Here is a 68887-nt window from a genome sequence, read left to right as displayed (position 1 = left end):
GAAAAGTAGGAGGTTCGAGCCTACCCGGTGGTTGTGTGGCGCTTTTTTTTCTGTGGGCTGATAGCTTTGAAGATATCTTCTGATGGTGGTGAGAGTGGAGCAGGACTGTCTCCGTGGCGCAATTGGCTAGCGTGATCGGCTGTTAACCGAAAAGTTGGAGGTTCGAGCCCACCTGGTGGTATTGCGGTGCTTTTTTTTCTTTGGGCTGATAGCTTTGAAGATATGTTCTGATGGTGGTGAGAGTGGAGCAGGACTGTCTCCATGGCGCAATTGGCTAGCGCGATCGGCTGTTAACCAAAAGGTCGGAGGTTCGAGCTCACCCTGTGGTGGTATGGCGCTTTTTTTTCTTTGGGCTGATAGCTTTGAAGATATGTTCTGATGGTGGTGAGAGTGGAGCAGGACTGTCTCCATGGCAAAATTGGCTTGCGCGATCGGCTGTTAACCGAAAGGTTGGAGGTTCGAGCCCACCCAGTGGTAGTGCGGCGCTTTTTTTTTCTTTGCGCTGATAGCTTTGAAGATATGTTCTGATGGTGGTGAGAGTGGAGCACGATTTTCTCCGTGGCGCAATTGGCTAGCGCGATCTGCTGTTAACCGAAAGGTTGGAGGTTCCAGCCCACCCGGTGGTGGTGCGGCGCTTTTTTTTTCTTTGGGCTGATAGCTTTGAAGATATGTTCTAATTGTGGTGAGAGTGGAGCAGGACTGTCTCCGTGGCGCAATTGGCCAGCGCGATCGCCTGTTAACCGAAAAGTTGGAGGTTCGAGCCCACCCGGTGGTGGTGCGGTGCTTTTTTTTCTTTGGGCTGATAGCTTTGATGATATGATCTGATGGTGGTGAGAGATGAGCAAGACTGTCTCCGTGGCGCAATGGGCTAGCGCGATCAGCTGTTGACCGACAGGTTGGAGTTTCGAGCCCTCCCGGGAGTGGTGTGTTGCTTTTTTCTTCGGGCTGATAGCTTTGAAGATATGTTCTTATGGTGGTGAGAGTGGAGCAGGACTGTCTCCGTGGCGCAATTGGCTAGCGTGATCGGCTGTTAACCGGAAAGTTGGAGGTTCGAGCCCACCCGGTGGTGGTGCGTCGCTTTTTTTTCTTTGGGCTGATAGCTTTGAAGATATGTTCTGATGGTGGTGAGAGTGGAGCAGGATTGTCTCCGTGGCGCAATGGCTAGCGCGATCGGCTGTTAACCAAAAGGTCGGAGATTCGAGCCCACCCAGTGGTGGTGCGGCGCTTTTTTTTCTTTGGGCTGATAGCTTTGAAGATATGTTCTTATGGTGGTGAGAGTGGAGCAGGACTGTCTCCGTGGCGCAATTGGCTAGCGCGATCGGCTGTTAACCGAACATTCGAAGGTTGGAGCCTACCCGGTGGTTGTGCGGCGCTTTTTTTTCTGTGGGTTGATAGCTTTGAAGATATGTTCTGATGGTGGTGAGAGTGGAGCAGGACTGTCTCCGTGGCGCAATTGGCTAGCGTGATCGGCTGTTAACCGAAAAGTTGGAGGTTCGAGCCCACCCGGTGGTGGTGCGGTGCTTTTTTTCTTTGGGCTGATAGCTTTGAAGATATCTTATGATGGTGGTGAGAGTTGAGCAGGACTGTCTCCATGGCGCAATTGGCGAGCGCGATCGGTGTTAACCAAAAGGTAGGAGGTTCGAGCCCACCCGGTGGTGGTATGGCGCTTTTTTTTCTTTGGGCTGATAGCTTTGAAGATATGTTCTGATGGTGGTGAGAGTGAAGCAGGACTGTCTCCGTGGCGCAATTGGCTAGCGCGATCGGCTGTTAACCGAAAGGTAGGAGTTTCGAGCCCACCCGGCGGTGGTGCGGCGCTTTTTTTTCTTTGGGCTGATAGCTTTGAAGATATGTTCTGATGGTGGTGAGAGTACGGCAGGACTGTCTCCGTGGCGCAATTGGCTAGCGCGATCGGCTGTTAACCGGAAAGTCTGAGGTTCGAGCCCACCCGGTGGTGGTGCGGCGCTTTTTTTTCTTTGGGCTGATAGCTTTGAAAATATGTTCTGATGGTGGTGAGAGTGGAGCAGGACTGTCTCCGTGGCGCAATTGGCTAGCGCGATCGGCTGTTATCCAAAAGGTCGGAGGTTCGAGCCTACCCGGTGGTTGGGTGGCGCTTTCTTTTCTGTGGGCTGATAGCTTTGAAGATATGTTCTGATGGTGGTGAGAGTGGAGCACGACTGTCACCGTGGGGCAATTGGCTAGCACGATCGGCTGTTAACCAAAAGGTTGGAGGTTCGAGCCCACCCGGTGGTGGTGCGGCGCTTTTTTTTGGGGTGATAGCTCTGAAGAAATGGTCTGACGGTGGTGAGAATGGAGCAAGACTGTCTCCGTGGCGCAATGGGCTAGCGCGATCGGCTGTTGACCGAAAGGTTGGAGTTTCGAGCCCTCCCGGGAGTGGTGTGTTGCTTTTTTCTTTGCCCTGATAGCTTTGAAGATATGTTCTGATGGTGGTGAGAGTGGAGCAAGACTGTCTCCGTGGCGGATTGGGCTAGCGCGATCGGCTGTTAACCGTAAGGTTGGAGGTTCGACCCCACCCGGTGGTGGTGCGGCGCTTTTTTTTTCTTTGGGGTGATAGCTCTGAAGAAATGGTCTGACGGTGGTGAGAGTGGAGCAGGACGGCCACCGTGGCGCAATTGACTAGCGCAATCGGCTGTTAACTGAAAAGTGGGAGGTTCGACCCCACAAGGTGGTGGTGCGGCGCTTTTTTTTCTATGGGCTGATAGCTTTGAAGATATGTTCTGATGGTGGTGAGAGTGGAGCACGACTGTCACCGTGGGGCAATTGGCTAGCACGATCGGCTGTAAACCAAAAAGTTGGAGGCTCGAGCCCACCGGGTGGTGGTGCGGCGCTTTTTTTTGGGGTGATAGCTCTGAAGAAATGGTCTGACGGTGGTGAGATTGGAGCAAGACTGTCTCCGTGGCGCAATGGGCTAGCGCGATCGGCTGTTGACCGAAAGGTTGGAGTTTCGAGCCCTCCCGGGAGTGGTGTGTTGCTTTTTCTTTGCGCTGATAGCTTTGAAGATATGTTCTGATGGTGGTGAGAGTGGAGCAAGACTGTCTCCGTGGCGGAATGGGCTAGCGCGATCGGCTGTTAACCGTAAGGTTGGAGGTTCGAGCCCACCCGGTGGTGGAGCAGCGCTTTTTTTTTCTTTGGGCTGATAGCTCTGAAGAAATGTTCTGACGGTGGTGAGAGTGGAGGAGGACTGTCTCCGTGGCGCAATTGGCTAGCGCGATCGGCTGTTAACCAAAAGGTCGGAGGTTCGAGCCCACGCAGTGGTGGTGTGGCGCTTTTTTTTCCTCGGGCTGATAGCTTTGATGATATGTTCTTATGGTGGTGAGAGTGGAGCAGGTCTGTCGCCGTGGCGCAATTGACTAGCGCGATCAGCTGTTAACCGAAAAGTTGGAGGTTCGAGCCTACCCGGTGGTTGTGTGGCGCTTTTTTTTCTGTGGGCTGATAGCTTTGAAGATATGTTCTGATGGTGGTGAGAGTGGAGCAGGACTGTCTGCGTGGCGCAATTGGCTAGCGCGATCGGCTGTTAACCAAAAGGTCGGAGGTTCGAGCTCACCCTGTGGTGGTATGGCGCTTTTTTTTCTTTGGGCTGATAGCTTTGAAGATATGTTCTGATGGTGGTGAGAGTGGAGCAGGACTGTCTCGATGGCAAAATTGGCTTGCGCGATCGGCTGTTAACCGAAAGGTTGGAGGTTCGAGCCCACCCAGTGGTAGTGCGGCGCTTTTTTTTCCTTGCGGTGATAGCTTTGAAGATATGTTCTGATGGTGGTGAGACTGGAGCACGATTTTCTCCGTGGCGCAATTGGCTAGCGCGATCTGCTGTTAACCGAAACGTTGGAGGTTCCAGCCCACCCGGTGGTGGTGCGGCGCTTTTTTTTTCTTTGGGCTGATAGCTTTGAAGATATGTTCTAATTGTGGTGAGAGTGGAGCAGGACTGTCGCCGTGGCGCAATTGGCCAGCGCGATCGGCTGTTAACCGAAACGTTGGAGGTTCGAGCCCACCCGGTGGTGGTGCGGTGCTTTTTTTTCTTCGGGCTGATAGCTTTGATGATATGATCTGATGGTGGTGAGAGATGAGCAAGACTGTCTCCGTGGCGCAATGGGCTAGCGCGATCAGCTGTTGACCGAAAGGTTGGAGTTTCGAGCCCTCCCGGGAGTAGTGTGTTGCTTTTTTCTTCGGGCTGATAGCTTTGAAGATATGTTCTGATGGTGGTGAGAGTGGAGCAGGATTGTCTCCGTGGCGCAATGGCTAGCGCGATCGGCTGTTAACCAAAAGGTCGGAGGTTCGAGCCCACCCAGTGGTGGTGCAGCGCTTTTTTTCTTTGGGCTGATAGCTTTGAAGATATGTTCTTATGGTGGTGAGAGTGGAGCAGGACTGTCTCCGTGGCGCAATTGGCTAGCGTGATCGGCTGTTAACCGAACATTCGAAGGTTGGAGCCTACCCGGTGGTTGTGCGGCGCTTTTTTTTCTGTGGGTTGATAGCTTTGAAGATATGTTCTGATGGTGGTGAGAGTGGAGCAGGACTGTCTCCGTGGCGCAATTGGCTAGCGTGATCGGCTGTTAACCGAAAAGTTAGAGGTTCGAGCCCACCCGGTGGTGGTGCGGTGCTTTTTTTCTTTGGGCTGATAGCTTTGAAGATATCTTATGATGGTAGTGAGAGTTGAGCAGGACTGTCTCCATGGCTCAATTGGCGAGCGCGATCGGTGTTAACCAAAAGGTAGGAGGTTCGAGCCCACCCGGTGGTGGTGCAGCGCTTTTTTTTTCTTTGGGCTGATAGCTCTGAAGAAATGTTCTGACGATGGTGAGAGTGGAGCAGGACTGTCTCCGTGGCGCAATTGGCTAGCGCGATCTTCTGTTAACCAAAAGGTCGGAGGTTCGAGCCCATCCAGTGGTGGTGCGGCGCTTTTTTTTCTTTGGGCTGATAGCTTTGAAGATATGTTCTTATGGTGGTGAGAGTGGAGCAGGACTGTCTCCGTGGCGCAATTGGCTAGCGCGATCGGCTGTTAACCGAACATTCGGAGGTTGGAGCCTACCCGGTGGTTGTGCGGCGCTTTTTTTTCTGTGGGTTGATAGCTTTGAAGATATGTTCTGATGGTGGTGAGAGTGGAGCAGGACTGTCTCCGTGGCACAATTGGCTAGCGTGATCGGCTGTTAACCGAAAAGTTGGAGGTTCGAGCCCACCCGGTGGTGGTGCGGTGCTTTTTTTCTTTGGGCTGATAGCTTTGAAGATATCTTCTGATGGTGGTGAGAGTTGAGCAGGACTGTCTCCATGGCGCAATTGGCGAGCGCGATCGGTGTTAACCAAAAGGTCGGAGGTTCGAGCTCACCCGGTGGTGGTATGGCGCTTTTTTTTCTTTGGGCTGATAGCTTTGCAGATATGTTCTGATGGTTGAGAGAGTGAAGCAGGACTGTCTCCGTGGCGCAATTGGCTAGCGCGATCGGCTGTTAACCTAAAGGTAGGAGTTTCGAGCCCACCCGGCGGTGGTGCGGCGCTTTTTTTTCTTTGGGCTGATAGCTTTGAAGATATGTTCTGATGGTGGTGAGAGTAGAGCAGGACTGTCTCCGTGGCGCAATTGGCTAGCGCGATCGGCTGTTAAATGAAAGGTTGGAGTTTCGATCCCTCCCGGGAGTGGTGTGTTGCTTTTTTCTTTGCGCTGATAGCTTTGAAGATATGTCCTGATGGTGGTGAGAGTGGAGCACGACTGTCTCCGTGGCGCAGTTGGCTAGCGCGATCGTCTGTTAGCCGAAAGGTTGGAGGTTCGAGCCCACCCGGGGGTGGTGCGGCGCTTTTTTTCTTTGTGCTGATAGCTTTGAAGATATGTTCTGATGGTGGTGAGAGTGGAGCAGGACTGTCTCCGTGGCGCAATTGGCTAGCGCGATTGGCTGTTAACCGAAAAGTTGGAGGTTCGAGCCCACCCGGTGGTGGTGCGGCGGTATTTTTTTCTTTGGGCTGATAGCTTTGAAGATATGTTCTGATGGTGGTGAGAGTGGAGCAGGACTGTCTCCGTGGCGCAATTGGCTAGCGCGATCGGCTGTTAACCGAAAAGTCGGAGGTTCGAGCCCACCCAGTGGTGGTGCGGCGCTTTTTTTGGGCTGATACCTTTGAAGATATGTTCTGATGGTGGTGAGAGTGGAGCAGGACTGTCTCCATGGCAAAATTGGCTTGCGCGATCGGCTGTTAACCGAAAGGTTGGAGGTTCGAGCCCACCCAGTGGTGGTGCGGCGCTTTTTTTTTCTTTGCGCTGATAGCTTTGAAGATATGTTCTGATGGTGGTGAGAGTGGAGCACGATTGTCTCCGTGGCGCAATAGGCTAGCGCGATCTGCTGTTAACCGAAAGGTTGGAGGTTCCAGCCCACTCGCTGGTGGTGCGGCGCTTTTTTTTCTTTGGGCGGATAGCTTTGCAGATATGTTCTAATTGTGGTGAGAGTGGAGCAGGACTGTCTCCGTGGCGCAATTGGCCAGCGCGATCGGCTGTTAACCGAAAAGTTGGAGGTTCGATCCCACCCGGTGGTGGTGCGGTGCTTTTGTTTCTTTGGGCTGATAGCTTTGATGATATGATCTGATGGTGGTGAGAGATGAGCAAGACTGTCTCCGTGGCGCAATGGGCTAGCGCGATCGGCTGTTGACCGAAAGGTTGGAGTTTCGAGCCCTCCCGGGAGTGGTGTTTTGCTTTTTTCTTTGCGATGATAGCTTTGAAGATATGTTCTGATGGTGGTTAGAGTAGAGCAAGACTGTCTCCGTGGCGCAAATGGCTAGCGCGATCGGCTGTTAACCGAAAGGTTGGAGTTTTGAGCCCTCCCGGGAGTGGTGTGTTGCTTTTTTCTTTGCGGTAATAGCTTTGAAGATATGTTGTGTCGGTTGTGAGAGTGGAGCAGGACTGTCTTCGTGGCGCAATTGGCTAGCGCGATCGGCTGTTAACCGAAGGGTTGGAGGTTCTAGCCCAACCGGTGGTGGTGCGGCGCTTTTTTTTCTTTGGGGTGATAGCTCTGAAGAAATGTTGTGACGGTGGTGAGAAAGGAGCACGACTGTCCTTGTGGGGCAATTGGCTAGCGCGATCGGCTGTTACCCGAAAGGTTGGAGGTTCGAGCCCACCCGGTGGTGGTGCGGCGCTTTTTTTTCTTTGGGGTGATAGCTCTGAAGAAATGGTCTGACGGTGGTGAGAGTGGAGCAGGACGGTCCCCGTGGCGCAATTGGCTAGCGCAATCGGCTGTTAACCGAAAAGTTGGAGGTTCGAGCCCACCCGGTGGTGGCGCGGCGCTTTTTTTTTCTATGGGCTGATAGCTTTGAAGATATGTTCTGATGGTGGTGAGAGTGGAGCACGACTGTCACCGTGGGGCAATTGGCTAGCACGATCGGCTGTTAACCGAAAGGTTGGAGGTTCGATCCCACCCGGTGGTGGATCGGTGCTTTTTTTTCTTTGGGCTGATAGCTTTGATGATATGATCTGATGGTGGTGAGAGATGAGCAAGACTGTCTCCGTGGCGCAATGGGCTAGCGTGATCGGCTGTTGACCGAAAGGTTGGAGTTTCGAGCCCTCCCGGGAGTGGTGTGTTGCTTTTTTCTTTGCGATGATAGCTTTGAAGATATGTTCTGATGGTGGTAAGAGTGGAGCAAGACTGTCTCCGTGGCGCAATGGGCTAGCGCGATCGGCTGTTAACCGAAAGGTTGGAGTTTTGAGCCCTCCCAGGAGTGGTGTGTTGCTTTTTTCTTTGCGGTAATAGCTTTGAAGATATGTTGTGACGGTGGTGAGAGTGGAGCACGACTGTCTCCGTGGGGCAATTGGCTAGCGCGATCGGCTGTTAACCGGAAAGTCTGAGGTTCGAGCCCACCCGGTGGTGGTGCGGCGCTTTTTTTTCTTTGGGCTGATAGCTTTGAAAATATGTTCTGATGGTGGTGTGAGTGGAGCAGGACTGTCTCCGTGGCGCAATTGGCTAGCGCGATCGGCTGTTAACCAAAAGGTCGGAGGTTCGAGCCCACCCAGTGGTAGTGCGGCGCTATTTTTTCTTTGGGCTGATAGCTTTGAAGATATGTTCTTATGGTGGTGAGAGTGGAGCAGGACTGTCTCCGTGGCGCAATTGGCTAGCGCGATCGGCTGTTAACCGAAAAGTCGGAGGTTCGAGCCTACCCGGTGGTTGTGTGGCGCTTTTTTTCTGTGGGCTGATAGCTTTGAAGATATGTTCTGATGGTGGTGAGAGTGGAGCAGGACTGTCTCCGTGGCGCAATTGGCTAGCATGATCGGCTGTTAACCGAAAAGTTGGAGGTTCGGGCCCACCCGGTGGTGGTGCGGTGCTTTTTTTTCTTTGGGCTGATAGCTTTGAAGATATGTTCTGATGGTGGTGAGAGTGGAGCAGGACTGTCTCCATGGCGCAATTGGCTAGCGCGATCGGCTGTTAACCAAAAGGTCGGAGGTTCGAGCCCACCCTGTGGTGGTATGGCGCTTTTTTTTCTTTGGGCTGATAGCTTTGAAGATATGTTCTGATGGTGGTGAGAGTGGAGCAGGACTGTCTCCATGGCGCAATTGGCTAGCGCGATCGGCTGTTAACCAAAAGGTCGGAGGTTCGAGCCCACCCTGTGGTGGTATGGCGCTTTTTTTCTTTGGGCTGATAGCTTTGAAGATATGTTCTGATGGTGGTGAGAGTGGAGCAGGACTGTCTCCGTGGCGCAATTGGCTAGCGCGATCGGCTGTTAACCGAACATTCGGAGGTTGGAGCCTACCCGGTGGTTGTGCGGCGCTTTTTTTTTGTGGGTTGATAGCTTTGAAGATATGTTCTGATGGTGGTGAGAGTGGAGCAGGACTGTCTCCATGGCGCAATTGGCTAGCGCGATCGGCTGTTAACCAAAAGGTCGGAGGTTCGAGCCCACCCTGTGGTGGTGCGGTGCTTTTTTTTCTTTGGGCTGATAGCTTTGAAGTTATGTTCTGATGGTGGTGAGAAGGGAGCAAGAGTGTCTCCGTGGCGCAGTGGGCTAGCGCGATCGGCTGTTGACCGAAAGGTTGGAGTTTCGAGCCCTCCCGGGAGTGGTGTGTTGCTTTTTTCTTTGCGCTGATAGCTTTGAAGATATGTTCTGATGGTGGTGAGAGTGGAGCAAGACTGTCTCCGTGGCGCAATGGGCTAGCGCGATCGGCTGTTAACCGTAAGGTTGGAGGTTCGAGCCCACCCGGTGGTGGTGCAGCGCTTTTTTTTCTTTGGGCTGATAGCTCTGAAGAAATGTTCTGACGATGGTGAGAGTGGAGCAGGACTGTCTCCGTGGCGCAATTGGCTAGCGCGATCGGCTGTTAACCAAAAGGTCAGAGGTTCGAGCCCATCCAGTGGTGGTGCGGCGCTTTTTTTTCTTTGGGCTGATAGCTTTGAAGATATGTTCTTATGGTGGTGAGAGTGGAGCAGGACTGTCTCCGTGGCGCAATTGGCTAGCGCGATCGGCTGTTAACCGAACATTCGGAGGTTGGAGCCTACCCGGTGGTTGTGCGGCGCTTTTTTTTCTGTGGGTTGATAGCTTTGAAGATATGTTCTGATGGTGGTGAGAGTGGAGCAGGACTGTCTCCGTGGCGCAATTGGCTAGCGTGATCGGCTGTTAACCGAAAAGTTGGAGGTTCGAGCCCACCCGGTGGTGGTGCGGTGCTTTTTTTCTTTGGGCTGATAGCTTTGAAGATATCTTCTGATGGTGGTGAGAGTTGAGCAGGACTGTCTCCATGGCGCAATTGGCGAGCGCGATCGGTGTTAACCAAAAGGTCGGAGGTTCGAGCTCACCCGGTGGTGGTATGGCGCTTTTTTTTCTTTGGGCTGATAGCTTTGAAGATATGTTCTGATGGTGGTGAGAGTGAAGCAGGACTGTCTCCGTGGCGCAATTGGCTAGCGCGATCGGCTGTTAACCTAAAGGTAGGAGTTTCGAGCCCACCCGGCGGTGGTGCGGCGCTTTTTTTTCTTTGGGCTGATAGCTTTGAAGATATGTTCTGATGGTGGTGAGAGTAGAGCAGGACTGTCTCCGTGGCGCAATTGGCTAGCGCGATCGGCTGTTAACCGAAAGGTTGGAGTTTCGATCCCTCCCGGGAGTGGTGTGTTGCTTTTTTCTTTGTGCTGATAGCTTTGAAGATATGTCCTGATGGTGGTGAGAGTGGAGCACGACTGTCTCCGTGGCGCAGTTGGCTAGCGCGATCGGCTGTTAGCCGAAAGGTTGGAGGTTCGAGCCCACCCGGGGGTGGTGCGGCGCTTTTTTTCTTTGTGCTGATAGCTTTGAAGATATGTTCTGATGGTGGTGAGAGTGGAGCAGGACTGTCTCCGTGGCGCAATTGGCTAGCGCGATTGGCTGTTAACCGAAAAGTTGGAGGTTCGAGCCCACCCGGTGGTGGTGCGGCGGTATTTTTTTCTTTGGGCTGATAGCTTTGAAGATATGTTCTGATGGTGGTGAGAGCGGAGCAGGACTGTCTTCGTGGCGCAATTGGCTAGCGCGATCGGCTGTTAACCGAAAAGTCGGAGGTTCGAGCCCACCCAGTGGTGGTGCGGCGCTTTTTTTGGGCTGATACCTTTGAAGATATGTTCTGATGGTGGTGAGAGTGGAGCAGGACTGTCTCCATGGCAAAATTGGCTTGCGCGATCGGCTGTTAACCGAAAGGTTGGAGGTTCGAGCCCACCCAGTGGTGGTGCGGCGCTTTTTTTTTCTTTGCGCTGATAGCTTTGAAGATATGTTCTGATGGTGGTGAGAGTGGAGCACGATTGTCTCCGTGGCGCAATAGGCTAGCGCGATCTGCTGTTAACCGAAAGGTTGGAGGTTCCAGCCCACTCGGTGGTGGTGCGGCGCTTTTTTTTTCTTTGGGCGGATAGCTTTGAAGATATGTTCTAATTGTGGTGAGAGTGGAGCAGGACTGTCTCCGTGGCGCAATTGGCCAGCGCGATCGGCTGTTAACCGAAAAGTTGGAGGTTCGATCCCACCCGGTGGTGGTGCGGTGCTTTTTTTTCTTTGGGCTGATAGCTTTGATGATATGATCTGATGGTGGTGAGAGATGAGCAAGACTGTCTCCGTGGCGCAATGGGCTAGCGCGATCGGCTGTTGACCGAAAGGTTGGAGGTTCGATCCCACCCGGTGGTGGTGCGGTGCTTTTTTTCTTTGGGCTGATAGCTTTGAAGATATCTTCTGATGGTGGTGAGAGTTGAGCAGGACTGTCTCCATGGCGCAATTGGCGAGCGCGATCGGTGTTAACCAAAAGGTCGGAGGTTCGAGCTCACCCGGTGGTGGTATGGCGCTTTTTTTTCTTTGGGCTGATAGCTTTGAAGATATGTTCTGATGGTGGTGAGAGTGAAGCAGGACTGTCTCCGTGGCGCAATTGGCTAGCGCGATCGGCTGTTAACCTAAAGGTAGGAGTTTCGAGCCCACCCGGCGGTGGTGCGGCGCTTTTTTTTCTTTGGGCTGATAGCTTTGAAGATATGTTCTGATGGTGGTGAGAGTAGAGCAGGACTGTCTCCGTGGCGCAATTGGCTAGCGCGATCGGCTGTTAACCGAAAGGTTGGAGTTTCGATCCCTCCCGGGAGTGGTGTGTTGCTTTTTTCTTTGTGCTGATAGCTTTGAAGATATGTCCTGATGGTGGTGAGAGTGGAGCACGACTGTCTCCGTGGCGCAGTTGGCTAGCGCGATCGGCTGTTAGCCGAAAGGTTGGAGGTTCGAGCCCACCCGGGGGTGGTGCGGCGCTTTTTTTCTTTGTGCTGATAGCTTTGAAGATATGTTCTGATGGTGGTGAGAGTGGAGCAGGACTGTCTCCGTGGCGCAATTGGCTAGCGCGATTGGCTGTTAACCGAAAAGTTGGAGGTTCGAGCCCATTGCTGTTAACGAAAAGTTGGAGTTCGAGCCCACCCGGTGGTGGTGCGGCGGTATTTTTTCTTTGGGCTGATAGCTTTGAAGATATGTTCTGATGGTGGTGAGAGCGAGCAGGACTGTCTTCGTGGCGCAATTGGCTAGCGCGATCGGCTGTTAACCGAAAGTCGGAGGTTCGAGCCCACCCAGTGGTGGTGCGGCGCTTTTTTGGGCTGATACCTTTGAAGATTGTTCTGATGGTGGTGAGAGTGGAGCAGGACTGTCTCCATGGCAAAATTGGCTTGCGCGATCGGCTGTTAACCGAAAGGTTGGAGGTTCGAGCCCACCCAGTGGTGGTGCGGCGCTTTTTTTTTCTTTGCGCTGATAGCTTTGAAGATATGTTCTGATGGTGGTGAGAGTGGAGCACGATTGTCTCCGTGGCGCAATAGGCTAGCGCGATCTGCTGTTAACCGAAAGGTTTGAGGTTCCAGCCCACTCGGTGGTGGTGCGGCGCTTTTTTTTTCTTTGGGCGGATAGCTTTGAAGATATGTTCTAATTGTGGTGAGAGTGGAGCAGGACTGTCTCCGTGGCGCAATTGGCCAGCGCGATCGGCTGTTACCGAAAGTTGGAGGTTCGATCCCACCCGGTGGTGGTGCGGTGCTTTTTTTTCTTTGGGCTGATAGCTTTGATGATATGATCTGATGGTGGTGAGAGATGAGCAAGACTGTCTCCCGTGGCGCAATGGGCTAGCGCGATCGGCTGTTGACCGAAAGGTTGGAGTTTCGAGCCCTCCCGGGAGTGGTGTTTTGCTTTTTTCTTTTGCGATGATAGCTTTGAAGATATGTTCTGATGGTGGTTAGAGTGGAGCAAGACTGTCTCCGTGGCGCAATGGCTAGCGCGATCGGCTGTTACCGAAAGGTTGGAGTTTTGAGCCCTCCCGGGAGTGGTGTGTTGCTTTTTTCTTTGCGGTAATAGCTTTGAAGATATGTTCTGATGGTTGTGAGAGTGGAGCAGGACTGTCTTCGTGGCGCAATTGGCTAGCGCGATCGGCTGTTAACCGAAAGGTTGGAGGTTCTAGCCCAACCGGTGGTGGTGCGGCGCTTTTTTTTCTTTGGGGTGATAGCTCTGAAGAAATGTTGTGACGGTGGTGAGAAAGGAGCACGACTGTCCTTGTGGGGCAATTGGCTAGCGCGATCGGCTGTTACCGAAAGGTTGGAGGTTCGAGCCCACCCGGTGGTGGTGCGGCGCTTTTTTTTCTTTGGGGTGATAGCTCTGAAGAAATGGTCTGACGGTGGTGAGAGTGGAGCAGGACGGTCCCCGTGGCGCAATTGGCTAGCGCAATCGGCTGTTAACCGAAAAGTTGGAGGTTCGAGCCCACCCGGTGGTGGCGCGGCGCTTTTTTTTCTATGGGCTGATAGCTTTGAAGATATGTTCTGATGGTGGTGAGAGTGGAGCACGACTGTCACCGTGGGGCAATTGGCTAGCACGATCGGCTGTTTAACGAAGGTTGGAGGTCGAGCCCACCCGGTGGTGGTGCGGCGCTTTTTTTTTTCTTTGGGGTGATAGCTCTGAAGAAATGGTCTGACGGTGGTGAGAGGGGAGCAGGACTTTCTCCGTGGCGCAATGGCCAGCGCGATCGGCTGTTAACCGAAAAAGTTGGAGGTTCGAGCCCTCCCGGGAGTGGTGTTTTGCTTTTTTCTTTGCGCTGATAGCTTTGAAGATATGTTCTGATGGTGGTGAGAGTGAAGCACGACTGTCTCCGTGGCGCAATGGGCTAGCGCGATCGGCTGTTAACCAAAAGGTTGGAGGTTCGAGCCCACACGGTGGATGGTGCGGTGCTTTTTTTTCTGTTGGGCTGATAGCTTTGAAGTTATGTTCTGATGGTGGTGAGAAGGGAGAAGAGTGTCTCAGTGGCGCAATGGGATAGAGCGATCGGCTGTTGACGAAAGGTTGGAGTTTCGAGCCCTCCCGGGAGTGGTGTGTTGATTTTTTCTTTGCGTGATAGTTGAAGATTGTTCTGATGGTGGTGAGAGTGGAGCAAGACTGTCTCCGTGGCGCAATGGGCTAGCGCGATCGGGCTGTTAACCGTAAGGTGGAGGTTCGAAGCCCACCCGGTGGTGGTGCAGCGCTTTTTTTTTTCTTTGGGCTGATAGCTCTGAAGAAATGTTCAGACGATGGTGAGAGTGGAGCAGGACTGTCTCCGTGGCGCAATTGGCTAGCGCGATCGGCTGTTAACCAAAAGGTCGGAGGTTCGAGCCCACCCAGTGGTGGTGCGGCGCTTTTTTTTTCTTTGGCTGATAGCTTTGAAGATATGTTCTTATGGTGGTGAGAGTGGAGCAGGACTGTCTCGTGGCGCAATTGGGCTAGCGCGATCGGCTGTTAACCGAACATTCGGAGGTTGGAGCCTACCCGGTGGTTGTGCGGCGCTTTTTTTTCTGTGGGTTGGTAGCTTTGAAGATATGTTCTGATGGTGGTGAGAGGCGGAGCAGGACTGTCTCCGTGGCGCAATTGGCTAGCGTGATCGGCTGTTAACCGAAAAGTTGGAGTTCGAGCCCACCCGGTGGTGGTGCGGTGCTTTTTTTCTTTGGGCTGATAGCTTTGAAGATATCTACTGATGGTGGTGAGAGTTGAGCAGGACTGTCTCCATGGCGCAATTGGCGAGCGCGATCAGTGTTAACCAAAAGGTCGGAGGTCGAGCCCACCCGGTGGTGGTATGGCGCTTTTTTTTCTTTGGGCTGATAGCTTGAGATATGTTCTGTGATGGTGGTGAGAGTGAAGCAGGACTGTCTCCGTGGCGCAATTGGCTAGCGCGATCGGCTGTTAACCGAAAGGTAGGAGTTTCGACGCCCAGCCGGCGGTGGTGCGGCGCTTTTTTTCTTTGGGCTGATAGCTTTGAAGAGTTGTTCGTGCTGGTGGTGAGAGTAGAGCAGGACTGTCTCCGTGGCGCAATTGGCTAGCGCGATCGGCTGTTAACCGAAGAGAGTTTGAGTATTCGATCCCTCCGGGAGTTGTGTGTTCCTTTTTTCTTTGCGTGATAGCTTTGAGATATGTTCTGATGGTGGTGAGAGTGAGAGCACGATTGCTCTCCGTGGGCATAGGCTAGGCGATCTGCTCGGTTAACCGAAGGTTGGAGGTTGCAGCACGGTGGTGGTGCGGGGTTTGTTTTATTGGGCTGATAGTTTGAAGATATGTTCTAATTGTGGTGAGAGTGGAGCAGGGACTGTCGCCTGGCGCAATTGGCCAGCGCGATCGGCTGTTGTAACGAAAGTCGGAGGTTCGAGCCTACCCGGGGTTGTGCGGCGCTTTTTATGTTCTGTGGGAGATAGCTTTGAAGATATGTTCTGATGGTGGTGAAGGTTTGGAGAGGACTGTATCGTGGCGCAATGGCTAGCGTGATCGGCTGTTAACCGAAAAGTTGGAGGTTCGAGCCCACCCGGTGGTGGTGCGGTTGCTTTTTTTTCTTTGAGGCTGATAGCTTTGATGATATGTTCTGAGGTGGTGAGGATGAGAAGACTGTCTCGTGGCGCAATGGGCTAGCGCGATGGGATGTTGACGAAAGGTTGGAGTTTCGAGCCCTCGGGAGTGGTGTTGTTGTTTTTGTTTGGGATGATAGCTTTGAAGATAAGTTAGATGGTGGTGAGAGAGGAGCATGACTGATACGTGAGAATGGGGCTAGCGCGATCGGCTGTTAACCGAAATGTTGGAGGTTCTAGCCCAACCGGTGGTGGTGCGGCGCTTTTTTTTCTTTGGGGTGATAGCTCTGAAGAAATATTCTGACGGTGGTGAGAGTGGAGCACAACTGTCTCCGTGGGGCAATTGGCTAGCGCGATCGGCTGTTACCCGAAAGGTTGGAGGTTCGAGCCCACCCGGTGGTGGTGCGGCGCTTTTTTTTCTTTGGGGTGAAAGCTCCGAATAAATGGTCTGACGGTGGTGAGAGTGGAGCAGGACGGTCCCCGTGGCGCAATTGGCTAGCGCAATCGGCTGTTAACTGAAAAGTTGGAGGTTCGAGCCCACCCGGTGGTGGTGCGGCGCTTTTTTTTCTATGGGCTGATAGCTTTGAATATATGTTCTGATGGTGGTGAGAGTGGAGCACGACTGTCCCGTGGGGCAATTGGCTAGCACGATCGGCTGTTAACCGAAAGGTTGGAGGTTCGAGCCCACCCGGTGGTGGTGCGGCGCTTTTTTTTTTTGGGGTGATAGCTCCAAAGAAATGGTCTGACGGTGGTGAGAGTTGAGCAGGACTTTCTCCGTGGCGCAATTGGCCAGCGCAATCAGCTGTTAACTGAAAAGTTGGAGGTTCGAGCCCTCCCGGGAGTGGTGTTTTGCTTTTTTCTTTGCGCTGATAGCTTTGAAGATATTTTCTGATGATGGTGAGAGTGAAGCACGACTGTCTCCGTGGCGCAATTGGCTAGCGCGATCGGCTGTAAACCAAAAGGTTGTAGGTTCGAGCCCACACGATGGTGGTGCGGTGCTTTTTTTCTTTGGGCTGGTAGCTTTGAAGTTATGTTCTGATGGTGGTGAGAAGGGAGCAAGACTGTCTCCGTGGCGCAATGAACTAGCGCGATCGGCTGTTGACCGAAAGGTTGGAGTTTCGAGCCCTCCGGGTGGTTGTGCGGCGCTTTTTTTTTCTGTGGGCTGATAGCTTTGAAGATATGTTCTGATGGTGGTGAGAGTGGAGCAGGACTGTCTCCGTGGCGCAATTGGCTAGCTTGATCGGCTGTTAACCGGAAAGTTGGAGGTTCGAGCCCACCCGGTGGTGGTGCGGCGCTTTTTTTTCTTTGGGCTGATAGCTTTGAAAATATGTTCTGATGGTGGTGAGAGAGGAGCAGGACTGTCTCCGTGGCAAAATTGGCTTGCGCGATCGGCTGTTAACCGAAAGGTTGGAGGTTCGAGCCCACCCAGTGGTGGTGCGGCGCTTTTTTTTCTTTGCGCTGATAGCTTTGAAGATATGTTCTGATGGTGGTGAGAGTGGAGCACGATTTTCTCCGTGGCGCAATTGGCTAGCGCGATCTGCTGTTAACCGAAAGGTTGGAGGTTCCAGCCCACCCGGTGGTGGTGCGGCGCTTTTTTTTCTTTGGGCTGATAGCTTTGAAGATATGTTCTAATTGTGGTGAGAGTGGAGCAGGACTGTCTCCGTGGCGCAATTGGCCAGCGCGATCGGCTGTTAACTGAAAGGTTGGAGGTTCGAGCCCACCCGGTGGTGGTGCGGCGCTTTTTTTTTCTTTGGGGTGATAGCTCTGAAGAAATGGTCTGACGGTGGTGAGAGTGGAGCAGGACTTTCTCCGTGGCGCAATTGGCCAGCGCGATCGGCTGTTAACCGAAAAGTTGGAGGTTCGAGCCCTCCCGGGAGTGGTGTGTTGCTTTTTTCTTTGCGATGATAGCTTTGCAGATATGTTCTGATGGTGGTGAGAGTGGAGCAAGACTGTCTCCGTGGCGCAATGGGCTAGCGCGATCGGCTGTTAACCGTAAGGTTGGAGGTTCGAGCCCACCCGGTGGTGGTGCAGCGCTTTTTTTTCTTTGGGCTGATAGCTCTGAAGAAATGTTCTGACGATGGTGAGAGTGGAGCAAGACTGTCTCCGTGGCGCAATTGGCTAGCGCGATCGGCTGTTAACCAAAAGGTCGGAGGTTCGAGCCCACGCAGTGGTGGTATGGCGCTTTTTTTCTTCGGGCTGATAGCTTTGATGATATGTTCCTATGGTGGTGAGAGTGGAGCAGGTCTGTCTTCGTGGCGCAATTAGCTAGCGCGATCGGCTGTTAACCGAAAAGTCGGAGGTTGGAGCCTACCCGGTGGTTGTGCGGCGCTTTTTTTTCTTTGGGGTGATAGCTCTGAAGAAATGGTCTGACGGTGGTGAGAGTGGAGCAGGACGGTCCCCGTGGCGCAATTGGCTAGCGCAATCGGCTGTTAACCGAAAAGTTGGAGGTTCGAGCCCACCCGGTGGTGGCGCGGCGCTTTTTTTTTCTATGGGCTGATAGCTTTGAAGATATGTTCTGATGGTGGTGAGAGTGGAGCACGACTGTCACCGTGGGGCAATTGGCTAGCACGATCGGCTGTTAACCGAAAGGTTGGAGGTTCGATCCCACCCGGTGGTGGATCGGTGCTTTTTTTTCTTTGGGCTGATAGCTTTGATGATATGATCTGATGGTGGTGAGAGATGAGCAAGACTGTCTCCGTGGCGCAATGGGCTAGCGTGATCGGCTGTTGACCGAAAGGTTGGAGTTTCGAGCCCTCCCGGGAGTGGTGTGTTGCTTTTTTCTTTGCGATGATAGCTTTGAAGATATGTTCTGATGGTGGTAAGAGTGGAGCAAGACTGTCTCCGTGGCGCAATGGGCTAGCGCGATCGGCTGTTAACCGAAAGGTTGGAGTTTTGAGCCCTCCCAGGAGTGGTGTGTTGCTTTTTTCTTTGCGGTAATAGCTTTGAAGATATGTTGTGACGGTGGTGAGAGTGGAGCACGACTGTCTCCGTGGGGCAATTGGCTAGCGCGATCGGCTGTTAACCGGAAAGTCTGAGGTTCGAGCCCACCCGGTGGTGGTGCAGCGCTTTTTTTTCTTTGGGCTGATAGCTTTGAAAATATGTTCTGATGGTGGTGTGAGTGGAGCAGGACTGTCTCCGTGGCGCAATTGGCTAGCGCGATCGGCTGTTAACCAAAAGGTCGGAGGTTCGAGCCCACCCAGTGGTAGTGCGGCGCTATTTTTTCTTTGGGCTGATAGCTTTGAAGATATGTTCTTATGGTGGTGAGAGTGGAGCAGGACTGTCTCCGTGGCGCAATTGGCTAGCGCGATCGGCTGTTAACCGAAAAGTCGGAGGTTCGAGCCTACCCGGTGGTTGTGTGGCGCTTTTTTTCTGTGGGCTGATAGCTTTGAAGATATGTTCTGATGGTGGTGAGAGTGGAGCAGGACTGTCTCCGTGGCGCAATTGGCTAGCATGATCGGCTGTTAACCGAAAAGTTGGAGGTTCGGGCCCACCCGGTGGTGGTGCGGTGCTTTTTTTTCTTTGGGCTGATAGCTTTGAAGATATGTTCTGATGGTGGTGAGAGTGGAGCAGGACTGTCTCCATGGCGCAATTGGCTAGCGCGATCGGCTGTTAACCAAAAGGTCGGAGGTTCGAGCCCACCCTGTGGTGGTATGGCGCTTTTTTTTCTTTGGGCTGATAGCTTTGAAGATATGTTCTGATGGTGGTGAGAGTGGAGCAGGACTGTCTCCATGGCGCAATTGGCTAGCGCGATCGGCTGTTAACCAAAAGGTCGGAGGTTCGAGCCCACCCTGTGGTGGTATGGCGCTTTTTTTCTTTGGGCTGATAGCTTTGAAGATATGTTCTGATGGTGGTGAGAGTGGAGCAGGACTGTCTCCGTGGCGCAATTGGCTAGCGCGATCGGCTGTTAACCGAACATTCGGAGGTTGGAGCCTACCCGGTGGTTGTGCGGCGCTTTTTTTTTGTGGGTTGATAGCTTTGAAGATATGTTCTGATGGTGGTGAGAGTGGAGCAGGACTGTCTCCATGGCGCAATTGGCTAGCGCGATCGGCTGTTAACCAAAAGGTCGGAGGTTCGAGCCCACCCTGTGGTGGTGCGGTGCTTTTTTTTCTTTGGGCTGATAGCTTTGAAGTTATGTTCTGATGGTGGTGAGAAGGGAGCAAGAGTGTCTCCGTGGCGCAGTGGGCTAGCGCGATCGGCTGTTGACCGAAAGGTTGGAGTTTCGAGCCCTCCCGGGAGTGGTGTGTTGCTTTTTTCTTTGCGCTGATAGCTTTGAAGATATGTTCTGATGGTGGTGAGAGTGGAGCAAGACTGTCTCCGTGGCGCAATGGGCTAGCGCGATCGGCTGTTAACCGTAAGGTTGGAGGTTCGAGCCCACCCGGTGGTGGTGCAGCGCTTTTTTTTCTTTGGGCTGATAGCTCTGAAGAAATGTTCTGACGATGGTGAGAGTGGAGCAGGACTGTCTCCGTGGCGCAATTGGCTAGCGCGATCGGCTGTTAACCAAAAGGTCAGAGGTTCGAGCCCATCCAGTGGTGGTGCGGCGCTTTTTTTTCTTTGGGCTGATAGCTTTGAAGATATGTTCTTATGGTGGTGAGAGTGGAGCAGGACTGTCTCCGTGGCGCAATTGGCTAGCGCGATCGGCTGTTAACCGAACATTCGGAGGTTGGAGCCTACCCGGTGGTTGTGCGGCGCTTTTTTTTCTGTGGGTTGATAGCTTTGAAGATATGTTCTGATGGTGGTGAGAGTGGAGCAGGACTGTCTCCGTGGCGCAATTGGCTAGCGTGATCGGCTGTTAACCGAAAAGTTGGAGGTTCGAGCCCACCCGGTGGTGGTGCGGTGCTTTTTTTCTTTGGGCTGATAGCTTTGAAGATATCTTCTGATGGTGGTGAGAGTTGAGCAGGACTGTCTCCATGGCGCAATTGGCGAGCGCGATCGGTGTTAACCAAAAGGTCGGAGGTTCGAGCTCACCCGGTGGTGGTATGGCGCTTTTTTTTCTTTGGGCTGATAGCTTTGAAGATATGTTCTGATGGTGGTGAGAGTGAAGCAGGACTGTCTCCGTGGCGCAATTGGCTAGCGCGATCGGCTGTTAACCTAAAGGTAGGAGTTTCGAGCCCACCCGGCGGTGGTGCGGCGCTTTTTTTTCTTTGGGCTGATAGCTTTGAAGATATGTTCTGATGGTGGTGAGAGTAGAGCAGGACTGTCTCCGTGGCGCAATTGGCTAGCGCGATCGGCTGTTAACCGAAAGGTTGGAGTTTCGATCCCTCCCGGGAGTGGTGTGTTGCTTTTTTCTTTGTGCTGATAGCTTTGAAGATATGTCCTGATGGTGGTGAGAGTGGAGCACGACTGTCTCCGTGGCGCAGTTGGCTAGCGCGATCGGCTGTTAGCCGAAAGGTTGGAGGTTCGAGCCCACCCGGGGGTGGTGCGGCGCTTTTTTTCTTTGTGCTGATAGCTTTGAAGATATGTTCTGATGGTGGTGAGAGTGGAGCAGGACTGTCTCCGTGGCGCAATTGGCTAGCGCGATTGGCTGTTAACCGAAAAGTTGGAGGTTCGAGCCCACCCGGTGGTGGTGCGGCGGTATTTTTTTCTTTGGGCTGATAGCTTTGAAGATATGTTCTGATGGTGGTGAGAGTGGAGCAGGACTGTCTTCGTGGCGCAATTGGCTAGCGCGATCGGCTGTTAACCGAAAAGTCGGAGGTTCGAGCCCACCCAGTGGTGGTGCGGCGCTTTTTTTGGGCTGATACCTTTGAAGATATGTTCTGATGGTGGTGAGAGTGGAGCAGGACTGTCTCCATGGCAAAATTGGCTTGCGCGATCGGCTGTTAACCGAAAGGTTGGAGGTTCGAGCCCACCCAGTGGTGGTGCGGCGCTTTTTTTTTCTTTGCGCTGATAGCTTTGAAGATATGTTCTGATGGTGGTGAGAGTGGAGCACGATTGTCTCCGTGGCGCAATAGGCTAGCGCGATCTGCTGTTAACCGAAAGGTTGGAGGTTCCAGCCCACTCGGTGGTGGTGCGGCGCTTTTTTTTTCTTTGGGCGGATAGCTTTGAAGATATGTTCTAATTGTGGTGAGAGTGGAGCAGGACTGTCTCCGTGGCGCAATTGGCCAGCGCGATCGGCTGTTAACCGAAAAGTTGGAGGTTCGATCCCACCCGGTGGTGGTGCGGTGCTTTTTTTTCTTTGGGCTGATAGCTTTGATGATATGATCTGATGGTGGTGAGAGATGAGCAAGACTGTCTCCGTGGCGCAATGGGCTAGCGCGATCGGCTGTTGACCGAAAGGTTGGAGTTTCGAGCCCTCCCGGGAGTGGTGTTTTGCTTTTTTCTTTGCGATGATAGCTTTGAAGATATGTTCTGATGGTGGTTAGAGTGGAGCAAGACTGTCTCCGTGGCGCAATGGGCTAGCGCGATCGGCTGTTAACCGAAAGGTTGGAGTTTTGAGCCCTCCCGGGAGTGGTGTGTTGCTTTTTTCTTTGCGGTAATAGCTTTGAAGATATGTTCTGATGGTTGTGAGAGTGGAGCAGGACTGTCTTCGTGGCGCAATTGGCTAGCGCGATCGGCTGTTAACCGAAAGGTTGGAGGTTCTAGCCCAACCGGTGGTGGTGCGGCGCTTTTTTTTCTTTGGGGTGATAGCTCTGAAGAAATGTTGTGACGGTGGTGAGAAAGGAGCACGACTGTCCTTGTGGGGCAATTGGCTAGCGCGATCGGCTGTTACCCGAAAGGTTGGAGGTTCGAGCCCACCCGGTGGTGGTGCGGCGCTTTTTTTTCTTTGGGGTGATAGCTCTGAAGAAATGGTCTGACGGTGGTGAGAGTGGAGCAGGACGGTCCCCGTGGCGCAATTGGCTAGCGCAATCGGCTGTTAACCGAAAAGTTGGAGGTTCGAGCCCACCCGGTGGTGGCGCGGCGCTTTTTTTTTCTATGGGCTGATAGCTTTGAAGATATGTTCTGATGGTGGTGAGAGTGGAGCACGACTGTCACCGTGGGACAATTGGCTAGCACGATCGGCTGTTTAACCGAAAGGTTGGAGGTTCGAGCCCACCCGGTGGTGGTGCGGCGCTTTTTTTTTCTTTGGGGTGATAGCTCTGAAGAAATGGTCTGACGGTGGTGAGAGGGGAGCAGGACTTTCTCCGTGGCGCAATTGGCCAGCGCGATCGGCTGTTAACCGAAAAGTTGGAGGTTCGAGCCCTCCCGGGAGTGGTGTTTTGCTTTTTTCTTTGCGCTGATAGCTTTGAAGATATGTTCTGATGGTGGTGAGAGTGAAGCACGACTGTCTCCGTGGCGCAATGGGCTAGCGCGATCGGCTGTTAACCAAAAGGTTGGAGGTTCGAGCCCACACGGTGGTGGTGCGGTGCTTTTTTTCTTTGGGCTGATAGCTTTGAAGTTATGTTCTGATGGTGGTGAGAAGGGAGCAAGAGTGTCTCCGTGGCGCAATGGGCTAGCGCGATCGGCTGTTGACCGAAAGGTTGGAGTTTCGAGCCCTCCCGGGAGTGGTGTGTTGCTTTTTTCTTTGCGCTGATAGCTTTGAAGATATGTTCTGATGGTGGTGAGAGTGGAGCAAGACTGTCTCCGTGGCGCAATGGGCTAGCGCGATCGGCTGTTAACCGTAAGGTTGGAGGTTCGAGCCCACCCGGTGGTGGTGCAGCGCTTTTTTTTTTCTTTGGGCTGATAGCTCTGAAGAAATGTTCAGACGATGGTGAGAGTGGAGCAGGACTGTCTCCGTGGCGCAATTGGCTAGCGCGATCGGCTGTTAACCAAAAGGTCGGAGGTTCGAGCCCACCCAGTGGTGGTGCGGCGCTTTTTTTTCTTTGGGCTGATAGCTTTGAAGATATGTTCTTATGGTGGTGAGAGTGGAGCAGGACTGTCTCCGTGGCGCAATTGGCTAGCGCGATCGGCTGTTAACCGAACATTCGGAGGTTGGAGCCTACCCGGTGGTTGTGCGGCGCTTTTTTTTCTGTGGGTTGGTAGCTTTGAAGATATGTTCTGATGGTGGTGAGAGCGGAGCAGGACTGTCTCCGTGGCGCAATTGGCTAGCGTGATCGGCTGTTAACCGAAAAGTTGGAGGTTCGAGCCCACCCGGTGGTGGTGCGGTGCTTTTTTTCTTTGGGCTGATAGCTTTGAAGATATCTACTGATGGTGGTGAGAGTTGAGCAGGACTGTCTCCATGGCGCAATTGGCGAGCGCGATCAGTGTTAACCAAAAGGTCGGAGGTTCGAGCCCACCCGGTGGTGGTATGGCGCTTTTTTTTCTTTGGGCTGATAGCTTTGAAGATATGTTCTGATGGTGGTGAGAGTGAAGCAGGACTGTCTCCGTGGCGCAATTGGCTAGCGCGATCGGCTGTTAACCGAAAGGTAGGAGTTTCGAGCCCAGCCGGCGGTGGTGCGGCGCTTTTTTTTCTTTGGGCTGATAGCTTTGAAGATATGTTCTGATGGTGGTGAGAGTAGAGCAGGACTGTCTCCGTGGCGCAATTGGCTAGCGCGATCGGCTGTTAACCGAAAGGTTTGAGTTTCGATCCCTCCCGGGAGTTGTGTGTTCCTTTTTTCTTTGCGCTGATAGCTTTGAAGATATGTTCTGATGGTGGTGAGAGTGGAGCACGATTGTCTCCGTGGCGCAATAGGCTAGCGCGATCTGCTGTTAACCGAAAGGTTGGAGGTTCCAGCCCACCCGGTGGTGGTGCGGCGCTTTTTTTTTTCTTTGGGCTGATAGCTTTGAAGATATGTTCTAATTGTGGTGAGAGTGGAGCAGGACTGTCGCCGTGGCGCAATTGGCCAGCGCGATCGGCTGTTAACCGAAAAGTCGGAGGTTCGAGCCTACCCGGTGGTTGTGCGGCGCTTTTTTTTCTGTGGGCAGATAGCTTTGAAGATATGTTCTGATGGTGGTGAGAGTGGAGCAGGACTGTCTCCGTGGCGCAATTGGCTAGCGTGATCGGCTGTTAACCGAAAAGTTGGAGGTTCGAGCCCACCCGGTGGTGGTGCGGTGCTTTTTTTTCTTTGGGCTGATAGCTTTGATGATATGATCTGATGGTGGTGAGAGATGAGCAAGACTGTCTCCGTGGCGCAATGGGCTAGCGCGATCGGCTGTTGACCGAAAGGTTGGAGTTTCGAGCCCTCCCGGGAGTGGTGTGTTGCTTTTTTCTTTGCGATGATAGCTTTGAAGATATGTTCTGATGGTGGTGAGAGAGGAGCAAGACTGTCTCCGTGGCGCAATGGGCTAGCGCGATCGGCTGTTAACCGAAATGTTGGAGGTTCTAGCCCAACCGGTGGTGGTGCGGCGCTTTTTTTTCTTTGGGGTGATAGCTCTGAAGAAATATTCTGACGGTGGTGAGAGTGGAGCACAACTGTCTCCGTGGGGCAATTGGCTAGCGCGATCGGCTGTTACCCGAAAGGTTGGAGGTTCGAGCCCACCCGGTGGTGGTGCGGCGCTTTTTTTTCTTTGGGGTGAAAGCTCCGAATAAATGGTCTGACGGTGGTGAGAGTGGAGCAGGACGGTCCCCGTGGCGCAATTGGCTAGCGCAATCGGCTGTTAACTGAAAAGTTGGAGGTTCGAGCCCACCCGGTGGTGGTGCGGCGCTTTTTTTTCTATGGGCTGATAGCTTTGAATATATGTTCTGATGGTGGTGAGAGTGGAGCACGACTGTCCCGTGGGGCAATTGGCTAGCACGATCGGCTGTTAACCGAAAGGTTGGAGGTTCGAGCCCACCCGGTGGTGGTGCGGCGCTTTTTTTTTTGGGGTGATAGCTCCAAAGAAATGGTCTGACGGTGGTGAGAGTTGAGCAGGACTTTCTCCGTGGCGCAATTGGCCAGCGCAATCAGCTGTTAACTGAAAAGTTGGAGGTTCGAGCCCTCCCGGGAGTGGTGTTTTGCTTTTTTCTTTGCGCTGATAGCTTTGAAGATATTTTCTGATGATGGTGAGAGTGAAGCACGACTGTCTCCGTGGCGCAATTGGCTAGCGCGATCGGCTGTAAACCAAAAGGTTGTAGGTTCGAGCCCACACGATGGTGGTGCGGTGCTTTTTTTCTTTGGGCTGGTAGCTTTGAAGTTATGTTCTGATGGTGGTGAGAAGGGAGCAAGACTGTCTCCGTGGCGCAATGAACTAGCGCGATCGGCTGTTGACCGAAAGGTTGGAGTTTCGAGCCCTCCGGGTGGTTGTGCGGCGCTTTTTTTTTCTGTGGGCTGATAGCTTTGAAGATATGTTCTGATGGTGGTGAGAGTGGAGCAGGACTGTCTCCGTGGCGCAATTGGCTAGCTTGATCGGCTGTTAACCGGAAAGTTGGAGGTTCGAGCCCACCCGGTGGTGGTGCGGCGCTTTTTTTTCTTTGGGCTGATAGCTTTGAAAATATGTTCTGATGGTGGTGAGAGAGGAGCAGGACTGTCTCCGTGGCAAAATTGGCTTGCGCGATCGGCTGTTAACCGAAAGGTTGGAGGTTCGAGCCCACCCAGTGGTGGTGCGGCGCTTTTTTTTCTTTGCGCTGATAGCTTTGAAGATATGTTCTGATGGTGGTGAGAGTGGAGCACGATTTTCTCCGTGGCGCAATTGGCTAGCGCGATCTGCTGTTAACCGAAAGGTTGGAGGTTCCAGCCCACCCGGTGGTGGTGCGGCGCTTTTTTTTCTTTGGGCTGATAGCTTTGAAGATATGTTCTAATTGTGGTGAGAGTGGAGCAGGACTGTCTCCGTGGCGCAATTGGCCAGCGCGATCGGCTGTTAACTGAAAGGTTGGAGGTTCGAGCCCACCCGGTGGTGGTGCGGCGCTTTTTTTTTCTTTGGGGTGATAGCTCTGAAGAAATGGTCTGACGGTGGTGAGAGTGGAGCAGGACTTTCTCCGTGGCGCAATTGGCCAGCGCGATCGGCTGTTAACCGAAAAGTTGGAGGTTCGAGCCCTCCCGGGAGTGGTGTGTTGCTTTTTTCTTTGCGATGATAGCTTTGCAGATATGTTCTGATGGTGGTGAGAGTGGAGCAAGACTGTCTCCGTGGCGCAATGGGCTAGCGCGATCGGCTGTTAACCGTAAGGTTGGAGGTTCGAGCCCACCCGGTGGTGGTGCAGCGCTTTTTTTTCTTTGGGCTGATAGCTCTGAAGAAATGTTCTGACGATGGTGAGAGTGGAGCAAGACTGTCTCCGTGGCGCAATTGGCTAGCGCGATCGGCTGTTAACCAAAAGGTCGGAGGTTCGAGCCCACGCAGTGGTGGTATGGCGCTTTTTTTCTTCGGGCTGATAGCTTTGATGATATGTTCCTATGGTGGTGAGAGTGGAGCAGGTCTGTCTTCGTGGCGCAATTAGCTAGCGCGATCGGCTGTTAACCGAAAAGTCGGAGGTTGGAGCCTACCCGGTGGTTGTGCGGCGCTTTTTTTTCTGTGGGTTGATAGCTTTGAAGATATGATCTGATGGTGGTGAGAGTGGAGCAGGACTGTCTCCGTGGCGCAATTGGCTAGCGTGATCGGCTGTTAACCTAAAAGTTGGAGGTTGGAGCCCACCCGGTGGTGGTGCGGTGCTTTTTTTCTTTGGGCTGATAGCTTTGAAGATATGTTCTGATGGTGGTGAGAGTGGAGCAGGACTGTCTCCATGGCGCAATTGGCGAGTGCGATCGGTGTTAACCAAAAGGTCGGAGGTTCGAGCCCACCCGGTGGTGGTATCGCGCTTTTTTTTCTTTGGGCTGATAGCTTTGAAGATATGTTCTGATGGTGGTGAGAGTGAAGCAGGACTGTCTCCGTGGCGCAATTGGCTAGCGCGATCGGCTGTTAACCGAAAGGTAGGAGTTTCGAGCCCACCCGGCGTTGGTGCGGCGCTTTTTTTTTCTTTGGGCTGATAGCTTTGAAGATATGTTCTGATGGTGGTGAGAGTAGAGCAGGACTGTCTCCGTGGCGCAATTGGCTAGCGCGATCGGCTGTTAACCGACAGGTTGGAGTTTTGATCCCTCCCGGGAGTGGTGTGTTGCTTTTTTCTTTGCGCTGATAGCTTTGAAGATATGTTCTGATGGTGGTGAGAGTGGAGCACGACTGTCTCCGTGGCGCAGTTGGCTAGCGCGATCGGCTGTTAACCGAAAGGTTGGAGGTTCGAGCACACCCGGGGGTGGTGCGGCGCTTTTTTTTTGTGCTGATAGCTTTGAAGATATGTTCTGATGGTGGTGAGAGTGGAGCAGGACTGCCTCCGTGGCGGAATTGGCTAGCGCGATTGGCTGTTAACCGAAAGGTTGGAGGTTCGAGCCCACCCGGTGGTGGTGCGGCGCTTTTTTTTCTTTGGGCTGATAGCTTTGAAGATATGTTCTTATGGTGGTGAGAGTGGAGCAAGACTGTCTCCGTGGCGCAATTGGCTAGCGCGATCGGCTGTTAACCGAAAAGTCGGAGGTTCGAGCCTACCCGGTGGTTGTGCGGCGCTTTTTTTTCTGTGGGCAGATAGCTTTGAAGATATGTTCTGATGGTGGTGAGAGTGGAGCAGGACTGTCTCCGTGGCGCAATTGGCTAGCGTGATCGGCTGTTAACCGAAAAGTTGGAGGTTCGAGCCCACCCGGTGGTGGTGCGGCGCTTTTTTTTCTTTGGGTGATAGCTCTGAAGAAATGGTCTGACGGTGGTGAGAGTGGAGCAGGACTTTCTCCGTGGCGCAATTGGCCAGCGCGATCGGCTGTTAACCGAAAAGTTGGAGGTTCGAGCCCTCCCGGGAGTGGTGTTTTGCTTTTTTCTTTGCGCTGATAGCTTTGAAGATATGTTCTGATGGTGGTGAGAGTGAAGCACGACTGTCTCCGTGGTGCAATTGGCTAGCGCGATCGGCTGTTAACCAAAAGGTTGGAGGTTCGATCCCACCCGGTGGTGGTGCGGTGCTTTTTTTTCTATGGGCTGATAGCTTTGATGATATGATCTGATGGTGGTGAGAGATGAGCAAGACTGTCTCCGTGGCGCAATGGGCTAGCGTGATCGGCTGTTGACCGAAAGGTTGGAGTTTCGAGCCCTCCCGGGAGTGGTGTGTTGCTTTTTTCTTTGCGATGATAGCTTTGAAGATATGTTCTGATGGTGGTGAGAGTGGAGCAAGACTGTCTCCGTGGCGCAATGGGCTAGCGCGATCGGCTGTTAACCGTAAGGTTGGAGGTTCGAGCCCACCCGGTGGTGGTGCAGCGCTTTTATTTCTTTGGGCTGATAGCTCTGAAGAAATGTTCTGACGATGGTGAGAGTGGAGCAGGACTGTCTCCGTGGCGCAATTGGTTAGCGCGATCGGCTGTTAACCAAAAGGTCGGAGGTTCGAGCCCACCCAGTGGTGGTATGGCGCTTTTTTTTCTTCGGGCTCATAGCTTTGATGATATGTTCTTATGGTGGTGAGAGTGGAGCAGGTCTGTCTTCGTGGCGCAATTGGCTAGCGCGATCGGCTGTTAACCGAAAAGTCGGAGGTTGGAGCCTACCCGGTGGTTGTGCGGCGCTTTTTTTTCTGTGGGTTGATAGCTTTGAAGATATGTTCTGATGGTGGTGAGAGTGGAGCAGGACTGTCTCCGTGGCGCAATTGGCTAGCGTGATCGGCTGTTAACCGAAAAGTTGGAGGTTAGAGCTCACCCGGTGGTGGTGCGGTGCTTTTTTCTTTGGGCTGATAGCTTTGAAGATATGTTCTGATGGTGGCGAGAGTGGAGCAGGACTGTCTCCATGGCGCAATTGGCGAGCGCGATCGGTGTTAACCAAAAGGTCGGAGGTTCGAGCCCACCCGGTGGTGGTATGGCGCTTTTTTTTCTTTGGGCTGATAGCTTTGAAGATATGTTCTGATGGTGGTGAGAGTGAAGCAGGACTGTCTCCGTGGCGCAATTGGCTAGCGCGATCGGCTGTTAACCGAAAGGTAGGAGTTTCGAGCCCACCCGGCGTTGGTGCGGCGCTTTTTTTTTCTTTGGGCTGATAGCTTTGAAGATATGTTCTGATGGTGGTGAGAGTAGAGCAGGACTGTCTCCGTGGCGCAATTGGCTAGCGCGATCGGCTGTTAACCGACAGGTTGGAGTTTTGATCCCTCCCGGGAGTGGTGTGTTGCTTTTTTCTTTGCGCTGATAGCTTTGAAGATATATTCTGATGGTGGTGAGAGTGGAGCACGACTGTCTCCGTGGCGCAGTTGGCTAGCGCGATCGGCTGTTAACCGAAAGGTTGGAGGTTCGAGCACACCCGGGGGTGGTGCGGCGCTTTTTTTTGTGCTGATAGCTTTGAAGATATGTTCTGATGGTGGTGAGAGTGGAGCAGGACTGTCTCCGTGGCGCGATTGGCTCGCGCGATTGGCTGTTAACCGAAAGGTTGGAGGTTCGAGCCCACCCGGTGGTGGTGCGGCGCTTTTTTTTCTTTGGGCTGATAGCTTTGAAGATATGTTCTTATGGTGGTGAGAGTGGAGCAAGACTGTCTCCATGGCGCAATTGGCTAGCGCGATCGGCTGTTAACCGAAAAGTCGGAGGTTCGATCCCACCCGGTGGTGGTGCGGTGCTTTTTTTTCTTTGGGCTGATAGCTTTGATGATATGATCTGATGGTGGTGAGAGATGAGCAAGACTGTCTCCGTGGCGCAATGGGCTAGCGCGATCGGCTGTTGACCGAAAGGTTGGAGTTTCGAGCCCTCCCGGGAGTGGTGTGTTGCTTTTTTCTTTGCGATGATAGCTTTGAAGATATGTTCTGATGGTGGTGAGAGTGGAGCAGGACTGTCTTCGTGGCGCACTTCTCTAGCGCGATCGGCTGTTAACCGAAATGTTGGAGTTTTGAGCCCTCCCGGGAGTGGTGTGTTGCTTTTTTCTTTGCCGTGATAGCTTTGAAGATATGTTCTGATGGTGGGGAGAGTAGAGCAGGACTGTCTTCGTGGCGCAATTCTCTAGCGCGATCGGCTGTTAACCGAAATGTTGGAGGTTCTAGCCCAACCGGTGGTGGTGCGGCGCTTTTTTTCTTTTAGGTGATAGCTCCGAATAAATGGTCTGACGGTGGTGAGAGTGGAGCAGGACGGTCCCCGTGGCGCAATTGGCTAGCGCGATCGGCTGTTACCCGAAAGGTTGGAGGTTCGAGCCCACCCGGTGGTGGTGCGGCGCTTTTTTTTCTTTGGGGTGAAAGCTCCGAATAAATGGTCTGACGGTGGTGAGAGTGGAGCAGGACGGTCCCCGTGGCGCAATTGGCTAGCGCAATCAGCTGTTAACTGAAAAGTTGGAGGTTCGAGCCCTCCCGGGAGTGGTGTTTTGCTTTTTTCTTTGCGCTGATAGCTTTGAAGATATTTTCTGATGATGGTGAGAGTGAAGCACGACTGTCTCCATGGCGCAATTGGCTAGCGCGATCGGCTGTTAACCAAAAGGTTGGAGGTTCGAGCCTACACGGTGGTGGTGCGGTGCTTTTTTTCTTTGGGCTGGGAGCTTTGAAGTTATGTTCTGATGGTGGTGAGAAGGGAGCAAGACTGTCTCCGTGGCGCAATGAACTAGCGCGATCGGCTGTTGACCGAAAGGTTGGAGTTTCGAGCCCTCCCGGTGGTTGTGCGGCGCTTTTTTTTCTGTGGGCTGATAGCTTTGAAGATATGTTCTGATGGTGGTGAGAGTGGAGCAGGACTGTCTCCGTGGCGCAATTGGCTAGCTTGATCGGCTGTTAACCGGAAAGTTGGAGGTTCGAGCCCACCCGGTGGTGGTGCGGCGCTTTTTTTTCTTTGGGCTGATAGCTTTGAAAATATGTTCTGATGGTGGTGAGAGAGGAGCAGGACTGTCTCCGTGGCAAAATTGGCTTGCGCGATCGGCTGTTAACCGAAAGGTTGGAGGTTCGAGCCCACACAGTGGTGGTGCGGCGCTTTTTTTTCTTTGCGCTGATAGCTTTGAAGATATGTTCTGATGGTGGTGAGAGTGGAGCACGATTTTCTCCGTGGCGCAATTGGCTAGCGCGATCTGCTGTTAACCGAAAGGTTGGAGGTTCCAGCTCACCCGGTGGTGGTGCGGCGCTTTTTTTTCTTTGGGCTGATAGCTTTGAAGATATGTTCTAATTGTGGTGAGAGTGGAGCAGGACTGTCTCCGTGGCGCAATTGGCCAGCGCGATCGGCTGTTAACCGAAAGGTTGGAGGTTCGAGCCCACCCGGTGGTGGTGCGGCGCTTTTTTTTTCTTTGGGGTGATAGCTCTGAAGAAATGGTCTGACGGTGGTGAGAGTGGAGCAGGACTTTCTCCGTGGCGCAATCGGCCAGCGCGATCGGCTGTTAACCGAAAAGTTGGAGGTTCGAGCCCTCCCGGGAGTGGTGTTTTGCTTTTTTCTTTGCGCTGATAGCTTTGAAGATATGTTCTGATGGTGGTGAGAGTGAAGCACGACTGTCTCCGTGGTGCAATTGGCTAGCGCGATCGGCTGTTAACCAAAAGGTTGGAGGTTCGATCCCAACCGGTGGTGGTGCGGTGCTTTTTTTTCTTTGGGCTGATAGCTTTGATGATATGATCTGATGGTGGTGAGAGATGAGCAAGACTGTCTCCGTGGCGCATTGGGCTAGCGTGATCGGCTGTTGACCGAAAAGTTGGAGTTTCGAGCCCTCCCGGGAGTGGTGTGTTGCTTTTTTCTTTGCGATGATAGCTTTGAAGATATGTTCTGATGGTGGTGAGAGTGGAGCAAGACTGTCTTCGTGGCGCAATTCTCTAGCGCGATCGGCTGTTAACCGAAATGTTGGAGGTTCTAGCCCAACCGGTGGTGGTGCGGCGCTTTTTTTCTTTTAGGTGATAGCTCCGAATAAATGGTCTGACGGTGGTGAGAGTGGAGCAGGACGGTCCCCGTGGCGCAATTGGCTAGCGCAATCAGCTGTTAACTGAAAAGTTGGAGGTTCGAGCCCTCCCGGGAGTGGTGTTTTGCTTTTTTCTTTGCGCTGATAGTTTGAAGATATTTTCTGATGATGGTGAGAGTGAAGCACGACTGTCTCCGTGGCGCAATTGGCTAGCGCGATCGGCTGTTAACCAAAAGGTTGGAGGTTCGAGCCCACACGGTGGTGGTGCGGTGCTTTTTTTCTTTGGGCTGGTAGCTTTGAAGTTATGTTCTGATGGTGGTGAGAAGGGAGCAAGACTGTCTCCGTGGCGCAATGAACTAGCGCGATCGGCTGTTGACCGAAAGGTTGGAGTTTCGAGCCCTCCCGGTGGTTGTGCGGCGCTTTTTTTTCTGTGGGCTGATAGCTTTGAAGATATGTTCTGATGGTGGTGAGAGTGGAGCAGGACTGTCTCCGTGGCGCAATTGGCTAGCTTGATCGGCTGTTAACCGGAAAGTTGAAGGTTCGAGCCCACCCGGTGGTGGTGCGGCGCTTTTTTTTCTTTGGGGTGATAGCTCTGAAGAAATGGTCTGACGGTGGTGAGAGTGGAGCAGGACTTTCTCCGTGGCGCAATTGGCCAGCGCGATCGGCTGTTAACCAAAAGGTCGGAGGTTCGAGCCCACGCAGTGGTGGTATGGCGCTTTTTTTTCTTCGGGCTGATAGCTTTGATGATATGTTCTTATGGTGGTGAGAGTGGAGCAGGTCTGTCTTCGTGGCGCAATTAGCTAGCGCGATCGGCTGTTAACCGAAAAGTCGGAGGTTGGAGCCTACCCGGTGGTTGTGCGGCGCTTTTTTTTCTGTGGGTTGATAGCTTTGAAGATATGATCTGATGGTGGTGAGAGTGGAGCAGGACTGTCTCCGTGGCGCAATTGGCTAGCGTGATCGGCTGTTAACCGAAAAGTTGGAGGTTAGAGCCCACCCGGTGGTGGTGCGGTGCTTTTTTTCTTTGGGCTTATAGCTTTGAAGATATGTTCTGATGGTGGTGAGAGTGGAGCAGGACTGTCTCCATGGCGCAATTGGCGAGTGCGATCGGTGTTAACCAAAAGGTCGGAGGTTCGAGCCCACCCGGTGGTGGTATGGCGCTTTTTTTTCTTTGGGCTGATAGCTTTGAAGATATGTTCTGATGGTGGTGAGAGTGAAGCAGGACTGTCTACGTGGCGCAATTGGCTAGCGCGATCGGCTGTTCACCGAAAGGTAGGAGTTTCGAGCCCACCCGGCGTTGGTGCGGCGCTTTTTTTTCTTTGGGCTGATAGCTTTGAAGATATGTTCTGATGGTGGTGAGAGTAGAGCAGGACTGTCTCCGTGGCGCAATTGGCTAGCGCGATCGGCTGTTAACCGACAGGTTGCAGTTTTGATCCCTCCCGGGAGTGGTGTGTTGCTTTTTTCTTTGCGCTGATAGCTTTGAAGATATGTTCTGATGGTGGTGAGAGTGGAGCACGACTGTCTCCGTGGCGCAGTTGGCTAGCGCGATCGGCTGTTAACCGAAAGGTTGGAGGTTCGAGCACACCCGGGGGTGGTGCGGCGCTTTTTTTTGTGCTGATAGCTTTGAAGATATGTTCTGATGGTGGTGAGAGTGGAGCAGGACTGCCTCCGTGGGGGAATTGGCTAGCGCGATTGGCTGTTAACCGAAAGGTTGGAGGTTCGAGCCCACCCGGTGGTGGTGCGGCGCTTTTTTTTCTTTGGGCTGATAGCTTTGAAGATATGTTCTTATGGTGGTGAGAGTGGAGCAAGACTGTCTCCGTGGCGCAATTGGCTAGCGCGATCGGCTGTTAACCGAAAAGTCGGAGGTTCGAGCCTACCCGGTGGTTGTGCGGCGCTTTTTTTTCTGTGGGCAGATAGCTTTGAAGATATGTTCTGATGGTGGTGAGAGTGGAGCGGGACTGTCTCCGTGGCGCAATTGGCTAGCGTGATCGGCTGTTAACCGAAAAGTTGGAGGTTCGAACCCACCCGGTGGTGGTGCGGTGCTTTTTTTTCTTTGGGCTGATAGCTTTGAAGATATGTTCTGATGGTGGTGAGAGTGGAGCAGGACTGTATCCATGGCACAATTGGCTAGCGCGATCGGCTGTTAACCAAAAGGTCGGAGGTTCGAGCCCACCCGGTGGTGGTATGACGCTTTTTTTTTCTTTGGGCTGATAGCTTTGAAGATATGTTCTGATGGTGGTGAGAGTGAAGCAGGACTGTCTCCGTGGCGCAATTGGCTAGCGCGATCGGCTGTTAACCGAAAGGTTGGAGTTTCGAGCCCACCCGGCGCTGGTGCGGCGCTTTTTTTCTTTGGGCTGATAGCTTTGAAGATATGTTCCGATGTTGGTGAGAGTGGAGCACGACTGTCTCCATGGCGCAGTTGGCTAGCGCGATCGGCTGTTAACCGAAAGGTTGGAGGTTCGAGCCCACCAGGTGGTGGTGCGGCGCTTTTCTTCTTTGTGCCGATAGCTTTGAAGATATGTTCTGATGGTGGTGAGAGTAGAGCAGGACTGTCTCCGTGGCGCGATTGGCTAGCGCGATTGGCTGTTAACCGAAAGGTTGGAGGTTCGAGCCCACTCGGTGGTGGTGCGGTGGTTTTTTTTCTTTGAGCTGATAGCTTTGAAGATATGTTCTGATGGTGGTGAGAGTGGAGCAGGAGTGTCTCCGTGGTGCAATTGGCTAGCGCGATCGGCTGTTAACCGAAAAGTCGGAGGTTCGAGCCCACCCAGTGGTGGTGCGGCGCTTTTTTTCTTTGGGCTGATACCTTTGAAGATATGTTCTGATGGTGGTGAGAGTGGAGCAGGACTGTCTCTATGGCGAAATTGGCTTGCGCGATCGGCTGTTAACCGAAAGGTTAGAGGTTCGAGCCCACCCGGTGGTGGTGCGGCGCTCTTTTTCTTTGCGCTGATAGCTTTGAAGATATGTTCTGATGGTGGTGAGAGTGGAGCACGATTGTCTCCGTGGCGCAATTGGCTAGCGCGATCTGCTGTTAACTGAAAGGTTGGAGGTTCGAGCCCACCCGGTGGTGGTGCGGCGCTTTTTTTTTCTTTGGGCTGATAGCTTTGAAGATATGTTCTAACTGTGGTGATGGTGGAGCAGGACTGTCTCCTTGGCGCAATTGGCCAGCGCGATCGGCTGTTAACCGAAAAGTATGAGGTTCGAGCCCACCCGGTTGTGATGCGGTGCTTTTTTTTCTTTGGGCTGATAGCTTTGATGATATGATCTGATGGTGGTGAGAGATGAGCAAGACTGTCTCCGTGGCGCAATGGGCTAGCGCGATCGGCGGTTAACCGAAAAGTTGGAGGTTCGAGCCTACCCGGTGGTAGTGCGGCGCTTTTTTTTCTGTGGGCTGATAGCTTTGAAGATATGTTCTGATGGTGGTAAGAGTGGAGCAGGACTGTCTCCGTGGCGCAATTGGCTTGCGTGATTGGCTGTTAACCGGAAAGTTGGAGGTTCGAGCCCACCCGGTGGTGGTGCGTCGCTTTTTTTGCGCTGATAGCTTTGAAGATATGTTCTGATGGTGGTGAGAGTGGAGCAGGACTGTCTCCATGGCGCAATTGGCGAGTGCGATCGGTGTTAACCAAAAGGTCGGAGGTTCGAGCCCACCCGGTGGTGGTATGGCGCTTTTTTTTCTTTGGGCTGATAGCTTTGAAGATATGTTCTGATGGTGGTGAGAGTGAAGCAGGACTGTCTCCGTGGCGCAATTGGCTAGCGCGATCGGCTGTTAACCGAAAGGTAGGAGTTTCGAGCCCACCCGGCGTTGGTGCGGCGCTTTTTTTTTCTTTGGGCTGATAGCTTTGAAGATATGTTCTGATGGTGGTGAGAGTAGAGCAGGACTGTCTCCGTGGCGCAATTGGCTAGCGCGATCGGCTGTTAACCGACAGGTTGGAGTTTTGATCCCTCCCGGGAGTGGTGTGTTGCTTTTTTCTTTGCCGTGATAGCTTTGAAGATATGTTCTGATGGTGGGGAGAGTGGAGCAGGACTGTCTTCGTGGCGCAATTCTCTAGCGCGATCGGCTGTTAACCGAAATGTTGGAGGTTCTAGCCCAACCGGTGGTGGTGCGGCGCTTTTTTTCTTTTAGGTGATAGCTCCGAATAAATGGTCTGACGGTGGTGAGAGTGGAGCAGGACGGTCCCCGTGGCGCAATTGGCTAGCGCGATCGGCTGTTACCCGAAAGGTTGGAGGTTCGAGCCCACCCGGTGGTGGTGCGGCGCTTTTTTTTCTTTGGGGTGAAAGCTCCGAATAAATGGTCTGACGGTGGTGAGAGTGGAGCAGGACGGTCCCCGTGGCGCAATTGGCTAGCGCAATCAGCTGTTAACTGAAAAGTTGGAGGTTCGAGCCCTCCCGGGAGTGGTGTTTTGCTTTTTTCTTTGCGCTGATAGTTTGAAGATATTTTCTGATGATGGTGAGAGTGAAGCACGACTGTCTCCGTGGCGCAATTGGCTAGCGCGATCGGCTGTTAACCAAAAGGTTGGAGGTTCGAGCCCACACGGTGGTGGTGCGGTGCTTTTTTTCTTTGGGCTGGTAGCTTTGAAGTTATGTTCTGATGGTGGTGAGAAGGGAGCAAGACTGTCTCCCTGGCGCAATGAACTAGCGCGATCGGCTGTTGACCGAAAGGTTGGAGTTTCGAGCCCTCCCGGTGGTTGTGCGGCGCTTTTTTTTCTGTGGGCTGATAGCTTTGAAGATATGTTCTGATGGTGGTGAGAGTGGAGCAGGACTGTCTCCGTGGCGCAATTGGCTAGCTTGATCGGCTGTTAACCGGAAAGTTGGAGGTTCGAGCCCACCCGGTGGTGGTGCGGCGCTTTTTTTTCTTTGGGCTGATAGCTTTGAAAATATGTTCTGATGGTGTTGAGAGAGGAGCAGGACTGTCTCCGTGGCAAAATTGGCTTGCGCGATCGGCTGTTAACCGAAAGGTTGGAGGTTCGAGCCCACCCAGTGGTGGTGCGGCGCTTTTTTTTCTTTGCGCTGATAGCTTTGAAGATATGTTCTGATGGTGGTGAGAGTGGAGCACGATTTTCTCCGTGGCGCAATTGGCTAGCGCGATCTGCTGTTAACCGAAAGGTTGGAGGTTCCAGCCCACCCGGTGGTGGTGCGGCGCTTTTTTTTTCTTTGGGCTGATAGCTTTGAAGATATGTTCTAATTGTGGTGAGAGTGGAGCAGGACTGTCTCCGTGGCGCAATTGGCCAGCGCGATCGGCTGTTAACCGAAAGGTTGGAGGTTCGAGCCCACCCGGTGGTGGTGCGGCGCTTTTTTTTTCTTTGGGGTGATAGCTCTGAAGAAATGGTCTGACGGTGGTGAGAGTGGAGCAGGACTTTCTCCGTGGCGCAATTGGCCAGCGCGATCGGCTGTTAACCGAAAAGTTGGAGGTTCGAGCCCTCCCGGGAGTGGTGTTTTGCTTTTTTCTTTGCGCTGATAGCTTTGAAGATATGTTCTGATGGTGGTGAGAGTGAAGCACGACTGTCTCCGTGGTGCAATTGGCTAGCGCGATCGGCTGTTAACCATAAGGTTGGAGGTTCGATCCCAACCGGTGGTGGTGCGGTGCTTTTTTTTCTTTGGGCTGATAGCTTTGATGATATGATCTGATGGTGGTGAGAGATGAGCAAGACTGTCTCCGTGGCGCAATGGGCTAGCGTGATCGGCTGTTGACCGAAAGGTTGGAGTTTCGAGCCCTCCCGGGAGTGGTGTGTTGCTTTTTTCTTTGCGATGATAGCTTTGAAGATATGTTCTGATGGTGGTGAGAGTGGAGCAAGACTGTCTCCGTGGCGCAATGGGCTAGCGCGATCGGCTGTTAACCGTAAGGTTGGAGGTTCGAGCCCACCCGGTGGTGGTGCAGCGCTTTTTTTTTCTTTGGGCTGATAGCTCTGAAGAAATGTTCTGACGATGGTGAGAGTGGAGCAGGACTGTCTCCGTGGCGCAATTGGCTAGCGCGATCGGCTGTTAACCAAAAGGTCGGAGGTTCGAGCCCACGCAGTGGTGGTATGGCGCTTTTTTTTCTTCGGGCTGATAGCTTTGATGATATGTTCTTATGGTGGTGAGAGTGGAGCAGGTCTGTCTTCGTGGCGCAATTAGCTAGCGCGATCGGCTGTTAACCGAAAAGTCGGAGGTTGGAGCCTACCCGGTGGTTGTGCGGCGCTTTTTTTTCTGTGGGTTGATAGCTTTGAAGATATGATCTGATGGTGGTGAGAGTGGAGCAGGACTGTCTCCGTGGCGCAATTGGCTAGCGTGATCGGCTGTTAACCGAAAAGTTGGAGGTTAGAGCCCACCCGGTGGTGGTGCGGTGCTTTTTTTCTTTGGGCTGATAGCTTTGAAGATATGTTCTGATGGTGGTGAGAGTGGAGCAGGACTGTCTCCATGGCGCAATTGGCGAGTGCGATCGGTGTTAACCAAAAGGTCGGAGGTTCGAGCCCACCCGGTGGTGGTATGGCGCTTTTTTTTCTTTGGGCTGATAGCTTTGAAGATATGTTCTGATGGTGGTGAGAGTGAAGCAGGACTGTCTCCGTGGCGCAATTGGCTAGCGCGATCGGCTGTTAACCGAAAGGTAGGAGTTTCGAGCCCACCCGGCGTTGGTGCGGCGCTTTTTTTTTCTTTGGGCTGATAGCTTTGAAGATATGTTCTGATGGTGGTGAGAGTAGAGCAGGACTGTCTCCGTGGCGCAATTGGCTAGCGCGATCGGCTGTTAACCGACAGGTTGGAGTTTTGATCCCTCCCGGGAGTGGTGTGTTGCTTTATTCTTTGCGCTGATAGCTTTGAAGATATGTTCTGATGGTGGTGAGAGTGGAGCACGACTGTCTCCGTGGCGCAGTTGGCTAGCGCGATCGGCTGTTAACCGAAAGGTTGGAGGTTCGAGCACACCCGGGGGTGGTGCGGCGCTTTTTTTTGTGCTGATAGCTTTGAAGATAGGTTCTGATGGTGGTGAGAGTGGAGCAGGACTGCCTCCGTGGGGGAATTGGCTAGCGCGATTGGCTGTTAACCGAAAGGTTGGAGGTTCGAGCCCACCCGGTGGTGGTGCGGCGCTTTTTTTTCTTTGGGCTGATAGCTTTGAAGATATGTTCTTATGGTGGTGAGAGTGGAGCAAGACTGTCTCCGTGGCGCAATTGGCTAGCGCGATCGGCTGTTAACCGAAAAGTCGGAGGTTCGAGCCTACCCGGTGGTTGTGCGGCGCTTTTTTTTTCTGTGGGCAGATAGCTTTGAAGATATGTTCTGATGGTGGTGAGAGTGGAGCAGGACTGTCTCCGTGGCGCAATTGGCTAGCGTGATCGGCTGTTAACCGAAAAGTTGGAGGTTCGAGCCCACCCGGTGGTGGTGCGGTGCTTTTTTTTCTTTGGGCTGATAGCTTTGAAGATATGTTCTGATGGTGGTGAGAGTGGAGCAGGACTGTCTCCATGGCACAATTGGCTAGCGCGAACGGCTGTTAACCAAAAGGTCGGAGGTTCGAGCCCACCCGGTGGTGGTATGACGCTTTTTTTTTTCTTTGGGCTGATAGCTTTGAAGATATGTTCTGATGGTGGTGAGAGTGAAGCAGGACTGTCTCCGTGGCGCAATTGGCTAGCGCGATCGGCTGTTAACCGAAAGGTTGGAGTTTCGAGCCCACCCGGCGCTGGTGCGGCGCTTTTTTTCTTTGGGCTGATAGCTTTGAAGATATGTTCCGATGTTGGTGAGAGTGGAGCACGACTGTCTCCATGGCGCAGTTGGCTAGCGCGATCGGCTGTTAACCGAAAGGTTGGAGGTTCGAGCCCACCAGGTGGTGGTGCGGCGCTTTTTTTCTTTGTGCCGATAGCTTTGAAGATATGTTCTGATGGTGGTGAGAGTAGAGCAGGACTGTCTCCGTGGCGCGATTGGCTAGCGCGATTGGCTGTTAACCGAAAGGTTGGAGGTTCGAGCCCACTCGGTGGTGGTGCGGTGGTTTTTTTTCTTTGAGCTGATAGCTTTGAAGATATGTTCTGATGGTGGTGAGAGTGGAGCAGGAGTGTCTCCGTGGTGCAATTGGCTAGCGCGATCGGCTGTTAACCGAAAAGTCGGAGGTTCGAGCCCACCCAGTGGTGGTGCGGCGCTTTTTTTCTTTGGGCTGATACCTTTGAAGATATGTTCTGATGGTGGTGAGAGTGGAGCAGGACTGTCTCTATGGCGAAATTGACTTGCGCGATCGGCTGTTAACCGAAAGGTTAGAGGTTCGAGCCCACCCGGTGGTGGTGCGGCGCTTTTTTTTCTTTGCGCTGATAGCTTTGAAGATATGTTCTGATGGTGGTGAGAGTGGAGCACGATTGTCTCCGTGGCGCAATTGGCTAGCGCGATCTGCTGTTAACTGAAAGGTTGGAGGTTCGAGCCCACCCGGTGGTGGTGCGGCGCTTTTTTTTTCTTTGGGCTGATAGCTTTGAAGATATGTTCTAACTGTGGTGATGGTGGAGCAGGACTGTCTCCTTGGCGCAATTGGCCAGCGCGATCGGCTGTTAACCGAAAAGTATGAGGTTCGAGCCCACCCGGTGGTGGTGCGGTGCTTTTTTTTCTTTGGGCTGATAGCTTTGATGATATGATCTGATGGTGGTGAGAGATGAGCAAGACTGTCTCCGTGGCGCAATGGGCTAGCGCGATCGGCGGTTAACCGAAAAGTTGGAGGTTCGAGCCTACCCGGTGGTAGTGCGGCGCTTTTTTTTCTGTGGGCTGATAGCTTTGAAGATATGTTCTGATGGTGGTAAGAGTGGAGCAGGACTGTCTCCGTGGCGCAATTGGCTTGCGTGATTGGCTGTTAACCGGAAAGTTGGAGGTTCGAGCCCACCCGGTGGTGGTGCGTCGCTTTTTTTTTGCGCTGATAGCTTTGAAGATATGTTCTGATGGTGGTGAGAGTGGAGCAGGACTGTCTCCATGGCGCAATTGGCGAGTGCGATCGGTGTTAACCAAAAGGTCGGAGGTTCGAGCCCACCCGGTGGTGGTATGGCGCTTTTTTCTCTTTGGGCTGATAGCTTTGAAGATATGTTCTGATGGTGGTGAGAGTGAAGCAGGACTGTCTCCGTGGCGCAATTGGCTAGCGCGATCGGCTGTTAACCGAAAGGTAGGAGTTTCGAGCCCACCCGGCGTTGGTGCGGCGCTTTTTTTTTCTTTGGGCTGATAGCTTTGAAGATATGTTCTGATGGTGGTGAGAGTAGAGCAGGACTGTCTCCGTGGCGCAATTGGCTAGCGCGATCGGCTGTTAACCGACAGGTTGGAGTTTTGATCCCTCCCGGGAGTGGTGTGTTGCTTTTTTCTTTGCGCTGATAGCTTTGAAGATATGTTCTGATGGTGGTGAGAGTGGAGCACGACTGTCTCCGTGGCGCAGTTGGCTAGCGCGATCGGCTGTTAACCGGAAGGTTGGAGGTTCGAGCACACCCGGGGGTGGTGCGGCGCTTTTTTTTGTGCTGATAGCTTTGAAGATATGTTCTGATGGTGGTGAGAGTGGAGCAGGACTGCCTCCGTGGGGGAATTGGCTAGCGCGATTGGCTGTTAACCGAAAGGTTGGAGGTTCGAGCCCACCCGGTGGTGGTGCGGCGCTTTTTTTTTCTTTGGGCTGATAGCTTTGAAGATATGTTCTTATGGTGGTGAGAGTGGAGCAAGACTGTCTCCGTGGCGCAATTGGCTAGCGCGATCGGCTGTTAACCGAAAAGTCGGAGGTTCGAGCCTACCCGGTGGTTGTGCGGCGCTTTTTTTTCTGTGGGCAGATAGCTTTGAAGATATGTTCTGATGGTGGTGAGAGTGGAGCAGGACTGTCTCCGTGGCGCAATTGGCTAGCGTGATCGGCTGTTAACCGAAAAGTTGGAGGTTCGAGCCCACCCGGTGGTGGTGCGGTGCTTTTTTTTCTTTGGGCTGATAGCTTTGAAGATATGTTCTGATGGTGGTGAGAGTGGAGCAGGACTGTCTCAATGGCACAATTGGCTAGCGCGATCGGCTGTTAACCAAAAGGTCGGAGGTTCGAGCCCACCCGGTGGTGGTATGACGCTTTTTTTTTCTTTGGGCTGATAGCTTTGAAGATATGTTCTGATGGTGGTGAGAGTGAAGCAGGACTGTCTCCGTGGCGCAATTGGCTAGCGCGATCGGCTGTTAACCGAAAGGTTGGAGTTTCGAGCCCACCCGGCGCTGGTGCGGCGCTTTTTTTCTTTGGGCTGATAGCTTTGAAGATATGTTCCGATGTTGGTGAGAGTGGAGCACGACTGTCTCCATGGCGCAGTTGGCTAGCGCGATCGGCTGTTAACCGAAAGGTTGGAGGTTCGAGCCCACCAGGTGGTGGTGCGGCGCTTTTTTTCTTTGTGCCGATAGCTTTGAAGATATGTTCTGATGGTGGTGAGAGTAGAGCACGACTGTCTCCGTGGCGCGATTGGCTAGCGCGATTGGCTGTTAACCGAAAGGTTGGAGGTTCGAGCCCACTCGGTGGTGGTGCGGTGGTTTTTTTTCTTTGAGCTGATAGCTTTGAAGATATGTTCTGATGGTGGTGAGAGTGGAGCAGGAGTGTCTCCGTGGTGCAATTGGCTAGCGCGATCGGCTGTTAACCGAAAAGTCGGAGGTTCGAGCCCACCCAGTGGTGGTGCGGCGCTTTTTTTCTTTGGGCTGATACCTTTGAAGATATGTTCTGATGGTGGTGAGAGTGGAGCAGGACTGTCTCTATGGCGAAATTGGCTTGCGCGATCGGCTGTTAACCGAAAGGTTAGAGGTTCGAGCCCACCCAGTGGTGGTGCGGCGCTTTTTTTTCTTTGCGCTGATAGCTTTGAAGATATGTTCTGATGGTGGTGAGAGTGGAGCACGATTGTCTCCGTGGCGCAATTGGCTAGCGCGATCTGCTGTTAACTGAAAGGTTGGAGGTTCGAGCCCACCCGGTGGTGGTGCGGCGCTTTTTTTTTCTTTGGGCTGATAGCTTTGAAGATATGTTCTAACTGTGGTGATGGTGGAGCAGGACTGTCTCCTTGGCGCAATTGGCCAGCGCGATCGGCTGTTAACCGAAAAGTATGAGGTTCGAGCCCACCCGGTGGTGGTGCGGTGCTTTTTTTTCTTTGGGCTGATAGCTTTGATGATATGATCTGATGGTGGTGAGAGATGAGCAAGACTGTCTCCGTGGCGCAATGGGCTAGCGCGATCGGCGGTTAACCGAAAAGTTGGAGGTTCGAGCCTACCCGGTGGTAGTGCGGCGCTTTTTTTTCTTTGGGCTGATAGCTTTGAAGATATGTTCTGATGGTGGTAAGAGTGGAGCAGGACTGTCTCCGTGGCGCAATTGGCTTGCGTGATTGGCTGTTAACCGGAAAGTTGGAGGTTCGAGCCCACCCGGTGGTGGTGCGTCGCTTTTTTTGCGCTGATAGCTTTGAAGATATGTTCTGATGGTGGTGAGAGTGGAGCAGGATTGTCTCCGTGGCGCAATGGCTAGCGCGATCGGCTGTTAACCAAAAGGTCGGAGGTTCGAGCCCACCCAGTGGTGGTGCGGCGCTTTTTTTTCTTTGGGCTGATAGCTTTGAAGATATGTTCTTATGGTGGTGAGAGTGGAGCAGGACTGTCTCCGTGGCGCAATTGGCTAGCGCTATCGGCTGTTAACCGAAAATTCAGAGGTTGGAGCCTACCCGGTGGTTGTGCGGCGCTTTTTTTTTCTGTGCGTTGATAGCTTTGAAGATATGTTCTGATGGTGGTGAGAGTGGAGAAGGACTGTCTCCGTGGCGCAATTGGCTAGCGTGATCGGCTGTTAACCGAAAAGTTGGAGGTTCGAGCCCACCCGGTGGTGGTGCGGTGCTTTTTTTCTTTGGGCTGATAGCTTTGAAGATATCTTCTGATGGTGGTGAGAGTGGAACAGGACTGTCTCCATGGCGCAATTGGCGAGTGCGATCGGTGTTAACCAAAAGGTCGGAGGTTCGAGCCCACCCGGGTGTGGTATGGCGCTTTTTTTTCTTTGGGCTGATAGCTTTGAAGATATGTTCTGATGGTGGTGAGAGTGAAGCAGGACTGTCTCCGTGGCGCAATTGGCTAGCGCGATCGGCTGTTAACCGTAAGGTTGGAGGTTCGAGCCCACCCGGTGGTGGTGCAGCGCTTTTTTTTTCTTTGGGCTGATAGCTCTGAAGAAATGTTCTGACGACGGTGAGAGTGGAGCAGGACTGTCTCCATGGCGCAATTGGCTAGCGCGATCGGCTGTTAACCTAAAGGTCGGAGGTTCGAGCCCACCCAGTGGTGGTATGGCGCTTTTTTTTCTCCGGGCTGATAGCTTTGATGATATGTTCTTATGGTGGTGAGAGTGGAGCAGGTCTGTTTCCGTGGCGCAATTGGCTAGCGCGATCGGCTGTTATCCGAAAAGTCGGAGGTTGGAGCCTACCCGGTGGTTGTGCGGCGCTTTTTTTTCTGTGGGTTGATAGCTTTGAAGATATGTTCTGATGGTGGTGAGAGTGGAGCAGGACTGTCTCCGTGGCGCAATTGGCTAGCGTGATCGGCTGTTAACCGAAAGGTTTGAGGTTCGAGCCCACCCGGTGGTGGTGCGGCGCTTTTTTTTCTTTGGGCTGATAGCTTTGAAGATATGTTCTAATTGTGGTGAGAGTGGAGCAGGACTGTCTCCGTGGTGCAATTGGCCAGCGCGATCGGCTGTTAACCGAACAGTTGGAGGTTCGAGCCCACCCGGTGGTGGTGCGGTGCTTTTTTTTCTTTGGGCTGATAGCTTTGATGATATGATCTGATGGTGGTGAGAGATGAGCAAGACTGTCTCCGTGGCGCAATGGGCTAGCGCGATCGGCTGTTAACCGAATGGTAGGAGTTTCGAGCCCACCCGGCGTTGGTGCGGCGCTTTTTTTTCTTTGGGCTGATAGCTTTGAAGATATGTTCTGATGGTGGTGAGAGTAGAGCAGGACTGTCTCCGTGGCGCAATTGGCTAGCGCGATCGGCTGTTAACCGAAAGGTTGGAGTTTTGATCCCTCCCGGGAGTGGTGTGTTGCTTTTTTCTTTGCGCTGATAGCTTTGAAGATATGTTCTGATGGTGGTGAGAGTGGAGCACGACTGTCTCCGTGGCGCAGTTGGCTAGCGCGATCGGCTGTTAACCGAAAGGTTGGAGGTTCGAGCACACCCGGGGGTGGTGCGGCGCTTTTTTTATTTGTGCTGATAGCTTTGAAGATATGTTCTGATGGTGGTGAGAGTGGAGCAGGACTGTCTCTGTGGCGCAATTGGCTAGCGCGATTGGCTGTTAACCGAAAGGTTGGAGGTTCGAGCCCACCCGGTGGTGGTGCGGCGCTTTTTTTTCTTTGGGCTGATAGCTTTGAAGATATGTTCTTATGGTGGTGAGAGTGGAGCAAGACTGTCTCCGTGGCGCAATTGGCTAGCGCGATCGGCTGTTAACCGAAAAGTCGGAGGTTCGAGCCTACCCGGTGGTTGTGCGGCGCTTTTTTTTCTGTGGGCTGATAGCTTTGAAGATATGTTCTGATGGTGGTGAGAGTGGAGCAGGACTGTCTCCGTGGCGCAATTGGCTAGCGTGATCGGCTGTTAACCGAAAAGTTGGAGGTTCGAGCCCACCCGGTGGTGGTGCGGTGCTTTTTTTCTTTGGGCTGATAGCTTTGAAGATATGTTCTGATGGTGGTGAGAGTGGAGCAGAACTGTCTCCATGGCGCAATTGGCTAGCGCGATCGGCTGTTAACCAAAAGGTCGGAGGTTCGAGCCCACCCGGTGGTGGTATGACGCTGTTTTTCTTTGGGCTGGTAGCTTTGAAGATATGTTCTGATGGTGGTGAGAGTGAAGCAGGACTGTCTCCGTGGCGCAATTGGCTAGCGCGATCGGCTGTTAACCGAAAGGTTAGAGTTTCGAGCCCACCCGGCGGTGGTGCGGCGCTTTTTTTCTTTGTGCTGATAGCTTTGAAAATATGTTCTGATTGTGGTGAGAGTAGAGCAGGACTGTCTCCGTGGCGCGATTGGCTGTTAACCGAAAGGTTGGAGGTTCGAGCCCACTCGGTGGTGGTGCGGTGGTTTTTTTTCTTTGAGCTGATAGCTTTGAAGATATGTTCTGATGGTGGTGAGAGTGGAGCAGGACTGTCTCCGTGGCGCAATTGGCTAGAGCGATTGGCTGTTAACCGAAAAGTCGGAGGTTCGAGCCCAACCAGTGGTGGTGCGGCGCTTTTTTTTCTTTCGGCTGATACCTTTGAAGATATGTTCTGATGGTGGTGAGAGTGGAGCAGGACTGTCTCCGTGGCGCGATTGGCTAGCGCGATCGGCTGTTAACCAAAAGGTCGGAGGTTCGAGCCCACCCGGTGGTGGTATGACGCTTTTTTTTCTTTGGGCTGATAGCTTTGAAGATATGTTCTGATGGTGGTGAGAGTGAAGCAGGACTGTCTCCGTGGCGCAATTGGCTAGCGCGATCGGCTGTTAACCGAAAGGTTGGAGTTTCGAGCCCACCCGGCGGTGGTGCGGCGCTTTTTTTTCCGTGGGCTGATAGCTTTGAAGATATGTTCTGATGGTGGTGAGAGTGGAGCAGGACTGTCTCCGTGGCGCAATTGGCTAGCGTGATCGGCTGTTAACCGAAAAGTTGGAGGTTCGAGTCCACCCGGTGGTGGTGCGGTGCTTTTTTTCTTTGGGCTGATAGCTTTGAAGATATGTTCTGATGGTGGTGAGAGTGGAGCAGGACTGTCTCCATGGCGCAATTGGCTAGCGCGATCGGCTGTTAACCAAAAGGTCGGAGGTTCGAGCCCACCCGGTGGTGGTATGACGCTTTTTTTCTTTGGGCTGATAGCTTTGAAGATATGTTCTGATGGTGGTGAGAGTGAAGCAGGACTGTCTCCGTGGCGCAATTGGCTAGCGCGATCGGCTGTTAACCGAAAGGTTGGAGTTTCGAGCCCACCCGGCGGTGGTGCGGCGCTTTTTTTTCTTTGGGCTGATAGCTTTGAAGATATGTTCCGATGGTGGTGAGAGTGGAGCACGACTGTCTCCGTGGCGCAGTTGGCTAGCGCGATCGGCTGTTAACCGAAAGGTTGGAGGTTCGAGCCCACCAGGTGGTGGTGCGGCGCTTTTTTTCTTTGTGCTGATAGCTTTGAAGATATGTTCTGATGGTGGTGAGAGTAGAGCAGGACTGTCTCCGTGGCGCGATTGGCTAGCGCGATTGGCTGTTAACCGAAAGGTTGGAGGTTCGAGCTCACTCGGTGGTGGTGCGGTGGTTTTTTTTCTTTGAGCTGATAGCTTTGAAGATATGTTCTGATGGTGGTGAGAGTGGAGCAGGACTGTCTCCGTGGCGCAATTGGCTAGCGCAATCGGCTGTTAACCGAAAAGTCGGAGGTTCGAGCCCACCCAGTGGTGGTGCGGCGCTTTTTTTTCTTTGGGCTGATACCTTTGAAGATATGTTCTGATGGTGGTGAGAGTGGAGCAGGACTGTCTCTATGGCGAAATTGGCTTGCGCGATCGGCTGTTAACCGAAAGGTTAGAGGTTCGAGCCCACCCGGTGGTGGTGCGGCGCTTTTTTTTCTTTGCGCTGATAGCTTTGAAGATATGTTCTGATGGTGGTGAGAGTGGAGCACGATTGTCTCCGTGGCGCAATTGGCTAGCGCGATCTGCTGTTAACCGAAAGGTTGGAGGTTCGAGCCCACCCGGTGGTGGTGCGGCGCTTTTTTTTCTTTGGGCTGATAGCTTTGAAGATATGTTCTGATGGTGGTAAGAGTGGAGTAGGACTGTCTCCGTGGCGCAATTGGCTTGCGTGATTGGCTGTTAACCGGAAAGTTGGAGGTTCGAGCCCACCCGGTGGTGGTGCGCCGCTTTTTTTCTTTGCGCTGATAGCTTTGAAGATATGTTCTGATGGTGTTAAGAGTGGAGCAGGACTGTCTCCGTGGCGCAATTGGCTTGCGTGATTGGCTGTTAACCGGAAAGTTGGAGGTTCGAGCCCACCAGGTGGTGGTGCGGCGCTTTTTTTCTTTGTGCTGATAGCTTTGAAGATATGTTCTGATGGTGGTGAGAGTAGAGCAGGACTGTCTCCGTGGCGCGATTGGCTAGCGCGATTGGCTGTTAACCGAAAGGTTGGAGGTTCGAGCTCACTCGGTGGTGGTGCGGTGGTTTTTTTTCTTTGAGCTGATAGCTTTGAAGATATGTTCTGCTGGTGGTGAGAGTGGAGCAGGACTGTCTCCGTGGCGCAATTGGCTAGCGCAATCGGCTGTTAACCGAAAAGTCGGAGGTTCGAGCCCACCCAGTGGTGGTGCGGCGCTTTTTTTTCTTTGGGCTGATACCTTTGAAGATATGTTCTGATGGTGGTGAGAGTGGAGCAGGACTGTCTCTATGGCGAAATTGGCTTGCGCGATCGGCTGTTAACCGAAAGGTTAGAGGTTCGAGCCCACCCGGTGGTGGTGCGGCGCTTTTTTTTCTTTGGGCTGATAGCTTTGAAGATATGTTCTGATGCTGGTGAGAGTGGAGCAGGACTGTCTCCGTGGCGCAATTGGCTAGCGTGATCGGCTGTTAACCGAAAAGTTGGAGGTTCGAGCCCACCCGGTGGTGGTGCGGTGCTGTTTTTCTTTGGGCTGATAGCTTTGAAGATATCTTGTGATGGTGGTGAGAGTGGAACAGGACTGTCTCCATGGCGCAATTGGCGAGCGCGATCGGTGTTAACCAAAAGGTCGGAGGTTCGAGCCCACCCGGTGGTGGTATGGCGCTTTTTTTTTCTTTGGGCTGATAGCTTTGAAGATATGTTCTGATGGTGGTGAGAGTGAAGCAGGACTGTCTCCATGGCGCAATTGGCTAGCGCGATCGGCTGTTAACCGAAAGGCAGGAGTTTCGAGCCTACCCGGCGGTGGTGCGGCGCTTTTTTTTCTTTGGGCTGATAGCTTTGAAGATATGTTCTGATGGTGGTGAGAGTAGAGCAGGACTGTCTCCGTGGCGCAATTGGCTAGCGTGATCGGCTGTTAACCGAAAGGTTGGAGTTTCGATCCCTCCCGGGAGTGGTGTGTTGCTTTTTTCTTTGCGCTGATAGCTTTGAAGATATGTTCTGATGGTGGTGAGAGTGGAGCACGACTGTCTCCGTGGCGCAGTTGGCTAGCGCGATCGGCTGTTAACCGAAAGGTTGGAGGTTCGAGCCCACCCGGGGGTGGTGCGGCGCTTTTTTTCTTTGTCCTGATAGCTTTGAAGATATGTTCTGATGGTGGTGAGAGTGAAGCAGGACTGTCTCCGTGGCGCAATTGGCTAGCGCGATCTGCTGTTAACCGAAAGGTTGGAGGTTCGAGCCCACCCGGTGGTGGTGCGGCGCTTTTTTTACTTTGGGCTGATAGCTTTGAAGATATGTTCTAATTGTGGTGAGAGTGGAGCAGGACTGTCTCCGTGGCGCAATTGGCCAGCGCGATCGGCTGTTAACCGAAAAGTTGGAGGTTCGAGCCCACCCGGTGGTGGTGCGGTGCTTTTTTTTCTTTGGGCTGATAGCTTTGATGATATGATCTGATGGTGGTGAGAGATGAGCAAGACTGTCTCCGTGGCGCAATGGGCTAGCGCGATCGGCTGTTGACCGAAAGGTTGGAGTTTCGAGCCCTCCCGGGAGTGGTGTGTTGCTTTTTTTTCGGGCTGATAGCTTTGAAGATATGTTCTTATGGTGGTGAGAGTGGAGCAGGACTGTCTCCGTGGCGCAATTGGCTAGCGCGATCGGCGGTTAACCGAAAAGTTGGAGGTTCGAGCCTACCCGGTGGTAGTGCGGCGCTTTTTTTTCTGTGGGCTGATAGCTTTGAAGATATGTTCTGATGGTGGTAAGAGTGGAGCAGGACTGTCTCCGTGGCGCAATTGGCTTGCGTGATCGGCTGTTAACCGGAAAGTTGGAGGTTCGAGCCCACCCGGTGGTGGTGCGTCGCTTTTTTTCTTTGGGCTGATAGCTTTGAAGATATGTTCTGATGGTGGTGAGAGTGGAGCAGGATTGTCTCCGGAGCGCAATGGCTAGCGCGATCGGCTGTTAACCAAAAGGTCGGAGGTTCGAGCCCACCCAGTGGTGGTGCGGCGCTTTTTTTCTTTGGGCTGATAGCTTTGAAGATATGTTCTTATGGTGGTGAGAGTGGAGCAGGACTGTCTCCGTGGCGCAATTGGCTAGCGCGATCGGCTGTTAACCGAAAATTCAGAGGTTGGAGCCTACCCGGTGGTTGTGCGGCGCTTTTTTTTCTGTGGGCTGATAGCTTTGAAGATATGTTCTGATGGTGGTGAGAGTGGAGCAGGACTGTCTCCGTGGCGCAATTGGCTAGCGAGATCGGCTGTTAACCGAAAAGTTGGAGGTTCGAGCCCACCCGGTGGTGGTGCGGTGCTTTTTTTCCTTGGGCTGTTAGCTTTGAATATATCTTCTGATGGTGGTGAGAGTAGAACAGGACTCTCTCCATGGCGCAATTGGCGAGCGCAATCGGTGTTAACCAAAAGGTCGGAGGTTCGAGCCCACCCGGTGGTGGTATGGCGCTTTTTTTTCTTTGGGCTGATAGCTTTGAAGATATGTTCTGATGGTGGTGAGAGTGGACCACGACTGTCTCCGTGGCGCAGTTGGCTAGCGCGATCGGCTGTTAACCGAAAGGTTGGAGGTTCGAGCCCACCCGGGGGTGGTGCGGCGCTTTTTTTCTTTGTGCTGATAGCTTTGAAGATATGTTCTGATGGTGGTGAGAGTGGAGCAGGACTGTCTCCGAGGCGCAATTGGCTAGCGCGATTTGCTGTTAACCGAAAGGTTGGAGGTTCGAGCCCACCCGGTGGTGGTGCGGTGGTTTTTTTTCTTTGGGCGTATAGCTTTGAAGATATGTTCTGATGGTGGTGAGAGTGGAGCAGGACTGTCTCCGTGGCGCAATTGGCTAGCGCGATCGGCTGTTAACCGAAAAGTCGGAGGTTCGAGCCCACCCAGCTGTGGTGCGGCGCTTTTTTTTGGGCTGATACCTTTGAAGATATGTTCTGATGGTGGTGAGAGTGGAGCAGGACTGTCTCCATGGCAAAATTGGCTTGCGCGATCGGCTGTTAACCGAAAGGTTGGAGGTTCGAGCCCACCCAGTGGTGGTGCGGCGCTTTTTTTTTTCTTTGCGCTGATAGCTTTGAAGATATGTTCTGATGGTGGTGAGAGTGGAGCACGATTGTCTCCGTGGCGCAATTGGCTAGCGCGATCTGCTGTTAACCGAAAGGTTGGAGGTTCCAGCCCACCCGGTGGTGGTGCGGCGCTTTTTTTTCTTTGGGCTGATAGCTTTGAAGATATGTTCTTATGGTGGTGAGAGTGGAGCAGGACTGTCTCCGTGGCGCAATTGGCTAGCGCGATCGGCTGTTAACCGAAAATTCAGAGGTTGGAGCCTACCCGGTGGTTGTGCGGCGCTTTTTTTTCTGTGGGCTGATAGCTTTGAAGATATGTTCTGATGGTGGTGAGAGTGGAGCAGGACTGTCTCCGTGGCGCAATTGGCTAGCGTGATCGGCTGTTAACCGAAAAGTTGGAGGTTCGAGCCCACCCGGTGGTGGTGCGGTGCTTTTTTTCCTTGGGCTGATAGCTTTGAATATATCTTCTGATGGTGGTGAGAGTAGAACAGGACTCTCTCCATGGCGCAATTGGCGAGCGCAATCGGTGTTAACCAAAAGGTCGGAGGTTCGAGCCCACCCGGTGGTGGTATGGCGCTTTTTTTTTCTTTGGGCTGATAGCTTTGAAGATATGTTCTGATGGTGGTGAGAGTGGACCACGACTGTCTCCGTGGCGCAGTTGGCTAGCGCGATCGGCTGTTAACCGAAAGGTTGGAGGTTCCAGCCCACCCGGTGGTGGTGCGGCGCTTTTTTTTTTCTTTGGGCTGATAGCTTTGAAGATATGTTCTAATTGTGGTGAGAGTGGAGCAGGACTGTCTCCGTGGCGAAATTGGCTTGCGCGATCGGCTGTTAACCGAAAGACTAGAGGTTCGAGCCCACCCGGTGGTGGTGCGGCGCTTTTTTTTCTTTGCGCTGATAGCTTTGAAGATATGTTCTGATGGTGGTGAGAGTGGAGCACGATTGTCTCCGTGGCGCAATTGGCTAGCGCGATCTGCTGTTAACCGAAAGGTTGGAGGTTCGAGCCCACCCGGTGGTGGTGCGGCGCTTTTTTTTCTTTGGGCTGATAGCTTTGAAGATATTTTCTAATTGTGGTGAGAGTGGAGCAGGACTGTCTCCGTGGCGCAATTGGCCAGCGTGATCGGCTGTTAACCGAAAAGTTGGAGGTTCGAGCCCACCCGGTGGTGGTGCGGTGCTTTTTTTTCTTTGGGCTGATAGCTTTGAAGATATGTTCTGATGGTGGTGAGAGTAGAGCAGGACTGTCTCCGTGGCGCGATTGGCTAGCGCGATTGGCTGTTAACCGAAAGGTTGGAGGTTCGAGCCCACTCGGTGGTGGTGCGGTGGTTTTTTTCTTTGAGCTGATAGCTTTGCAGATATGTTCTGATGGTGGTGAGAGTGGAGCAGGACTGTCTCCGTGGCGCAATTGGCTGGCGCGATCGGCTGTTAACCGAAACGTCGGAGGTTCGAGCCCACCCAGTGGTGGTGCGGCGCTTTTTTTTCTTTGGGCTGATAGCTTTGAAGATATGTTCTTATGGTGGTGAGAGTGGAGCAGGACTGTCTCCGTGGCGCAATTGGCTAGCGCGATCGGCTGTTAACCGAAAATTCACAGGTTGGAGCCTACCCGGTGGTTGTGCGGCGCTTTTTTTTCTGTGGGTTGATAGCTTTGAAGATATGTTCTGATGGTGGTGAGAGTGGAACAGGACTGTCTCCATGGCGCAATTGGCGAGCGCGATCGGTGTTAACCAAAAGGTCGGAGGTTCGAGCCCACCCAGTGGTGGTATGGCGCTTTTTTTTCTTTGGGCTGATAGCTTTGAAGATATGTTCTGATGGTGGTGAGAGTGAAGCAGGACTGTCTCCGTGGCGCAATTGGCTAGCGCGATCGGTTGTTAACCGTAAGGTTGGAGGTTCGAGCCCACCCGGTGGTGGTGCAGCGCTTTTTTTTTCTTTGGGCTGATAGCTCTGAAGAAATGTTCTGACGATGGTGAGAGTGGAGCAGGACTGTCTCCGTGGCGCAATTGGCTAGCGCGATCGGCTGTTAACCAAAAGGTCGGAGGTTCGAGCCCACCCAGTGGTGGTATGGCGCTTTTTTTTCTTCGGGCTGATAGCTTTGATGATATGTTCTTATGGTGGTGAGAGTGGAGCAGGTCTGTCTCCGTGGCGCAATTGGCTAGCGCGATCGGCTGTTAACCGAAAAGTCGGAGGTTGGAGCCTACCCGGTGGTTGTGCGGCGCTTTTTTTTCTTTGGGTTGATAGCTTTGAAGATATGTTCTGATGGTGGTGAGAGTGGAGCAGGACTGTCTCCGTGGCGCAATTGGCTAGCGTGATCGGCGGTTAACCGAAAGGTTGGAGGTTCGAGCCCACCCGGTGGTGGTGCGGCGCTTTTTTTCTTTGGGCTGATAGCTTTGAAGATATGTTCTAATTGTGGTGAGAGTGGAGCAGGACTGTCTCCGTGGCGCAATTGGCCAGCGCGATCGGCTGTTAACCGAAAAGTTGGAGGTTCGAGCCCACCCGGTGGTGGTGCGGTGCTTTTTTTTCTTTGGGCTGATAGCTTTGATGATATGATCTGATGGTGGTGAGAGATGAGCAAGACTGTCTCCGTGGCGCAATGGGCTAGCGCGATCAGCTGTTAACCGAAAGGTAGGAGTTTCGAGCCCACCCGGCGTTGGTGCGGCGCTTTTTTTTCTTTGGGCTGATAGCTTTGAAGATATGTTCTGATGGTGGTGAGAGTAGAGCAGGACTGTCTCCGTGGCGCAATTGGCTAGCGCGATCGGCTGTTAACCGAAAGGTTGGAGTTTTGATCCCTCCCGGGAGTGGTGTGTTGCTTTTTTCTTTGCGCTGATAGCTTTGAAGATATGTTCTGATGGTGGTGAGAGTGGAGCACGACTGTCTCCGTGGCGTAGTTGGCTAGCGCAATCGTCTGTTAACCGAAAGGTTGGAGGTTCGAGCACACCCGGGGGTGGTGCGGCGCTTTTTTTCTTTGTGCTGATAGCTTTGAAGATATGTTCTGATGGTGGTGAGAGTGGAGCAGGACTGTCTTCGTGGCGCAATTGGCTAGCGCGATTGGCTGTTAACCGAAAGCTTGGAGGTTCGAGCCCACCCGGTGGTGGTGCGGCGCTTTTTTTTCTTTGGGCCGATAGCTTTGAAGATATGTTCTTATGGTGGTGAGAGTGGAGCAGGACTGTCTCCGTGGCGCAATTGGCTAGCGCGATCGGCGGTTAACCGAAAAGTTGGAGGTTCGAGCCTACCCGGTGGTAGTGCGGCGCTTTTTTTTCTGTGGGCTGATAGCTTTGAAGATATGTTCTGATGGTGGTGAGAGTGGAGCAGGACTGTCTCCGTGGCGCAATTGGCTAGCGCGATTGGCTGTTAACCGAAAGGTTGGAGGATCGAGCCCACCCGGTGGTGGTGCGGCGCTTTTTTTTCTTTGGGCTGATAGCTTTGAAGATATGTTCTTATGGTGGTGAGAGTGGAGCAAGACTGTCTCCGTGGCGCAATTGGCTAGCGCGATCGGCTGTTAACCGAAAAGTCGGAGGTTCGAGCCTACCCGGTGGTTGTGCGGCGCTTTTTTTCTTTGCGCTGAAAGCTTTGAAGATATGTTCTGATGGTGGTGAGAGTAGAGCAGGACTGTCTCCGTGGCGCAATTGGCTAGCGTGATCGGCTGTTAACCGAAAAGTTGGAGGTTCGAGCCCACCAGGTGGTGGTGCGGCGCTTTTTTTCTTTGTGCTGATAGCTTTGAAGATATGTTCTGATGGTGGTGAGAGTAGAGCAGGACTGTCTCCGTGGCGCAATTGGCTTGCGTGATTGGCTGTTAACCGGAAAGTTGGAGGTTCGAGCCCACCCGGTGGTGGTGCGTCGCTTTTTTTCTTTGCGCTGATAGCTTTGAAGATATGTTCTGATGGTGGTGAGAGTGGAGCAGGATTGTCTCCGTGGCGCAATGGCTAGCGCGATCGGCTGTTAACCAAAAGGTCGGAGGTTCGAGCCCACCCAGTGGTGGTGCGGCGCTTTTTTTTCTTTGGGCTGATAGCTTTGAAGATATGTTCTTATGGTGGTGAGAGTGGAGCAGGACTGTCTCCGTGGCGCAATTGGCTAGCGCGATCGGCTGTTAACCGAAAATTCAGAGGTTGGAGCCTACCCGGTGGTTGTGCGGCGCTTTTTTTTCTGTGGGTTGATAGCTTTGAAGATATGTTCTGATGGTGGTGAGAGTGGAGCAGGACTGTCTTCGTGGCGCAATTGGCTAGCGTGATCGGCTGTTAACCGAAAAGTTGGAGGTTCGAGCCCACCCGGTGGTGGTGCGGTGGTTTTTTTTCTTTGAGCTGATAGCTTTGCAGATATGTTCTGATGGTGGTGAGAGTGGAGCAGGACTGTCTCCGTGGCGCAATTGGCTGGCGCGATCGGCTGTTAACCGAAACGTCGGAGGTTCGAGCCCACCCAGTGGTGGTGCGGCGCTTTTTTTTCTTTGGGCTGATAGCTTTGAAGATATGTTCTTATGGTGGTGAGAGTGGAGCAGGACTGTCTCCGTGGCGCAATTGGCTAGCGCGATCGGCTGTTAACCGAAAATTCAGAGGTTGGAGCCTACCCGGTGGTTGTGCGGCGCTTTTTTTTCTGTGGGTTGATAGCTTTGAAGATATGTTCTGATGGTGGTGAGAGTAGAGCAGGACTGTCTCCGTGGCGCGATTGGCTAGCGCGATTGGCTGTTAACCGAAAGGTTGGAGGTTCGAGCCCACTCGGTGGTGGTGCGGTGGTTTTTTTTCTTTGAGCTGATAGCTTTGCAGATATGTTCTGATGGTGGTGAGAGTGGAGCAGGACTGTCTCCGTGGCGCAATTGGCTGGCGCGATCGGCTGTTAACCGAAACGTCGGAGGTTCGAGCCCACCCAGTGGTGGTGCGGCGCTTTTTTTTCTTTGGGCTGATAGCTTTGAAGATATGTTCTTATGGTGGTGAGAGTGGAGCAGGACTGTCTCCGTGGCGCAATTGGCTAGCGCGATCGGCTGTTAACCGAAAATTCACAGGTTGGAGCCTACCCGGTGGTTGTGCGGCGCTGTTTTTCTGTGGGTTGATAGCTTTGAAGATATGTTCTGATGGTGGTGAGAGTGGAACAGGACTGTCTCCATGGCGCAATTGGCGAGCGCGATCGGTGTTAACCAAAAGGTCGGAGGTTCGAGCCCACCCGGTGGTGGTATGGCGCTTTTTTTTCTTTGGGCTGATAGCTTTGAAGATATGTTCTGATGGTGGTGAGAGTGAAGCAGGACTGTCTCCGTGGCGCAATTGGCTAGCGCGATCGGTTGTTAACCGTAAGGTTGGAGGTTCGAGCCCACCCGGTGGTGGTGCAGCGCTTTTTTTTTCTTTGGGCTGATAGCTCTGAAGAAATGTTCTGACGATGGTGAGAGTGGAGCAGGACTGTCTCCGTGGCGCAATTGGCTAGCGCGATCGGCTGTTAACCAAAAGGTCGGAGGTTCGAGCCCACCCAGTGGTGGTATGGCGCTTTTTTTTCTTCGGGCTGATAGCTTTGATGATATGTTCTTATGGTGGTGAGAGTGGAGCAGGTCTGTCTCCGTGGCGCAATTGGCTAGCGCGATCGGCTGTTAACCGAAAAGTCGGAGGTTGGAGCCTACCCGATGGTTGTGCGGCGCTTTTTTTTCTTTGGGTTGATAGCTTTGAAGATATGTTCTGATGGTGGTGAGAGTGGAGCAGGACTGTCTCCGTGGCGCAATTGGCTAGCGTGATCGGCGGTTAACCGAAAGGTTGGAGGTTCGAGCCCACCCGGTGGTGGTGCGGCGCTTTTTTTCTTTGGGCTGATAGCTTTGAAGATATGTTCTAATTGTGGTGAGAGTGGAGCAGGACTGTCTCCGTGGCGCAATTGGCCAGCGCGATCGGCTGTTAACCGAAAAGTTGGAGGTTCGAGCCCACCCGGTGGTGGTGCGGTGCTTTTTTTTCTTTGGGCTGATAGCTTTGATGATATGATCTGATGGTGGTGAGAGATGAGCAAGACTGTCTCCGTGGCGCAATGGGCTAGCGCGATCAGCTGTTGACCGAAAGGTGGGAGTTTCGAGCCCACCCGGCGTTGGTGCGGCGCTTTTTTTTCTTTGGGCTGATAGCTTTGAAGATATGTTCTGATGGTGGTGAGAGTAGAGCAGGACTGTCTCCGTGGCGCAATTGGCTAGCGCGATCGGCTGTTAACCGAAAGGTTGGAGTTTTGATCCCTCCCGGGAGTGGTGTGTTGCTTTTTTCTTTGCGCTGATAGCTTTGAAGATATGTTCTGATGGTGGTGAGAGTGGAGCACGACTGTCTCCGTGGCGCAGTTGGCTAGCGCAATCGTCTGTTAACCGAAAGGTTGGAGGTTCGAGCACACCCGGGGGTGGTGCGGCGCTTTTTTTCTTTGTGCTGATAGCTTTGAAGATATGTTCTGATGGTGGTGAGAGTGGAGCAGGACTGTCTCCGTGGCGCAATTGGCTAGCGCGATTGGCTGTTAACCGAAAGCTTGGAGGTTCGAGCCCACCCGGTGGTGGTGCGGCGCTTTTTTTTCTTTGGGCCGATAGCTTTGAAGATATGTTCTTATGGTGGTGAGAGTGGAGCAGGACTGTCTCCGTGGCGCAATTGGCTAGCGCGATCGGCGGTTAACCGAAAAGTTGGAGGTTCGAGCCTACCCGGTGGTAGTGCGGCGCTTTTTTTTCTGTGGGCTGATAGCTTTGAAGATATGTTCTGATGGTGGTGAGAGTGGAGCAGGACTGTCTCCGTGGCGCAATTGGCTAGCGCGATTGGCTGTTAACCGAAAGGTTGGAGGATCGAGCCCACCCGGTGGTGGTGCGGCGCTTTTTTTTCTTTGGGCTGATAGCTTTGAAGATATGTTCTTATGGTGGTGAGAGTGGAGCAAGACTGTCTCCGTGGCGCAACTGGCTAGCGCGATCGGCTGTTAACCGAAAAGTCGGAGGTTCGAGCCTACCCGGTGGTTGTGCGGCGCTTTTTTTCTTTGCGCTGATAGCTTTGAAGATATGTTCTGATGGTGGTGAGAGTAGAGCAGGACTGTCTCCGTGGCGCAATTGGCTAGCGTGATCGGCTGTTAACCGAAAAGTTGGAGGTTCGAGCCCACCAGGTGGTGGTGCGGCGCTTTTTTTCTTTGTGCTGATAGCTTTGAAGATATGTTCTGATGGTGGTGAGAGTAGAGCAGGACTGTCTCCGTGGCGCAATTGGCTTGCGTGATTGGCTGTTAACCGGAAAGTTGGAGGTTCGAGCCCACCCGGTGGTGGTGCGTCGCTTTTTTTCTTTGCGCTGATAGCTTTGAAGATATGTTCTGATGGTGGTGAGAGTGGAGCAGGATTGTCTCCGTGGCGCAATGGCTAGCGCGATCGGCTGTTAACCAAAAGGTCGGAGGTTCGAGCCCACCCAGTGGTGGTGCGGCGCTTTTTTTTCTTTGGGCTGATAGCTTTGAAGATATGTTCTTATGGTGGTGAGAGTGGAGCAGGACTGTCTCCGTGGCGCAATTGGCTAGCGCGATCGGCTGTTAACCGAAAATTCAGAGGTTGGAGCCTACCCGGTGGTTGTGCGGCGCTTTTTTTTCTGTGGGTTGATAGCTTTGAAGATATGTTCTGATGGTGGTGAGAGTGGAGCAGGACTGTCTTCGTGGCGCAATTGGCTAGCGTGATCGGCTGTTAACCGAAAAGTTGGAGGTTCGAGCCCACCCGGTGGTGGTGCGGTGCTTTTTTTCTTTGGGCTGATAGCTTTGAAGATATCTTCTGATGGTGGTGAGAGTGGAACAGGACTGTCTCCATTGTGCAATTGGCGAGCGCGATCGGTGTTAACCGAAAGGTCGGAGGTTCGAGCCCACCCGGTGGTGGTATGGCGCTTTTTTTTTCTTTGGGCTGATAGCTTTGAAGGTATGTTCTGAAGGTGGTGAGAGTGAAGCAGGACTGTCTCCGTGGCGCAATGGCTAGCGCGATCGGCTGTTAACCAAAAGGTCGGAGGTTCGAGCCCACCCAGTGGTGGTGCGGCGCTTTTTTTTCTTTGGGCTGATAGCTTTGAAGATATGTTCTTATGGTGGTGAGAGTGGAGCATGACTGTCTCCGTGGCGCAATTGGCTAGCGTGATCGGCTGTTAACCGAAAGGTTGGAGTTTCGAGCCCACCCGGCGTTGGTGCGGCGCTTTTTTTTCTTTGGGCTGATAGCTTTGAAGATATGTTCTGATGGTGGTGAGAGTGGAGCAGGACTGTCTCCGTGGCGCAATTGGCTTGCGTGATTGGCTGTTAACCGGAAAGTTGGAGGTTCGAGCCCACCCGGTGGTGGTGCGTCGCTTTTTTTCTTTGCGCTGATAGCTTTGAAGATATGTTCTGATGGTGGTGAGAGTGGAGCAGGATTGTCTCCGTGGCGCAATGGCTAGCGCGATCGGCTGTTAACCAAAAGGTCGGAGGTTCGAGCCCACCCAGTGGTGGTGCGGCGCTTTTTTTTCTTTGGGCTGATAGCTTTGAAGATATGTTCTTATGGTGGTGAGAGTGGAGCATGACTGTCTCCGTGGCGCAATGGGCTAGCGCGATCAGCTGTTGACCGAAAGGTTGGAGTTTCGAGCCCTCCCGGGAGTGGTGTGTTGCTTTTTTTTCGGGCTGATAGCTTTGAAGATATGTTCTTATGGTGGTGAGAGTGGAGCAGGACTGTCTCCGTGGCGCAATTGGCTAGCGCGATCGGCGGTTAACCGAAAAGTTGGAGGTTCGAGCCTACCCGGTGGTAGTGCGGCGCTTTTTTTTCTGTGGGCTGATAGCTTTGAAGATATGTTCTGATGGTGGTAAGAGTGGAGCAGGACTGTCTCCGTGGCGCAATTGGCTTGCGTGATCGGCTGTTAACCGGAAAGTTGGAGGTTCGAGCCCACCCGGTGGTGGTGCGTCGCTTTTTTTCTTTGGGCTGATAGCTTTGAAGATATGTTCTGATGGTGGTGAGAGTGGAGCAGGATTGTCTCCGCGGCGCAATGGCTAGTGCGATCGGCTGTTAACCAAAAGGTCGGAGGTTCGAGCCCACCCAGTGGTGGTGCGGCGCTTTTTTTTCTTTGGGCTGATAGCTTTGAAGATATGTTCTTATGGTGGTGAGAGTGGAGCAGGACTGTCACCGTGGCGCAATTGGCTAGCGCGATCGGCTGTTAACCGAAAATTCAGAGGTTGGAGCCTACCCGGTGGTTGTGCGGCGCTTTTTTTTCTGTGGGTTGATAGCTTTGAAGATATGTTCTGATGGTGGTGAGAGTGGAGCAGGACTGTCTCCGTGGCGCAATTGGCTAGCGTGATCGGCTGTTACCCGAAAAGTTGGAGGTTCGAGCCCACCCGGTGGTGGTGCGGTGCTTTTTTTCTTTGGGCTGATAGCTTTGAAGATATCTTCTGATGGTGGTGAGAGTGGAACAGGACTGTCTCCGTGGCGCAATTGGCTAGCGCGATCGGCTGTTAACCGAAAGGTTGGAGTTTCGATCCATCCCGGGATTGGTGTGTTGCTTTTTTCTTTGCGCTGATAGCTTTGAAGATGTGTTCTGATGGTGGTGAGAGTGGAGCACGACTGTCTCCGTGGCGCAGTTGGCTAGCGCGATCGGCTGTTAACCGAAAGGTTGGAGGTTCGAGCCCACCCGGGGGTGGTGCGGCGCTTTTTTTCTTTGTGCTGATAGCTTTGAAGATATGATCTGATGGTGGTGAGAGTGGAGCAGGACTGTCTCCGTGGCGCAATTGGCTAGCGCGATTGGCTGTTAACCGAAAGGTTGGAGGTTCGAGCCCACCCGGTGGTGGTGCAGCGCTTTTTTTTTCTTTGGGCTGATAGCTCTGAAGAAATGTTCTGACGATGGTGAGAGTGGAGCAGGGCTGTCTGCATGGCGCAATTGGCTAGCGCGATCGGCTGTTAACCAAAAGGTCGGAGGTTCGAGCCCACCCAGTGGTGGTATGGCGCTTTTTTTTCTTCGGGCTGATAGCTTTGATGATATGTTGTTATGGTGGTGAGAGTGGAGCAGGTCTGTCTCCGTGGCGCCATTGGCTAGCGCGATCGGCTGTTAACCGAAAAGTCGGAGGTTGGAGCCTACCCGGTGGTTGTGCGGCGCTTTTTTTCTGTGGGTATGCTTTGGAGATATGTTCTGATGGTGGTGAGAGTGGAGCAGGACTGTCTCCGTGGCGCAATTGGCTAGCGTGATCGGCTGTTAACCGAAAGGTTGGAGGTTCGAGCCCACCCGGTGGTGGTGCGGCGCTTTTTTTTCTTTGGGCTGATAGCTTTGAAGATATGTTCTAATTGTGGTGAGAGTGGAGCAGGACTGTCTCCGTGGCGCAATTGGCCAGCGCGATCGGCTGTTAACCGAAAAGTTGGAGGTTCGAGCCCACCCGGTGGTGGTGCGGTGCTTTTTTTTCTTTGGGCTGATAGCTTTGATGATATGGTCTGATGGTTGTGAGAGATGAGCAAGACTGTCTCCGTGGCGCAATGGGCTAGCGCGATCGGCTGTTAACCGAAAGGTAGGAGTTTCGAGCCCACCCGGCGTTGGTGCGGCGCTTTTTTTTCTTTGGGCTGATAGCTTTGAAGATATGTTCTGATGGTGGTGAGAGTAGAGCAGGACTGTCTCCGTGGCGCAATTGGCTAGCGCGATCGGCTGTTAACCGAAAGGTTGGAGTTTTGATCCCTCCCGGGAGTGGTGTGTTGCTTTTTTCTTTGCGCTGATAGCTTTGAAGATATGTTCTGATGGCGGTGAGAGTGGAGCACGACTGTCTCCGTGGCGCAGTTGGCTAGCGCGATCGGCTGTTAATCGAAAGGTTGGAGGTTCGAGCACACCCGGGGGTGGTGCGGCGCTTTTTTTCTTTGTGCTGATAGCTTTGAAGATATGTTCTGATGGTGGTGAGAGTGGAGCAGGACTGTCTCCGTGGCGCAATTGGCTAGCGCGATTGGCTGTTAACCGAAAGGTTGGAGGTTCGAGCCCACCCGGTGGTGGTGCGGCGCTTTTTCTTCTTTGGGCTGATAGCTTTGAAGATATGTTCTTATGGTGGTGAGAGTGGTGCAAGACTGTCTCCGTGGCGCAATTGGCTAGCGCGATCGGCTGTTAACCGAAAAGTCGGAGGTTCGAGCCTACCCGGTGGTTGTGCGGCGCTTTTTTTTCTGTGGGCTGATAGCTTTGAAGATATGTTCTGATGGTGGTGAGAGTGGAGCAGGACTGTATCCGTGGCGCAATTGGCTAGCGTGATCGGCTGTTAACCGAAAAGTTGGAGGTTCGAGCCCACCAGGTGGTGGTGCGGCGCTTTTTTTCTTTGTGCTGATAGCTTTGAAGATATGTTCTGATGGTGGTGAGAGTAGAGCAGGACTGTCTCCGCGGCGCAATTGGCTTGCGTGATTGGCTGTTAACCGGAAAGTTGAAGGTTCGAGCCCACCCGGTGGTGGTGCGGCGCTTTTTTTCTTTGTGCTGATAGCTTTGAAGATATGTTCTGATGGTGGTGAGAGTGGAGCAGGACTGTCTCCGTGGCGCAATTGGCTAGCGCGATTTGCTGTTAACCGAAAGGTTGGAGGTTCGAGCCCACCCGGTGGTGGTGCGGTGGTTTTTTTTCTTAGGGCGTATAGCTTTGAAGGTATGTTCTGATGGTGGTGAGAGTGGAGCAGGACTGTCTCCGTGGCGCAATTGGCTAGCGCGATCGGCTGTTAACCGAAAAGTCGGAGGTTCGAGCCCACCCAGTGGTGGTGCGGCGCTTTTTTTTGGGCTGATACCTTTGAAGATATGTTCTGATGGTGGTGAGAGTGGAGCAGGACTGTCTCCATGGCAAAATTGGCTTGCGCGATCGGCTGTTAACCGAAAGGTTGGAGGTTCGAGCCCACCAAGTGGTGGTGCGGCGCTTTTTTTTCTTTGCGCTGATAGCTTTGAAGATATGTTCTGATGGTGGTGAGAGTGGAGCACGATTGTCTCCGTGGCGCAATTGGCTAGCGCGATCTGCTGTTAACCGAAAGGTTGGAGGTTGCAGCCCACCCGGTGGTGGTGCGGCGCTTTTTTTTTCTTTGGGCTGATAGCTTTGAAGATATGTTCTAATTGTGGTGAGAGTGGAGCAGGACTGTCTCCGTGGCGCAATTGGCCAGCGCGATCGGCTGTTAACCGAAAAGTTGGAGGTTCGATCCCACCCGGTGGTGGTGCGGTGCTTTTTTTTCTTTGGGCTGATAGCTTTGATGATATGATCTGATGGTGGTGAGAGATGAGCAAGACTGTCTCCGTGGCGCAATGGGCTAGCGCGATCGGCTGTTGACCGAAAGGTTGGAGTTTCGAGCCCTCCCGGGAGTGGTGTGTTGCTTTTTACTTTGCGATGATAGCTTTGCAGATATGTTCTGATGGTCGTGAGAGTGGAGCAAGACTGTCTCCGTGGCGCAATGGGCTAGCGCGATCGGCTGTTAACCGAAAGGTTGGAGTTTTGAGCCCTCCCGGGAGTGGTGTGTTGCTTTTTTCTTTGCGGTAATAGCTTTGAAGGTATGTTCTTATGGCGGTGAGAGTGGAGCAGAACTGTCTCCGTGGCGCAATTGGCTAGCGCGATCGGCTGTTAACCGAAAGGTTGGAGTTTCGAGCCCACCCGGCGGTGGTGCGGCGCTTTTTTTTCTTTGGGCTGATAGCTTTGAAGATATGTTCTGATGGTGGTGAGAGTAGAGCAGGACTGTCTCCGTGGCGCGATTGGCTAGCGCGATTGGCTGTTAACCGAAAGGTTGGAGGTTCGAGCCCACTCGGTGGTGGTGCGGTGGTTTTTTTTCTTTGAGCTGATAGCTTTGAAGATATGTTCTGATGGTGGTGAGAGTGGAGCAGGACTGTCTCCGTGGCGCAATTGGCTGGCGCGATCGGCTGTTAACCGAAAAGCCGGAGGTTCGAGCCCACCCAGTGGTGGTGCGGCGCTTTTTTTTCTTTGGGCTGATAGCTTTGAAGATATGTTCTTATGGTGGTGAGAGTGGAGCAGGACTGTCTCCGTGGCGCAATTGGCTAGCGCGATCGGCTGTTAACCGAAAATTCACAGGTTGGAGCCTACCCGGTGGTTGTGCGGCGCTTTTTTTTCTGTGGGTTGATAGCTTTGAAGATATGTTCTGATGGTGGTGAGAGTGGAACAGGACTGTCTCCATGGCTCAATTGGCGAGCGCGATCGGTGTTAACCAAAAGGTCGGAGGTTCGAGCCCACCTGGTGGTGGTATGGCGCTTTTTTTTTCTTTGGGCTGATAGCTTTGAAGATATGTTCTGATGGTGGTGAGAGTGAAGCAGGACTGTCTCCGTGGCGCAATTGGCTAGCGCGATCGGTTGTTAACCGTAAGGTTGGAGGTTCGAGCCCACCCGGTGGTGGTGCAGCGCTTTTTTTTTCTTTGGGCTGATAGCTCTGAAGAAATGTTCTGACGATGGTGAGAGTGGAGCAGGACTGTCTCCGTGGCGCAATTGGCTAGCGCGATCGGCTGTTAACCAAAAGGTCGGAGGTTCGAGCCCACCCAGTGGTGGTATGGCGCTTTTTTTTCTTCGGGCTGATAGCTTTGATGATATGTTCTTATGGTGGTGAGAGTGGAGCAGGTCTGTCTCCGTGGCGCAATTGGCTAGCGCGATCGGCTGTTAACCGAAAAGTCGGAGGTTGGAGCCTACCCGGTGGTTGTGCGGCGCTTTTTTTTCATTGGGTTGATAGCTTTGAAGATATGTTCTGATGGTGGTGAGAGTGGAGCAGGACTGTCTCCGTGGCGCAATTGGCTAGCGTGATCGGCGGTTAACCGAAAGGTTGGAGGTTCGAGCCCACCCGGTGGTGGTGCGGCGCTTTTTTTTCTTTGGGCTGATAGCTTTGAAGATATGTTCTAATTGTGGTGAGAGTGGAGCAGGACTGTCTCCGTGGCGCAATTGGCCAGCGCGATCGGCTGTTAACCGAAAAGTTGGAGGTTCGAGCCCACCCGGTGGTGGTGCGGTGCTTTTTTTTCTTTGGGCTGATAGCTTTGATGATATGATCTGATGGTGGTGAGAGATGAGCAAGACTGTCTCCGTGGCGCAATGGGCTAGCGCGATCAGCTGTTAACCGAAAGGTAGGAGTTTCGAGCCCACCCGGCGTTGGTGCGGCGCTTTTTTTTCTTTGGGCTGATAGCTTTGAAGATATGTTCTGAGGGTGGTGAGAGTAGAGCAGGACTGTCCCCGTGGCGCAATTGGCTAGCGCGATCGGCTGTTAACCGAAAGGTTGGAGTTTTGATCCCTCCCGGGAGTGGTGTGTTGCTTTTTTCTTTGCGCTGATAGCTTTGAAGATATGTTCTGATGGTGGTGAGAGTGGAGCACGACTGTCTCCGTGGCGCAGTTGGCTAGCGCAATCGTCTGTTAACCGAAAGGTTGGAGGTTCGAGCACACCCGGGGGTGGTGCGGCGCTTTTTTTCTTTGTGCTGATAGCTTTGAAGATATGTTCTGATGGTGGTGAGAGTGGAGCAGGACTGTCTCCGTGGCGCAATTGGCTAGCGCGATTGGCTGTTAACCGAAAGGTTGGAGGTTCGAGCCCACCCGGTGGTGGTGCGGCGCTTTTTTTTCTTTGGGCCGATAGCTTTGAAGATATGTTTTTATGGTGGTGAGAGTGGAGCAGGACTGTCTCCGTGGCGCAATTGGCTAGCGCGATCGGCGGTTAACCGAAAAGTTGGAGGTTTGAGCCTACCCGGTGGTAGTGCGGCGCTTTTTTTTCTGTGGGCTGATAGCTTTGAAGATATGTTCTGATGGTGGTGAGAGTGGAGCAGGACTGTCTCCGTGGCGCAATTGGCTAGCGCGATTGGCTGTTAACCGAAAGGTTGGAGGATCGAGCCCACCCGGTGGTGGTGCGGCGCTTTTTTTTCTTTGGGCTGATAGCTTTGAAGATATGTTCTTATGGTGGTGAGAGTGGAGCAAGACTGTCTCCGTGGCGCAATTGGCTAGCGCGATCGGCTGTTAACCGAAAAGTCGGAGGTTCGAGCCTACCCGGTGGTTGTGCGGCGCTTTTTTTCTTTGCGCTGATAGCTTTGAAGATATGTTCTGATGGTGGTGAGAGTAGAGCAGGACTGTCTCCGTGGCGCAATTGGCTAGCGTGATCGGCTGTTAACCGAAAAGTTGGAGGTTCGAGCCCACCAGGTGGTGGTGCGGCGCTTTTTTTCTTTGTGCTGATAGCTTTGAAGATATGTTCTGATGGGGGTGAGAGTAGAGCAGGACTGTCTCCGTGGCGCAATTGGCTTGCGTGATTGGCTGTTAACCGGAAAGTTGGAGGTTCGAGCCCACCCGGTGGTGGTGCGTCGCTTTTTTTCTTTGTGCTGATAGCTTTGAAGATATGTTCTGATGGTGGTGAGAGTGGAGCAGGATTGTCTCCGTGGCGCAATGGCTAGCGCGATCGGCTGTTAACCAAAAGGTCGGAGGTTCGAGCCCACCCAGTGGTGGTGCGGAGCTTTTTTTTCTTTGGGCTGATAGCTTTGAAGATATGTTCTTATGGTGGTGAGAGTGGAGCAGGACTGTCTCCGTGGCGCGATTGGCTAGCGCGATCGGCTGTTAACCGAAAATTCAGAGGTTGGAGCCTACCCGGTGGTTGTGCGGCGCTTTTTTTTCTGTGGGTTGATAGCTTTGAAGATATGTTCTGATGGTGGTGAGAGTGGAGCAGGACTGTCTCCGTGGCGCAATTGGCTAGCGTGATCGGCTGTTAACCGAAAAGTTGGAGGTTCGAGCCCACCCGGTGGTGGTGCGGTGCTTTTTTTCTTTGGGCTGATAGCTTTGAAGATATCTTCTGATGGTGGTGAGAGTGGAACAGGACTGTCTCCATGGTGCAATTGGCGAGCGCGATCGGTGTTAACCGAAAGGTCGGAGGTTCGAGCCCACCCGGTGGTGGTATGGCGCTTTTTTTTTCTTTGGGCTGATAGCTTTGAAGATATGTTCTGAAGGTGGTGAGAGTGAAGCAGGACTGTCTCCGTGGCGCAATTCGCTAGCGCGATCGGCTGTTAACCGAAAGGTAGGAGTTTCGAGCCCACCCGGCGGTGGTGTGGCGCTTTTTTTTCTTTGGGCTGATAGCTTTGAAGATATGTTCTGATGGTGGTGAGAGTAGAGCATGACTGTCTCCGTGGCGCAATTGGCTAGCGTGATCGGCTGTTAACCGAAAGGTTGGAGTTTCGATCCCTCCCGGGAGTGGTGTTTTGCTTTTTTCTTTGCGCTGATAGCTTTGAGGATATGTTCTGATGGTGGTGAGAGTGGAGCACGACTGTCTCCGTGGCGCAGTTGGCTAGCGCGATCGGCTGTTAACCGAAAGGTTGGAGGTTCGAGCCCACCCGGGGGTGGTGCGGCGCTTTTTTTCTTTGTGCTGATAGCTTTGAAGATATGTTTTGATGGTTGTGAGAGTGGAGCAGGACTGTCTCCGTGGCGCAATTGGCTAGCGCGATCTGCTGTTAACCGAAAGGTTGGAGGTTCGAGCCCACCCGGTGGTGGTGCGGCGCTTTTTTTTCTTTGGGCTGATAGCTTTGAAGATATGTTCTAATTGTGGTGAGAGTTGAGCAGGACTGTCTCCGTGGCGCAATTGGCCAGCGCGATCGGCTGTTAACCGAAAAGTGGGAGGTTCGAGCCCACCCGGTGGTGGTGCGGTGCTTTTTTTTCTTTGGGCTGATAGCTTTGATGATATGATCTGATGGTGGTGAGAGATGAGCAAGACCTTCTCCGTGGCGCAATGGGCTAGCGCGATCAGCTGTTGACCGAAAGGTTGGAGTTTCGAGCCCTCCCGGGAGTGGTGTGTTGCTTTTTTTTCGGGCTGATAGCTTTGAAGATATGTTCTGATGGTGGTAAGAGTGGAGCAGGACTGTCTCCGTGGCGCAATTGGCTTGCGTGATCGGCTGTTAACCGGAAAGTTGGAGGTTCGAGCCCACCCGGTGGTGGTGCGTCGCTTTTTTTCTTTGGGCTGATAGCTTTGAAGATATGTTCTGATGGTGGTGAGAGTGGAGCAGGATTGTCTCCGCGGCGCAATGGCTAGCGCGATCGGCTGTTAACCAAAAGGTCGGAGGTTCGAGCCCACCCAGTGGTGGTGCGGCGCTTTTTTTTTCTTTGGGCTGATAGCTTTGAAGATATGTTCTTATGGTGGTGAGAGTGGAGCAGGACTGTCTCCGTGGCGCAATTGGCTAGCGCGATCGGCTGTTAACCGAAAAGTTGGAGGTTCGATCCCACCCGGTGGTGGTGCGGTGCTTTTTTTTCTTTGGGCTGATAGCTTTGATGATATGATCTGATGGTGGTGAGAGATGAGCAAGACTGTCTCCGTGGCGCAATGGGCTAGCGCGATCGGCTGTTGACCGAAAGGTTGGAGTTTCGAGCCCTCTCGGGAGTGGTGTGTTGCTTTTTACTTTGCGATGATAGCTTTGCAGATATGTTCTGATGGTCGTGAGAGTGGAGCAAGACTGTCTCCGTGGCGCAATGGGCTAGCGCGATCGGCTGTTAACCGAAAGGTTGGAGTTTTGAGCCCTCCCGGGAGTGGTGTGTTGCTTTTTTCTTTGCGGTAATAGCTTTGAAGATATGTTCTTATGGCGGTGAGAGTGGAGCAGAACTGTCTCCGTGGCGCAATTGGCTAGCGCGATCGGCTGTTAACCGAAAGGTTGGAGTTTCGAGCCCACCCGGCGGTGGTGCGGCGCTTTTTTTTCTTTGGGCTGATAGCTTTGAAGATATGTTCTGATGGTGGTGAGAGTAGAGCAGGACTGTCTCCGTGGCGCGATTGGCTAGCGCGATTGGCTGTTAACCGAAAGGTTGGAGGTTCGAGCCCACTCGGTGGTGGTGCGGTGGTTTTTTTTCTTTGAGCTGATAGCTTTGAAGATATGTTCTGATGGTGGTGAGAGTGGAGCAGGACTGTCTCCGTGGCGCAATTGGCTGGCGCGATCGGCTGTTAACCGAAAAGCCGGAGGTTCGAGCCCACCCAGTGGTGGTGCGGCGCTTTTTTTCTTTGGGCTGACAGCTTTGAAGATATGTTCTTATGGTGGTGAGAGTGGAGCAGGACTGTCTCCGTGGCGCAATTGGCTAGCGCGATCGGCTGTTAACCGAAAATTCACAGGTTGGAGCCTACCCGGTGGTTGTGCGGCGCTTTTTT

Source organism: Rhipicephalus microplus, unplaced genomic scaffold (assembly GCF_043290135.1).
Source record: "Rhipicephalus microplus isolate Deutch F79 unplaced genomic scaffold, USDA_Rmic scaffold_29, whole genome shotgun sequence".
Classification (NCBI taxonomy): Eukaryota; Metazoa; Arthropoda; class Arachnida; order Ixodida; family Ixodidae; genus Rhipicephalus; species Rhipicephalus microplus.
Note: the sequence above shows the minus strand (reverse complement) of the source record.